We start from the raw sequence: 72,089 nt of genomic DNA, 5'->3' as shown, positions 1-72,089 counted from the left end.
GAAAGCTTCTGCTATATTTCTGTCTATAGACAATAAATTTAGAATAAGATCATGGGTCCTAGCCTTGAATCTGTGCACAGAATGAAACACAGGGAAGGGGAGAGAGTCTGTTTTTACTAATCATCATTATTCTGTAAAAATGTCAACTCTCCTCCCATTTTTATCCCATGTGGACTTTATCACAATCTTCTGCCTTTCATTAAATGAGACCCCTGCTTAGCTGTCCTTACGCCCTAAAAATGGGTCATCCAAGGTCAAGGCTAAATTGTAATGGGGGCAGAGAAACTAAAGGAAGGCTGCCCTGGATTTCCTCCCCTTGAACTAGAGGTTGAAAGGATATCTTGATCAAAGCAATAATTTTGGAAGACTCTGGAAATTGGGATGTAAGGTTTTCTTTATTATTTAATCATAAAATGAATCTAGAAATCCACAGTCTTGATATAATGTATGGCAAAGCTTCTTTCTGAGGTGCAGAACAAAAATTAGGAACTTACAGACCTACTTTGAAAATGTGAATGGAGCATTTTAAGAAGTGTATATTCTGAAGCACGATACAACAGAATAATTCAGAAGAAAACTTACATGTTTTGCTAACAAGTGAGTTCTTAATCATCATCTGAAGTACATTTTCTCCTTTTGAGAATAGTTTGGCTTGAAACTTTATAAAAGGTGTAAATGTAATAAATATCTTTGGATGAGATTTCTCTGTGATTTCCTGCAACACTAAATATTCATGCAAATTCACTCATATTTCAAGATGTAGATAAAGCAAAGGTTTTGAAACCAGAATTGATTTTAAATCCAAGCTTTGGAACTAAACTAAACTCTCTGACCTTCAGCTTCCTCATCTCTAAATGGGGACATTCCACCTTAAAATTGTGCTTTGACTATAAATTGGATGACATACATGAAAGTGCCTGGCACAGAAATGGTAGGATATCAGTTAACCTTCATTTTTTCTCCTATTATTCTTCTTTTCCTTCCTTTCCTTAGGAAAATAAGAAATAACATGATTACTGGATTATCAGTGTATGAATATGTGTGAATTTTGCCACATCTTTACAGTTTTTTTGAAAATCCAATTTGGACTATGTTTTTTTCTTTTCCTTTTCTTTCTTTCTTTTTTTTTTTTTACAATATAATCATGCTGAGGTAGATATAAGAAATGCATTTTATGTGATATTGAAGTTCAATTTCTGAAACAAACTAAAAATACATATATATCAGTAACTTCTTAGGGGTTATTGCTTTTTGAGGTAAAGTGCTGCAACAGAAATTATCTTGGTCTTCCAACAAGGTCTGCCTCTGAGTCACAATCTACCAAAAATATTTAGCTTCAGATTTCTTGTCTGGGAAATAAGCATAATACAGTTAGCACTGGACCAAAATGAGTTAATTATCAGAAGTGCTATGAAAAAGAGTATTAGTTACCTCTGAAATAAAAGTTAGCTACCTAAGTAAAAATTAATTTCTCCACATATATTAATCTAAAGTAGTGATAAGATTACATATTTTCAAAAATTATTAACATTTTGCCATTATTTTTAACCTAGTTGCTTCTCTTATAGTCTCCTGAGAAGAGGTGATTAAACAGGAATGTGAAAGAAAAAAAAAAAGGAATTGTCATTATTTTTACTTTGAGCTGAAGAACTAGTAACATATATTTAAAAATCAGTCATTACATTAAATCAGCTGGTCTAATTCTGACCCTTGAGATAGATACAGTTATCTCCATAAACAACAAAACAAAAATTCCAGAGAAAACCACCATCATGTCCTCCAAGAAAACATTAAATTAAATTTAAATTAAACTTTTCATTTATGTGTATCCATTTATTAGGTAATTTTGAGAAAGTTTCTGTACTATAACCTTAGTTGTTTTGTTTCATCTTTACCTAAGAATATCAACTGATGCAACATTGACCACTTTAATATCATCAGTAACCTACAGATAGATAGATGTCAAATACCTAAATATAGTTTGTAGTTATTTTTAAGTTCAGTCAGTTTCTCCTCCTGGGCATATGGACACAGAACCAAAAAATGCCCTTCTGTAGACTACTATGAGTCTCCTTTTCTTTCCAGAGTGAGCTGGTGAGGCCGGAAATACTGAGTAATGTCATGAGACTTTCATCTCCATTTTGAAGTGCACACCTGAGCTGGATCTGTTTATTTAGAATTTTCAGATTCTTTTAGGTTATTTAAGCACACAGAACTTAAACAGAAAAGGAACTAAGGCACATACTTTCCTGTAAGACACTGGAGAATCAAAATAATAGTTAGCAAGCACAGAGGAGAGGTCAAGTCTTTCGTTAAAATTTTTCTTTATATATTCTTCTTATTACGTTTCATTTTTAAATTAAAGGTTGAGATAAATTCAACTTATATCCCATTTTCTTGCAGAATGGGACAGGAAATGGCTATATCACCTACTAGATGTTGCACTACATTTCTTGGATAATCCCTAACAAGAGAAATGAGCACCATGCAACAGATTTCTTCAGCGCCTTCTCTGTACAAGAAGTGGACAACCCTTGTTTAAAAATGAGCTCATTCTGAAAAAATAGGTGAACTTTGAGCATCTCAGAATCCTGGGAGTCTGGGAGTGGGTTTGGCAGTGTGCTACAAACATTACAACATGGATGAACCATGAGGACATTATGCCAAGATGCTAAGTGAAATAAGTCAGTCATAATAAGACAAACCCTGTATGATTCTACTTACGTGAAATATCTAGAGTAGTCAAAATCACAGAGACAGAAAATAGAATGGTGGTTGTCAGAGGGTGGAGATAGAGGGAAATGGGGTGTTGTTTAATGGGTATAAAGTTTCATTTTTGCAAGATGAAAACTGTTCTGGCTGCTCTGAGGGCCTACTGATCACTTCCTTTTCACATATTAATTCAGGAAATATGATCAACCAAATCTTTGTATTTCACCTTTTATAGCCACTGCCATTTTTAAAATCTTACTTTTGGAATTTTCCCTAATAAATATAGTTCACCTCTTGCACACCATCTCTCCTTCTGATTCATAGTTTTATTCCTGACTACACATGAGAATCATGATGAGAGCTTTAATTTTATTTATTTATTTATTTATTTTAAAGATTTTATTTATTTATTCGACAGAGATAGATACAGCCAGCGAGAGAGGGAACACAAGCAGGGGGAGTGGGAGAGGAAGAAGCAGGCTCCTAGTGGAGGAGCCTGATGCAGGGCTTGATCCCAGAACGCTGGGATCACGCCCTGAGCCTAAGGCAGACGCTTAAGGACTGTGCCACCCAGGTGCCCCAACCAAGTAGATTTTTTTAACTCCCTTCCACAAATATGGTAAAATTGATTACCTACCATAACCATAATTAAGCCTATCCTAAGATATATATTTCAGATGTAGCAGATTTTTGTTTTTCTCTTTAAAAAAAAATGGCAAGCATTAAAATGTATATGCAATAGCCTTTTCCAAACCATAAAGTTATATTGTTTGGTCAAATAAATTTAGGAGAGCCTGCCTCTTTTAACCCTCTCCAGGAAATTACTATCTCTTAGTTTGCAAAAAGACCTACAAAAATCTGAAAACCAAATAAACACACATTTCTTTGTGTATTACTTAGCATTCTCCTAATACACTTCACTATTTTAACTTTTTATTAAGGTATATCTGAATACTAGTGTTCAGCAGAACACCATTTGGAAAATGTCATTACACAGTGTTATGGCTGAATTGTCTTCCCCAAATATATTGAGGTTCTAACTTCCAGTATCTCAAAATATAACAGTATTTGGATATAAGGTCTTTTGAGTGGTAATTAAGGTTAAATGATGTCATCAGAATGGCCCCTAATCCAATATGACTGGTGCCCTTATAAGAGAAAGGAGATTAGGACACAGACAAGACCATATGAAGGCAAAAGGAGAAGACAGCCAGCCATCTCAAAAGAAAGGAAAGAGCCTTCAAAATGAAATCAACCCTGAAAATACCTTCATCTTAGACTTTTACTCTCCAGAGCTTTGAAAAATAAATTTCTGTTGTTTAAGCCACCCAATCTATTATACTTTGTTATGGTAGCCTTAACAAACTAATATATATGATAAAGTCATATATTGCATGTTTTCAGAAATTTCCTATTTTAATGAAGGTTATGTGTTAAGAGAAGTTAATTAAGATACAGTTAATGATAATTATAATATTAATACCACTGTATATTTTCCAGTGTACTGCAGCCTATAAAACATAGAATTCCTTATTATTCCCAGTAAACCTACTGAAGTCACGATAGAAAGTATTTTTTATCCACTTCATATATGAAGGGAAATTCAGATAAGATGTTGAGTGATTTATACAAAATTACATGTCCAGAGAGCATTGACCAGAACCCAGGCCTTCTGACTCCATTGTCTAGGGTTAAAACATAGAATGAAGTCAATACTACAGAACTATCTCACCATAAAAAATCAATAATCCTTCCCAAATGGCAAATTAACAGCCTACTTGTTCACTTAAGAATCACCCCACTAAGAATAATTAACAGGCTTCCATCTGTGGGAATTTTTTTTCTGGAAGCCATGCATCTATAAAGAAAATTTTAGTTAATAATTTAGAGCTTAGATAAGAAATACTCTACCATCACATTGCTTGTTCAATGTACAGCAGAATTCTTTGTAGTATATTTGCAAATATTTCTTGAGAAACTAGATACTACAGTGCCCAGTAAATGTGTGAAGCTGTGAAATCAGGGACATGAGAAAATTCAATCTATGTAACACAGTGACCTAAAAGAGAATGGAGATGATATAAATTAAGTGTACACAGAATGAGAGAGATTGCAGAGTCTGGAAAAAAAAAGTTATTCTATAACATTAAGTACAAATTATGACTTTATTTTATCTGATATATTGGAAACTAATTTAAGTTTTTACTTAAATTCCAGCTAGTTAACATAGTGTAATATTAGTTTCAGGTGTAGAATTTAGTGACTCATCACTTACATACAACATCCAGTGTTCATCACAAGCGTACTCCTTAATGCCCATCACTCATTTAGTCCATGCTCCCACCAACCTCCCCTCTGATAAGCACCAATTTGTTAACATACGGGGAATTTGAACTTATTTAATTCAGTATATAATGCCTATAAATATTAAACAAATTAGGATATATTTTAGTTAAAACAAAATACTGTAGAGATTTATTCTAATAAAAAAAAATAATAATATAATTTCGTTGCGACATCAATTCACCATCACCATCTATACACTAGAAATAAGTAGGAATCCAGATATCCATATCTCCAGTAGTGGATCAATAAATGTGTCATGTAATTTATTAATACCTAAATCTTGAAATATTTAAATTTCTGATACAGTTTTGAGTCACGATAAGTTACACATGTCAACTAATCAATATATTATGTGTCAATAAATGACCAATGTTCCTTTCTAATTCCATTAGTTTTTAAGAGAATGAATTAATAAGATTGTCTCTGATGAGGGAAACAAAGGCAAGAGAAATGTAGCTTAAATTAAATCTTACAGCTTGCAGCCCTCTAATGGATACCTGAAATACGCAGAGTGTGACCTTCCTCAAGGAACTCATGGCCACCTTAGTGTCTTAATGTTTATGTCTTATTAAAGACTAAAAGTAACTTTATCTTAACAGCAGCTAGCCTCTCAAGGTCCTGAAAGCCTTGCTTCCAAATTCCTTAGAGACTTATGCTATCCCTAACCCCCACTAATTAAAAAATATATAATCAGTGACTCCTCACAATCCCAGTGCAGCCCTTTCTGCCCATAGGTCCTGTCCCCATGCTATAATAAAATCACCTTTTTGTGTGAAAAACATCTCAAGAATTCTTTCTTGGTCATTTGCTTATGAACCCAAAAACTTCCAAATTTCATCAGTCTCTATTTAATTTTTCCATATATATTAGGGTTAACATTTCTGTTTGAGAAAATGCAGAAGGAAAAAAAAAGAACTATAAAACTTGTAAGTGGCCCTAAATATACCACCTGTATTCAGAGTAAAACTTCTCCTTTAGATGAATTTAAAGCATTTGTTTACTTTTATTTTAATAAATCACCATTATTATCTACTCACTCATGTGCCTTTGAATCGTGACAGGAAGAGGTGTCAGCAACTACATAAATATGAACATTCTACACATAATCAAAATTACAACATAATGACTAACATCACGCCTAAAGGGAAAAGCAAGACTTTCAGAAAAAGATCCATGAAGGGATTCAGTTCAGTCATGTTTTAACTAGAAAGCAGAGGTTATTTCCTAAGAGATCAGACTTAATTATACTAAAGTATCTGTAATCAGCATTGGGCCATTTTTCCAGGCCTAGGATTGAATATTTCAAAATGCTGGAATCAAAGCATACTTGCCACTTTATCTATACAAAACCCACCAGCTTTTATTTTAATTCAGTGAATTATTTCATAGTATTGGCAATTTCCCATCAACTAATCCAAAGAATGGGCTTATAAAAATGGCATTCCCTTTATTCCTGATTGGGTCAACCTAAATTATAAATGTGAGAAAATACCACATAATTTAAAAAATGTCTTCCATATTTAAGACTTAAGTATTTTAACTGTAACACTTATCAACATGTTCACCACAACTCTGTTCACAAAAAGGTGGAACTTACACTAAATCTCAACAGAAGGGCAACGAATAAATATATTGTAGAGCATTTATGTACCATGTGATAATACTGCATCGTTATTTTGTGTATTAACTAATAAATTTTAATAAGTTAGTAATACACTTATAATAAAATGTGGCAGTAAACATAAATAAAATGTGGCAGGACACGCTAAACAAATACGGGATCAATAGTATTAAAAATGCACTGAAAGCATACCAAAAATATCTTTAATGGTGTCTCTTTATAAAGATTAGAGGTGATTTTGTTACCTTTTGAAATATTCCTATATTTTTAGAATTTTTTCAGGGATCATGAAATACTTACAAAATCAAAAAAATTTATCTTTTTATCGATGGCTCTTCTATCTGTGCTCTTGGGCCTGGTCCGTTCATTCATTCATTCATTAATTCATTCATTTTTTTAAGATTTATTTATTTTAGAGAGAGAGAGCATGAGTGGGAGGGGCAGAGGGAGAAGGAAAGAGAATCTCAAGCCTACTCCAAGCTGAGCGAAGAGCCTGGGCCCAGAGCCAAAGCCCAACATGGGACCCAATCTCATGACCGTGAGATCAGGACCTGAGCCAGAACCAAGAGTCAGACACTTAAGGACTGTGCTACCCAGGCACCCTGGGCCTGGTCCATTTAAACTCACTGACACACCACCAAAGTCAAGCACACCATATACTTTTACATGCCCTGGCAAAATTTTAATTCCTTAGAAAATTTCTTATGCTTCAGACTTTCAGACTTTTCATTATTTTAATTTCACATACAAAGAGAAAATGTAGGTTGCAATTAGCTTTGTCAGAGCCTGATCAGCATCGATGGCTTGACTCTGTTTTCTTACAGTGACTTTTTCATGTATCTGTACTGATTGCATGACTTCTTGTAACCAGCATGTAACAAGAGGAAGACCATGGCCATGCAGCAGGAGAATCAGCCAGTCATAGTTAGAGCTAGGTATACTGAAAGGCGATGCCATAGAAAGAGCTTGTGATGTACAGCTTAGATATGGGGGTTTAAACCTTAGCCTGACAATTATTCAGCCAGAATACCACTTAACCTCTTTGAGTCTGCTTTCTTTGTGTAGTGTGGGGAAAACACTGTCTATATCACATGTACTATTTCAGACCTACCAACGCATGCTCAAGCACTGGACATCTCCATTTCCCATGCAGAAGCAAGCAGTCCCCACAAGTGCAACACTATTATTGTGCAGCGGAGAAATATGGGGCTGACTTTCTTGCTTTTCTCCTGCAACTGTGAAGATGAGAACAGTCGCTTAATATTAATGAAATCTGACTTTCTGACTTTCTTCTGCTTAATTTTGCATTTAAAAATAAACACAATTATTCAAATCTTTTAACAAGTATTATCAGCCTTCCCTTCATGTTTTATGACTCTTTCCCAAATCTATGACTGTGTGTTATGATTCCAAAACCATTAATTTGATGAAGCTAAACAGCAATCAGTGCAGAAAAAAGAAACAAAGACAAAAATGCAAAAGCATTCCAAGTGAGATTTGACAAAAATCACTGTATCTACAAAATAATCCAACTTCTCTAATTGGTTAACAAGGAAATGCACGGGGAAAAAAATGATCTACTGAATATAATTCTTCAATAAATGAATTGCCCAGAATCTCATTATTTTAGAAGATTTGATTAGCAGAAATTTTAAAGTCAAATAAAATGTTCTGAGTGTGCATTTCAACTCACCACACACTGCATGTAAGACACTTTTTCAATGACATATTAGATAAACTGGTTAGGAGAGAGAGAGAGAAAGAGAGGACGGAAGGGAGGGGGATAGAGGACTGTCGGGACTAGAGTAGAAAGAGGTAGAAAAGATGGAACTTTTAATTATTTGCTTTGAACCATCCATCAAAAGATTATAAGTGACCACAGCAGGAGATTCACATGTTGGTAATATTTTCTCCTCTACTACTGACTTTGGTCCTCTACTGTTATAAAAAGGACATCAAAACATCCACTGGAAAATCACTGTCATTTCCTGCTGCATCTATAACAGCTCTATGTGTTGGGAAGAGGTGCAGCCTGCAATGCCTTTGCTATTCTCTATATTCCACTGTGGTCATCTCATTCAGTTTGGAACATAAATAATATCTTATGTCCATCACTCCCAAATTTATCTAGTCATAAATTTTCTCTGAGTGTGACTCAAATGTCCAGTTGCCTTTTAGACATCTTCATTTGGGTGAAATTTAACTTAGTCCCTACCCTACAAAGCAATCCTGGTCTCATATTTACCTTTAAAGCCTTTCTTCTCTCAGTTACAGATAATAATTTAACCAGCTACTATGGCCCAACTCTTATAGTCATCCCTAATTGTCTCTTTCCCTTACCTTCATCCTTCAGTCTATGACCTAGTTCTACTCATTTTGAAATTAAAAAGATACCCCAAATCTAGACACTTCTCCCCATCTCATTATAGGTGCCAAAAAAATTGGAGACAATACTATTAACTATTAGTTTTAGAAAAATAGGCAAATCACACTAAAATAGGCATTGGACTAGCATGTAGCAGAGAAACAAAAGTAGTTTTAGGGCCATGGAATTAATCAGCTGCTATTAAAAACAAAAGGCTTCCATGATAAAAAAAATTAATATTGTGTTGAATATTTTCAATATGTTCATTTGTTACTAAGTTTCTACAGAACTTTTAATATAGAAATATTCATCAAGAATTTCACAGAGGGCAATATAATGCAAAGGGTACTGAAAATGTATTTGAACATAAAATCTATTTATTTGAGGAGAATTCTACACTAATTTAAGAAATATAGCCTTAAATAAAACTTTCAGACATGTTTGTTTACACTTCCACATTTCAGACATATATCCAGCTTCAACTTTGTTGTTTTGGTGATTGTTGTTGGATCTTTTCACTTTCCCAAACTCTAAACATTGGAATGTCCCAAGACTTAGTTTTTTAAATTATTTTTTCTAATCTCTAAAAGTGATTATTTCACTCCCATTGGTTTAAACATTGTCATAAATTAAAAAGTCTCATGTCTATATCTAACAGCTACCCCTCACCTCCTACTGAAGACCTCCATTTGGATATTCAAGAAGCATCTCCAAATTCACTCTTTATTTGCCCCCATCCCAACCAGCTCTGTCTTTGCTTTCCATTTTAGTGAATGGTAACTCTAGTTTTCTAGTAATTTAGGACAAAGAAATATTTGATGTCATCCTTGACTTTCTTCTTCTTTTCTCATGGTGCATATTCTATTCACCAATTACCATTGTAGTAGAAGGCATATTCATTTATGCTGAGGCCACTAATTTACACCTTTTAACTACTGCAAGCCATCTCTCTCCTCTGCTCCACATCCACCATTGGCTCCTTATCTCGCTCAAAACAGAAGCCAAATTTTACTATGACATAGAAGTTCTTACACAATCTGTCCTAGGCTGCTTCTCTCACTTCATGTTCCTACCACTCCCTCTTCTTTCTTTACTCTTTAACTGAGATATTCTCTGCTGTTCATGAACTTATGCTAACCATGTTCCTACCTTAAGGCCTTTGGACTTGGTTTCCTCTGTTTAAAATGTTTTATTCAACAATCCCTTCATAGCTTACACCTTATTTAGTTCAGGCTTCTGTTGGAACACTGACTTATCAGAGAGGTCTTCTTTCAGCCTATCTGAAATAATATTTATATTTCCCCATCACTTCATCTCTTTATCATGCTTTACTTTTTTTTTTTTTTCCATGTTACTGTGATTGTTGATTTATATGTCAGCTTGGCTTGGATACTATGCCCAGTCGCTTGGTCAAACACTAGTCTAGATGTTGCTGTAAAGGCATTCTGTAGACCTGATTAACATCTATACTTAGCTGATTTTAAGTAAAGATTATCCTTGATAATATGGGTGAACTTCACCCAATTAACTGAAGGCCTTGAAAGCAAAAACTGAGGTTTCTTGGAGAAGAAAAAATTCTGCTTCAAGACTGCAATATAGAAATCTTTCCTGAACTTTCAGCCTGCAGCCTGCCCTACAGACCTTCAGTAGAAGCCTGCAGTATCAACTCCTGTCTGACTTTCCTGCCCTACAAATTTTGGTCATCAGTCCCCACAATCACATCAGCCAATTCCTTAAAATCTCTTTATTCTCTCTCTCTCTCTCTCTCTCTCTCTCTCTCTCACACACACACACACACACCTCTATTGGTTCTGTTTTTCTGGAGAACCTTAACTGATACAACTACCTATTACCACCTACTCTATTAATGCGTTCCTTTGTGTATTTTTTCTCCCTGCATCGTTAGGATATAAATTTGTGAGGTAATTTTTTCTTTGATGCACTATTACATATCACCTTTTAGAGATGTGCCTGCAACATAATAGGACCTCACAAAATGTGTGCTGAATGAATAAATATTATTTTGTGACCAACTTAAATCAGGATAATTAAAGCAAAATAACAACAAAACAGAAAAACAAATAGCACTGCCTTTCATAAGTCACCATTGTTCCTGTTACGTGATTTTCACAAGTATTTGTAGGAAATGGTCTGTAGATATCCATATGCAAAGTGTAAAATTAATCAACAATATCATCTTGTGTAACTTCTTATTTAACCTCACAGTCTTTCACTATACATTTAATAAGTGCCAGGAATTTTCACATGTATTCTACTTAATACACATAAAAAATCTTAAAAGGTAAGTAATTGTATTTAAAATAAAGAAAACTAAGGTTCAAAATGGTAATCAGTATAAAACATAATTTTGTCATAGGGCTCAGTGGAATATTACATTTAATAAGAAAATCAGGTTAAAAGATAAACTTTATTAATAGAGAAAATGTAAATAATCAGAAGGAACAGATATTCTCACTTTTTATGAAAACTTCCACTGCAATTGAGTGTATTCTGCCTTGCTCCATCTTGTTACAAAGGAACAATAATATTATGGGATGAGGAGGCTGTAAAGAGTTACATGAGATAATTTATATGAGAGATCCTATCATAATTTATTAACAGATGTTAATTTGAATTTGAAAAATTATAAAGTTTGAATTCTTCAAATTCACTGTTGATTTTAAAAGCCAACCAAAGATGCAAATATTAAATATACATGTTGACACAAGTCTATGTGAATGAAACACACTCTGACTTTGTGAACTGATACATAAATAAGGGCAAAGTCTGAAAAATATTAACTAGTAGGTACCTAAGAATATAATTAGTCACAATGGTGCTACTTCAAATGAATTTTATACTTATTCCATCTTAAAACTGTAAATTTTATAAGAATTTCTCATGTGACCGTCTGCCTTTACTACAGTGACTTACCATTATACAGCAATCATTTAAACCGAAGGCAATAGCTCCTGTTTATTTTTGTAGGAAATTATATTTATTCATCTATATTTGTTGTAGAAAATTTAGTTTTATTTACTTAACTCACTATGACTTCGCTGATTGTGTTATGATGAACTCAACAAGCATAAAACCTAGTGATTAACCACCTGTTTCCCTCCATGTAACAATTATCACATAAGTTAAAAAAAAAATGACTATGGCAAAGACATTTTTATTGCCCAATGCCAAATTTTGACTTTTTCTTTGATAGTACCTGCCATATTATGCAGAGGGTGCTCAATAAATGTGAATTCACTTATGACTTACCATGAGTTCACCATCTCAAAGAAGCAAATTAAAAAAAAAAAAAAGAGAATGAAACCAATTTTGTTAGTAAAAATCATACATATATGTGAGGGCTGATCTCAATTACCCTGATTTTCTTCACATCAGCATTCAATTTGCCATTGTTATAGTTTGGATGCTTTTTCAAATACCCAACTATTCTACTTCAAGAATTGATAGCCTATTTAAAAATCTGAACTTGCTTGAAATTTTACTAATAATGGTACTACTCTGAGCCAAGAATTTATCAAATACTTACATTTGCCTCATAATGTTTGGGGATATTTGGAAAACATTTTACAATCACCACTGTTCAAAGGAAAACATTGTCTTTGCTTGTAATGACCAAAGCACTTACTTTTTTTGGAAATGTTTTCACCCAAAGAAAAAGGTTTTCATTTAGAAATGTAAACATTTTGGCTGTCAGGGAGGTACCAAATAAAAGATTCCCTGATTGCTTTAAATGAGCCATTGAGAAAACCCTTGCCAATATAGACACAGTTAGTCAGTATTCTACAATGTGTCAAAGCGTTCCACCTTCTTTGGTGCTTTGCAAATCACACCAGGGATTTGAGTAAATTAAGTTAGTTTTTTCACTAGAAACCAGATGTTGTACCTCCACTGAGTTTTATTTGGGAAAACAATGCATTATTAAGTGACTACGAGCCATACTATCAGGAAGAAATACTGCATCTGGGTGTCAAAATTTATGTTAAGTTTCAACCTGCTGTAATAGAAAGTCTTCGAGGTAATACTCAGCCCCTGCTAATAGAAATCTGGAATGACATAAGATGATTACTAATTTTTTTTTTAAATTCCAAAGATGTGTGACAGGCCATAGAGTAAGGACAAAAACACCCTTAGTAGAGTTAGCAAATAGAATGAGTTGTCAAAAATGAAGCAGGATGTGTGTGTGTGTGCACATGCATGTGTATCAAAAAGCCCATATTAATAAGGCCAATTAGAATCAGAGACCTAACTCGGCCCATGCATCCAGATTCTAGAAGGTAACTAATCAAACTATGTAGAATAAAAAGGAAAGAAGGAGAGGAAAAAGGAGGGAAGTTAAACAAAAGGAAGAATGGAGGGAAACAAAAAGGAAAGGGGGGGTGGTGGGAGGGAAGGAAAGAAGCATGAAGAGAGGGAGAAAAGAAAGGAGGAAGAAATGAGAGGAAAGGGGGAAAGAGAAAGAAAGGAAAGAAACATTTAGAAACTGGAAGCATATTTATCAACTCAAATGTATGTCTAAGACCTCCCAGATTGTGGCTATAAGTAATTGCACTTTCCTCACCCATAAGATTTCTAACTACCAAAAGATATGTCCGTTTTAGAATATCCCAGATTTTCTGGGCATCCCCAAAGCAGTGTCTCACATGAGCAAACAACTTGTCCACTGCAGATCACGACACAAGATCTGCCCCATTCTTCTCCTCTTGCTTTTATCGCACTTGCCACTGATATGCCTGTCAAGCCAAATGCTAAAACCTTCCTGCCACTGCCCATTTGTTACTTTCAACTTTCTTTCCCTAAGGATGTTAAATCGTGTTGTACAAGGCATCTTCCATGTATCTCAAAGTATTCCAAGATATGTTGAAACACAAGGTACTGATGGTTTGTATGAAAGAATAGGAAAATGACCTCTTTCATAATTAAGTTTCAGATTTTATGAGTCTCTACAAGCACAGATGATTGTCAGCCTAGGTGACATACTTTTTTCTTGAATGGTCAAGTCAGCTTATGGCCCTTTCTTTTCTACTGTAGGAAATCAAACCTAACCCAAGGAGCTGGCCATAAAACACACTTCCTCACATCTTACTCAGTCTCTCACTATCAGCATCATTTCCCCATCCCAAACTCTTTCCTCTTACAAATTTTCAAAGAAAAAATGTCCTCACATGCCAGTTGATGTTTAGAGACACAGGGGAAAAGATGCTCACATGCCAGCAAGCTTGCATTAATAATATCTTGGATCAGGTAAGTCCATATATGCATTCTTATATGTAATTATACATGTATTTATATTTTTTCAACTCTATACTTTTTATATTATAATTATACATGAAGCCCTTTTCCTAATTGTCCATATCATAAAACTTACAATTTCATGAAAACACACTCACAGGATTTCATGGAAGGAGGAAGAAGGCATTTCAGACAAACTACACATTTTCAAGAACATTTTTATTTGACAGCTTTATTGAATTCACTGATTTAGTGGATGTATTAGTTAGCTATTGCTGTGTAACAAATAACCTCAACAGATAATTATTTAAAACAATAAACAGTAACTACAGAGAACAAACTGATGTTTACCACAGGGGAGGTGGGTGGGGGGGATAGGTTAAGTAGTGATGGGGATTAAGGAATGAACTTGTTGTGATGAGCACTGGGTGTTATATGGAAGTATTGAATCACTATATTTTACAGCTCTAACTAATATTACACTGTAAGTTAACTAATTGGAATTTAAATAAAAACTTTAAAAACGAAATAAAACAATAAATATTTATTATTGAACTATTTCCGTGGGTCAGAAATTCAGTTTAGCTGAGTGGTTGTGACTTTGGTTCTTTTATGAAATCACAGTCAAGATGTTGAGAAAGACCGCAGTTATCTAAAGGCACTACTGGGGCTAGAAGATATGTTTCTAAGATGTCCAGATGCCTCCAAAATGGTTGTTGAAAAGAGGCCTCCTTTTCTTGTTACATGTACCTCTCCACAGGACTGCCCCAGCATCCTCACAACATGGCAGCTGGCTTCTCCAGGAGAGAGCAAGAAAGAAATCACAATGCCTTTCAGGACCTCGTCTCACAAGTCACATGCCATCACTTCTGCCACATTCTCTTTAATTAGAAGATAGTTACTAAGTCTAGCCCACAAGTGGTTAGAGGGTAACATTTAAACTGTGCCTTTTGAGAAGAGGAGTATCAAAGACCTTTGGATATATTTTAAAACACTACAGGAGGAATATGTAAAGTATTTGACAAAGGCTCACTCAGAAAAAAAAAAAAAATATGGCAAAGATTGGATGAATCCAGGCTTCCATCATTGGAGATTCTGTCTAAGACACTATACTATACCTTAATGCAAAATAGATACTGGATGTGTATACAAGGTTTTGGTCTGTTTCAAGGTCTTTACTTGACTGAAATAGAGATAGACTCAATTCTCAATCCCTGTTCCTTTTTGTTGATGTTAGTATGTGCAGAATTTATTTTCTAGTAAATGATGAGAAACTTCATTTCATTCCTTCATCACAATGATAGTGTCTACACTGGCAGATGGAACTTTGGAGTGGCCTACATAGACCACTTATACAAGACATGGGAATTGCGTACATGATTTTCTGACCAGGAAGCCATAATGGTACAGACTGAATCATATTGCCATTGGCAGGACAGTTCAAAGTACCAAATGGTCTGAAAAACATCAGAAGGAAAAGGAATATATACCAACATAATTAATTATATTATGATAAAAATCTGTCTTACCCTTATATCTTAGAGATGAACTGTAACAGCAACAACAAAAATAAGCTATTTCATTTTTTTCTCCCCCAAGATTAGCAGCTTAATGTGTAGGTGCAGGATGGATATTAGACATCTGGCTTCACAAGAGTAAGTATCAACAGTGGCAACATAAGCAGAAAATTTTTATAATATTAGCAATTCAAATTCAAGTATCAGATCAGTGTGGTATTGGAATATGTTTGAAGGCCACAACTTTTTTCAGCAAAACTTCCTTTTTTAAGCAAAATAATATGGTGTTTGTCAGTGTGTGTATCAAAATTTGCCATTCAATGATATTAAAATGACTTGATGTTCAACCATAACTTTGGTATCATTTACAACATCAAAATTTATTTAAGCTGTGGATCAAATAGGATGTTCTAAAATTGTGGTCTCACTACTGTTATTCCAACTTTAACACACAGCAAATCCTGTGATGTCAGCATCTAGGAAAAACTCTGGCTTTTATCTATTCTAATTCTATCTCTCTAATATTTAAATTGTGACTTGTTTTCAGTTTGTCACTTAAATATTACCTATGATATACATAAAAAAAGACGCAGTATCAAATTCAATTATATCAAGGGAAATCCTATTCTTTCTTCTTCTGTCAAACAGATGAAGCATTTCACTGACACAGTCTTTAGTAATGGCCACTGCAAAATGATTTCTTTGTATCTCGGTTTAATATTTACATTTTCAGAAGCTACCTGAACTTACAAGGACATAGTTGTAACAGGAACTGTTTTTATTTTTTCCATATAGCCTCAGTATGAGTTAGCCTTCACTGTGTAACAAATTGCACTCAAACTTAGCGGTTAAAACAACAACCACTCATAATTGTTTAGGTTAGCTGGATAATTCTTCTGGACTGAACCAGCTCAGTTGATATCTGCTGAACTCAGTCATGTGGCTGTGATTATTTGGAAGGTCAGCTGAAAGATCCAGGATGGTATCACCCCTACACATTTGGCAGCTGACAGCCGGTCTCTTGGCACAACTGAGGGGACTATGCCACATGTTTCTCATCATCTAGTAAAATAGTGTGGGCTTTTTCAAATGGCCATCCTTGGGTTTTCCACAGCAGCAAGAGAAGTAAAGCTACTCCACTTGCCATCATGTTTAGAATGACCCATCATGCAAGCATCTGATATGGCTAACTCATATGCAAGGAGGAGAGATGGGCTCCACTTATTGATGGGAGGATCTGTCATGTCACAATGCAAGAGTATGAAAGAAAAGAATCTACAACATTTTTTTACAGTGTATAGCCATCCTATTGTCTCAAATTTTGTAAGAATACAGGGGTTCAGTTGGATTCACAGAATAGGTGTAAATAGTGTGTAATAATGAAATGACCATAGCTTTGGAGTAAAAAAAATGATGTGACCTTTCATGTATTCATTCATTCATTCATTCATTCATTCAAACATTATACATTTATTGAATATGTAGATTATTCCAGACAATTCATTCAATAATCATTGATTCATCAAATGTTTATTAGTATTTCTTATGTTCTAGGGCAATTCTGGGCACTAGAGATTTGACAGAAGACAAGACAATGACAGAGAAGACAAACTTCTGTTCTCATGGAATTTGTATTCCAAATAGACCAACACACACATACATATACATATAGTAGAAAATATTTTAAAAAGAAGTAGAAACAAAATAATTTATTTGACATAGATGGTCAGTGAAAATATCTTTGAGGAGGTGACATTTCATCTGAAAGCTGACCACGGGAAAGTATTTATCCTTCAAAATGGATATCCCAGTATAAGAAATAGAGAAAACATCCAATGTAAGATCCTATGGCAAGGACGAGCTTGATATTTCAAAGAATAAAATGAGACAAGTGCTTGGACAGAACTGTATGAGCAAGGTAAAGGGTATCAGGAATGAGATAGGTTGCTTGATCATGCCCAGGCCTTGAATTCTGGATTTAGGAATTTATGCTCATTTTCAGATATTAGAGGCATAGTCAGGAGGGTTGATATGGGCCATAGGTGAATACATCCAACTGGCACTATGGACTTTATGCCCCATGGGAATAGGCAGAGCTAGAGCAGGACTAGAGTAAGGTCTTCTATAGCACAAAATCTAAGAAAGTGAACCTTATTACCAGTCTAAGGGTGCAGTCCCTGCCTACAAGGATTTCCCTCAAGTCTGGCTGAGGGGACAGTATTTTAAATACATGATAGAAAATGCTTGTTGAGGATTATGCACATATTGCTTGACCCATAAAAAAGATATTACATGGGCTATAAAAGGTTATAAGCAAAAGTACTTCACAGGTTATTCTAGAAAGACCCAAGCAAGACCTAATACATGTTATATTCCTTCCTTTAAAAATATAAAAAATACCAACTTTATACAATGTCAAGCTGAATAGGAATCACAAAAGAAGGTTTTACAAAATTGAGTCATTACCTTAATTCCTCAAACCTGTTCTTTAACATTACACTTGGATGTCTAGCTCCATCATTCCGTAACTCTCTGTGTCTCTGGAATCCACACCTCACTATCAGAAACATAGATGTCAGCTTAATCTCTTTATGTTACACATCTGTCCAATATTTCAGATCACACTTGCCAACATTAGTGTGAAATATCTATTTATGATTACATTTGTAAGATATGGATTCAATCTCCCTTTGATTATCTATTACAGCAGTAGTGTGATTGAAAAACTACACACATGCCAAAAAAAATTATCTAATTTATTGTGTTCAAAGGCTAAAGGAAAGTTCTTCATACTCCACAAGGAAGATGAGTACAATTTTACAAAATAATAAAGGTCAAAATTTTAATTTCTCTTAGGTAATCATTCTTTTTATATTTAAAAATGCAAGCATATTATTTTAATTCAGTTTTGCTTGTTTTTAAAAATTAAAAACAACAATTTGAGTTTGTATCTACATCCCTATTACTTTAAGATGAATGATTGATCCAATACATTTTTGTACCTTAAATCTTGTTTTACACTTGCTGGTAGACATCAAATGCTCTCTGAACCAAAATCACTGGTGAAAAACATGAAGACTTGTTTTCTTTTCATAAAGATTTTCTCTCCCATTCTATTATGTTTCCTATAGCGATGCTTCTTTTCCCCCACAAAAACCCACAAACACACATGACACAGAAACTATTTATAAATACACAAACAAATCATTTCCCTTCACTGTTCTGTAGACTAAAATAATAACTCATCAAGAACAGCTTAGACAAGCAGTTATTTGCAGGGCTCAAAGCATCATGTCTACTAAATGATGATGATTTCATTACATCATGTAGAAATCCATTTTCAATTTTACAGCGTTGGTATATTAATTAATATTTATTTAGTTTTGGGAAAAAGGAGCACAACAATCAAATAAATGTCTCCAGCAAATATTAATACCTTTATATCTCCATGATTACCGAGATTTATTCATTCAACAAATATGTATTAATAATCTCTTACTATTTTCTAAGTGCTATATTATACACTTGGAATAAGAAGCTATACAAGACATAATGGGAGAAACAACAGAAGGCAGAAACGATGAATCATCTTACTGTTGCTCAGGAGGGGAGCATCAGTGAAGGTTTCACATAGGAGGTAAAACATAAAGACCATAGAGACTTAAAGAACAAATTGAAGGTTTACTGGTTTACAAAGAGAGAAATAAACAATAAATAAGGACAGAACTGAGCCTAAACATAAAAGTCTGAAATACCCTCATTCAACCTGGTCCAGCGAGTGTTTTGGTTCACTGAATCTTAGGTCTTAGTACAGTAATGATAGGAAATAAGGCTCAACACACTAGCAAGGGGCAATGGCTAAAGAATTTTTTAATGCCAGATTAGAGTTTAAAATTAACCTTGGCCATATGGAGAACCATTAAACAGTTCTAAGCAGGGGTACGGTTGGGAAAAACTTGGAAACAGCGTAGAAGATGAATTGATCAACAAAGAAATAATTTAGAAAGTTCCCCTGCCCGAGCACCAAATACAGTTTACATCATAGGGGGATAGGATGGACACCGCAGACACAGAAAGTAGAACAAATCATGTTCCTAAAGAAAAGTCCCTTAAGTTGGACTAGCGAGACCCCAACATTATTGGGTATCCACACGGGGAGTTTTTATCAGTTTTTTCCATGATGACATCCCAGAGAAATGTTAATTTGTTTTTTTAGTCTCCATTCACAGTCAGAAACACATTTTACTTTATGAACTATACATAAGTCTCTATAACTCTCTATTGTTCAACCTCCACACCCTCCACACACATCTAAGGTTCAAACAAAATATTTCATAAAACTGTCATCCTTAGACCATGACAGCCATTTGGACATTGTCAGTTCTTTCATTTCTATGTCACAGAAAATATGCATAAGACCTTCTAAATTAATTGCATAACCCTCTTGTAGATGGTGATCAGAAGTCTATACAATACTAGTTTAGAAAAGAAGAGCATCTGGATCACTTGAACTAATGGTTGCCTGTGTCGAGGTCCAGCCACATGTATGCTGGCCTAAAAAACCTGCTAGAAAAACAGATGTGGAGCAGTTAGCACTCGCCCAGTCAGCTATACCTGATACCCAAGAAAAGCCACTGTTTCTGAATTAATTCTATTCTATCTATAGTCATCATATCACTAGCTGCCAAAGTATCAGTAGTTACAATAACATATCTTCTGTTTCTAATAAATCTTCCTTGGGCATATCAGATCATTGTGTTCCAAAGTGGTTTAGCATAACTAGAGAGCTACTCTGTGTTACACGAATTGGCTCAAGTTCTAACTGCCTTTACTACATACTAATTTTTATTTATATCACTTGAAAAATATCTCCAAATACACAATTGTTTTATATATATATAATATATATATACACACACATATATATGCTATAGATATTTTCAACACCAAACTATATATTTCATTATTATCCCCACAAACACAAAGTAAAGTTTCATTTTTACCAAGTAGTCTTAGTCTATGGAATTTTTTTTCTTGTTTTCTTGAAATGTTGCAAATATCTCTCTAACACCAATTATTCCTTTTCCACTAGAAACCAGTTACATGGGATCATCTGGAAATATTTATTCTTTAACCATAAGTTTCTCTGTATCCACTGAGAGTCTATCTTTGTACTTGAAGCTTTAAAAAGCTTTTCCAACCTGTTCATATGGTAGAAACTTTCCATTACCTTTCATTAAAAAAAATAATAACCTGCTTACATAAAGTAAAATACCTTACTGTATATGAATAACCAAACCTTCTCATTGTTGCCTGCCCCATCATATAATATATATACATTTAGTCAGTTTGAGGACCGAATATGATTTAGATTATGTTTACTCCATAAACTATATTTCTTCTTTTAATTAATTTATGATATCTCTGTATTATAGATTAGTGTTTCAGACCATAGATCTGAAATGAGACAACTGAAAACTTTGTACCCCGACTTGGCTTTACTTGGTTAAGTGAATTAATATTAACTATTAATTTTATTAACTAATAATAAGCTAAATTCCATGTCTGTTAAAAACAGAAATAATGAGAGTATCATCTTATGGGATCATTATGAAAATTGAATAATGCATTGCATATAAAGCACTTAACATAGTGTTTTTCACATAGCAGGTGTTTATTAAATGTAAGCTATAATTCTTTTTACAGAAATGTCTGACCTGAGTGCCTTGGCATAATATGCATCTAAATGTGTCACCTTCCAGCTCTCAATTTGCTCTGACATTGAAAAGCTTGAGTGAACTGCTGGAGTTCACAAGGAGACTGAAGGTTGTAGATGGACTCTATCATTTTGTTAAATATTTAAAATAATTTTAAAGTATGTCATTACCTGTTATTATGATTTATTACTAATTTCACAAATATAGCTTTGCGAATGCATATTTTACAGTTATATAAAGTGTTTTCTCAGTTTGTTCATTCTTCATCACTCTCAGCAAGTAAAGACTTTGCAAACCGCAAACCCCAACCAAAATAAAGAAAGAAATATAAGCTTCCTCAGTGTATTATTTTCTATAGCTTTGCAAGCTGACAATCATTTGGATTTACACAGCAATATTTTCTGTAATGGAGAAATACAGACTAGAAAATTTAAAAATGATAATAATAATAATAATAACGTGTGATATCTGTTTAAATTCTTCAAGGTCTTTGATTCTATTCTTTCCATTTACTATAAAGCCACACATTCTGTCTCCAAATAAATGTAGCATCGTAACAGTTTGATTTGGAATATGATGTATTTCAAGAATACTTCTATTTTGGGGGCGACTGGATGGCTCAGTCGTTAAGCGTCTGTCTTCAGCTCAGGGCATGATCCCGGCGTTATGGGATCGAGCCCCACATCAGGCTCCTCCGCTGGAAGCCTGCTTCTTCCTCTCCCACTCCCCCTGCTTGTGTTCCCTCTCTCGCTGGCTGTCTCTCTCTCTGTCAAATAAATAAGTAAAATCTTTAAAAAAAAAAAAAAAGAATACTTCCATTTTAATTACTATCTTCTATTCCTAGAAAAATTGTTACAGAAGCTAATGGAATTTCTAACATCTTATACGTCTACCCTTTTGCCTCATGTTTTGTTTTTTGTTTTTGTTTCCTTTCCGGCAATAGTGGCTCAGTCGGTAAATCTTTTTTTTTTTTTTTTTAAAGATTTTATTTATTTATTTGACAGAGATAGAGACAGCCAGCAAGAGAGGGAACACAAGCAGGGGGACTGGGAGAGGAAGAAGCAGGCTCATAGTGGAGGAGCCTGATGTGGGGCTTGATCCCAGAACGCCGGGATCACGCCCTGAGCCAAAGGCAGACGCTTAAAGACTGCGCCACCCAGGTGCCCCTCATTCGGTAAATCTTAACCACAAACAGAACTTCAACTACAGCTTTAAATTCTCAGTTCTCGAAGTCAAAGGTTTTGCAGGTTGTTCCAGAAGCTTTGCATTGCAGTGCTCCCCAAGAGGAGCTCAGGAAGAACTCCATAGGAAGAAACAGGACATCTTCCTCATTCAACTTTAAAGATAAAGCCAGCACCAAATTATATTTAGGGGGTTGAATAAGGTTCTCAAACCCTTTTCAAACCCATTCACATTGCCTCTTAATTTAAAAGTGTATATTCTTCACCCTGTGTAATAGTAGTTCCTAGTATTTGCTCTTAAAGTCACACACTCCTACTTCAAATAAAAACCTTAAATTCTTCTAAAAATTTTGATTTTTAAAACTCTGTGAATTCGGTGGACCTAGGGTTCAAGAACTCACTCTTCCCCTGATCTATGGTCAGGTTTATCATTACTCTGAGGCTCAATTCCTTCACCTATGAAGAGAAATAATTATATTGGGATAATACAGGCTTATTGGGAGATGTAAAGGAAGAAGTAAATGCCTTATTTAAAAGTACATGTAGAATAACTATGAATAGTATTATGACAATTATTTTTTCATTAAAACCTCAATAACTTATATTTTCAACTGTCACCTTCACAGATTTTTTATGATTTTATTGTGGAGCATAATTGCTCCCTTCTTACCTACTGCCCTTTGCTTTGCATGTCTTTTCATTTTTTTTTATCTTCTGGAAATGCAGAAACCATAACTGTACACACCATTACGGGTGGGTTTGTGTAACCTACCCCTTGACAGCAGGAAAACACTCTGTTTCCAGTGCCCTTCCTGATAATGTCCCATATTTTGTTGCCATACTTACAAAGTCATGGGTAGAGCTGAAATGACTGGGGGAAAATTTGCTATATGTAGTAACAGAGTGATGGGTATTAAGGAGGGCACATGTTGTGATGTGCACTGGGTGTTATACATAACTAATGAATCACTGAACACTATATCAAAAACTAATGATATACTATACAGTGGCTAACTGAACATTGTAATAAAAAATAAACTTATATTTGGAAAGAAAGAACTATTCTTCTAAAAAAATAAAGAACTATTCTTCTAAGAAAAACAAATTAAAAAAAAAAATAAAAGACATGTCTTGATCCATTCAAGCCATTGTCCTGGGCCAAGTTATGCAATGACACATCGGGACAACACAGGGGATAATAAAGACTCAGCAGAGGCGAGGCAAATGTTGTAAGTGCGAACTATGAGCCAAGAATAGGAATCAATACCTCAGAGGCCTTTTTTATGCACATATAGTTTAAGTGTTTTATTCTTCACCACTTTACACTGCACTAGCTGACACTAAAACTCATCAGGTACTTTTCTGCTCACTCACCCAGATACTTAGGATACTCTTATAATCTATTCTTACAAGACTGATTCTGCATTTAAATTGGACAAGGTCAAGTATAAATTCAGAGATTTCATTAGTTTTTCAGCCTACACATAACGTAATTTAAAAGATATTTATTAATACTTATCCTCAGAACTTATAATTCTCTATACAAATACAGTATTATTGCTATCCTTTACCTAAATCGTCTCCATAAAAAAATCAACAAAAGCTGCCCCATTCATTCCACAAATATTCAATTTTTAAAATTTACCTTGAAGGAAAAGCATTACAGCATACTTTTACAAGTATAAGCAGATGGTATACCCCAATCCATCTTTATCTATGCACAGACACCCCTCCCCCACAACCCTGCAAAGTGGGTTGGGGTGGAGCCTTCTCTTGAGGAAACAATGTGACCTTCTGAGTAATGAGTTAATAAATCATAATTAAAATAGGGTTCGCAGAATTTGTTAGATTGCTATGACTGAGAGAAGGCAGTCCCTGGCATCAAATCTGCATGAGATTGAATCTTGGCTAAGGACTTATCAGATGACTATTTCAAAAGTCAGGAACATCCTTGATCATTCTCATCGCCACATTAACATTATCAGATATAACACATCTTAAAATATTTCTCCTCTTTTTTATTAACTTTCTTTTCTTTTCCTATAAGTTGATTTTTTTTTTAAGCCTGGTCTGCTTACTTTTACTACTCTCTTTATTTTTAACGATTCATCTATAATCATTCTCTCAATGATTTCTAAAGTTCGCCTTCCTGTTTGAGTGCAGAGAATTTTCCCCATTCTTTAATTTATATAGATTTTTCTCCATTCTTTAATTTGTTGGAAATGTTTAACTTATTCCCTCTTTCATGAACTCTAAGGTTTCTTAAGAAGCTTGCGCTCCACCCCTGTCTGCTTTGCTGCATCACTTGAAACCTGCTTCTTTGGCTTCCGCTGTGAGATGCTTGCCCCAGCAAGCAGCTGAGGTGGCTGGCCCCTTCCTGCCATGATGCCCCAGTGACAAAGCCACCCTGCCCAGCAAGTTAAGCTATTAAGAAGTGCTTTTACTAGATAGAGCTTGTCAGAGTCCCCCATCGGTTTCTCGAGTGATGGAGCAAAATGCAGTACATAGAGAAAAACCCAAACAATGTACTATGTGACCACTCTGCCTTAAGTCAATCATTAGTTTTCTTGAGTCTGTAACATTTCTTTGATAGAGCCCTTGATAGTGACAACTTTATAAAAATATTTACATTTTTAAGAATCCTGAAGGAAGATACAGGTGAACTCTGACCTCCACAGCAAAGGGCTATCTTCAAGGTCTTTTGAGACTAGATCTACCCAAATTGAATCAAATTTTAGGTGGGTTATGGTCTCCCTATGCATGCTTTTTGAAGCACTGGCTTAAATTTGTAGCACATCTCATCTTACTATTTCCACTTTTTAACACTGTCCCATGATCACTCCCCCACTACATGTATCAGTGAGGGTTTTGCCCTGCACAACTCAAGAGGGCACTGCTGTCATAGAAAAAAAAAAAAAAATCTGGATACCTTTGCCTTTGGACTTGGCATGACCAGTAAAGCCATTCTCTTCATTTTTTTCATAGGTTGCCCTGATTTACCTCTCCAGCTCCACCTCCTTCCACTTGTCCTCATCCTACACACTATATCCGTGCCACACTAAACTACTTTCTTCTAAATGTGTCATGCTTTAATGTTCCGTGACTTTTCAGTACAGCACAGCTGGAACTGTATGGAATGCTGCCATCATCTTATCTGCCATTTCCACTTAATTTTAAGGTTGACTTGTTGCCTCCGTGAAGATTTCTCTGTAGAGATTAATAGTCTTTCCTCTCCTGATCATCTTATGCCTTAGTCAAATTTGCATTTGTCTCAGTGTTTGTCTGTCTCCCCTCTGGACATTAAGGCCTTTGAGAGTGGGCTGTGCTTCATCTCTCCACAGTGTGTGGCATGGATCAGACACAAGGGAATTCTGAAAGGGCTGATAAGGCAAACTCAGGAAGCAGGCTCCATTGTTGGCTCCAGACTCCCCCACTTTCACACCGTATTAGTCAAATTACTTAACCTCTCTGTGACACACTTTCTTCAATAGTAAAATGGAGTTTGTCATAGTATCTACCATATAGGGTCACTGCAATTAGTAAAGGAGTTAATACATGTAACATGATTAGAATGGTGGTAATAATCAGCACATTCAAAATATCAATTATTAGTAATAATATTGCTATAATTATTACACTTATTTTATTTTTACTTCTTTCATAGTATTGCCAAAAGGTAGTTCTTAAAATTTGGGGTACAGAAGAACTATTAAAGATAAGCTTTTAAAATTCAGAGTGGTGGGCTTTAGGGTCCTGGGGTTTGCATTCTTACAAATAACTCATTTTAGACCCACTTCCAACACTGTGATGATTGGGAGTCATAAAATGCCTTGAGTGATCCTAAAATTCTAAATTATCATAATTCTTATGGTGATTAATACACACATGCATATACACACCATTCAGATGAGAAATCCTTTTAGCTGTTCAAATTAAAACAAACTTTTTTCCTAGATAATCCTCAGTGTCAGAAATTTATATTTACCTGAACATGCATTCTCTTTCTTTATCATATTTGGTTATTTTAAAATCTATTTTTGGTGTCCAGCATTTAGAATATTAATAGTAATATCTCACATGCTTATTTGAAGCACTTTACAATTTAAATGCACTATTATACTTGTGTTTGTAGTGGTGTTAAACATCTTTCATAGATAAATTTAGTCACTCAATTAAGCAACAACAAAATCAAATTAATTTTTGGAGTGTTGATGATAAAATACACAAGAGAAAGCAATAAAAAAATCACTATCTTGCAAGTTTTCTTTCATCATAGGTAAAAAAGTATCCTCCCCAATATGTGCTTTTTAGTTGAAGTTTTGGAAAGTTCTGCCTTCACCATTATTATATTCAAGGCAAGGCTTGCTTGCTCTAAAATGCTGAACTACCAAGTATGCTTAAAGGAGAGGGGATTTGTAAAGCCTACAATTCTGAACAACTTTGAACAGAATTTCGTAATGATTTCTATTTGGCATATAAAATCCAGTATAAAACTCAGACAAGAGGTGCCTGTGTGACTCAGTCAGTTAAGCGTCTGCCTTCAGCTCAGGACATGATCTCAGGGTCCTGGGACGCCACTTGTTCTCTCTCTCTCTCTCTCTCTCAAATAAATAATAATTCTAAAAACTCAGACAAAATATTCTCCCAACAAGATATAGACACTATGACTAAAAAGCTTTTTAATCAAATACCATACATCTGAGTCTGTTATATGCTTATAGGAATAGCCAATAGATAATTAAATAGAAAATATGAGGAAAAGAAAAACATAAGCTCAACATTATAACTTTTAATATACGTATTTCTGCAATAGGTTGCTTTTGAGCCAAGATAACAACCCCAGACCATTGTTTCTTCCTTCAGGCCCACTATGGTAGCCATATGTAGAAGTGATGAGATATTAGGGACTATAGGACAAGTTAAAAAAAAAAAATCCCTGTTAGGAAGAGATGGTCCAGACTTAATATTAAGCTACAATTTTCTCTACATTGAATTTAACTTGAAATTATCCATTTAATATCAAGAGACATTCAAATATCTAAGAGATATGAAATACAAGACATAATATAAAGATCATTTGTAAGTGGAACGAATTAACTTTCATAAGAGTTGGTTATATTCTGTTTGGCATCCTATTTTAGAGTCCACCTTATTTGGCTTTTGCTCCTAACAGCATCTTTTAAGGACCTATAAAAGTTTTTCTCCTTTTCAATATGTATGTTTTTAGCAACTACTACGTGCTAAGTACTGCTGTTAAGTGTTGAGAAAGAGAAAAAGCTGAAGGCCCTGCCTTCTCGGAGTTCTATTCCAGTGCTCAAAACACATATTAACATAATGATACTTAAAATATGTCAGATTGTGAAAAACGCTATGAAGGAAACTAATTCATGGTAATGAGGTGAGAGAATGGTAAGAGGCAATGTTTTAGAAAGGGGAGTCTGGACCACCCAAAGAAATGTCATTTTATCGGAGATAAAAACAAAGTGAAGGAATCCGTCTTGTAACTATTTGCGAGAAGAGCTGAAGCCATGGGACTATGTGGAAGGAGGCAAACAAACAAGCAAGGTGCAAAGGCCTGAAGAGACGTGTATTTTTAAGTTCAAACTTTGGACTTTTCCATTTGCTGCCTCTGGCCACCCTTACTACTTTGAAACTTAGAAACATTAATCATCTTCCAGTTTTACAATTTCTGTCTCAAAGGCCTAAATTTTATCTTACTTTTCCTTTTAATAATTTGCCAAAAATAATTATGAATCACTACATGACTTCTGGTAAAAATTAAAATTATGTAATAAAGTTCCCCTTTGTTCCAGGCCCATTTCATCTCCCATTTGATAAGTAAACACTTCACCTATTTTCCATACTTTGTTACCTATCATTATTTTTTCCTTAGATTTATATTCATACTTGTACATACAATAATATATTTGGAGAGTTTCTGTGTGTGTGTGTGTGTGTGTGTGTGTGCCTTATTTTTTAATATCTAAGATTCTATCTATGTCAGATCCCTGAAGCTATGTATACCCTAGAATTAGTGGTCATTTCTGTTCATAATCAAGTAAGAAAAATAAACCCTACTGCTCAACCCCTATTTTTTCTATCTTGTTTGTTTAAACACTGAATTTACCACACTTGGTTCAAATAGGTACTAAAATTGAATTCCTAATTATATATACCAATGAAAAACTTTATTTTGGGCATATATCACCATTGTGATCTCCCTCTGTTCATCTTGCCTTCTGACTCTAGATACTAAATATCTATTAAAATACTTCCCATCAGAAAATATTTGCATGTTGATGATGCTTCATGTGGCATGACCCCATGACTCCACTTGCCACGATTTTCTCTTTTCTAATAACTAGCAAATTCTGCCGTGTATTGGAGTCTCCATCTGCATTATTTCTACAATCAACCCCAAGCAGCCAGTTTTGTTTTATTCTGATGGTTGCAGGCTTGAGAACAACTAAGTAATTTTACATCTTTTGTTTGCTTGGCTCTTTAAACTGCCAAAGGCTTTGAAAACAATTTTAAAATATAGTTATGGTGGTTTTCTCAAAGCATATTTTAACATTTCTCATAAATAGTTTTTCAGATTGTTCCACCTGAGTAATACAGAGAACCAAAAAGAAAGAGATCATTTTTTAACTTCCATGATGTAAAAGTTTAAGGTTTTAGGAGGCCAAAGGGTTCCAAGGAATTATTTTTCTCCCAGTTTCATGTGCAACTTACAAAAGGCTCCTATAATATTATAAATATACTTATAAATTCTTCCTACTAATTGAAATACAAAACTTGTACCCACAAGCACCCACAATGACCACAGAATGATGATGTGGCCTATGGTCAGCAGTGATTCATTATGCCTAAAATGTTTGCAATTAAACTTAATGGAGGGGAAATAGGTCTCTCTTTATAAGCAATTGTCCCCTTTCTTTCCCCACTGATTCAACCATGTTATTAAACACAAATAAGAATATATTTTCCCTAAAATTCACAATTTGATTCAAGTGTCTGCTAACTCAGGTTAACCCAAATTAACACAAATGTCCGTTTTCAGCAATATTTAGAGAAATAAAATATAACTGTTATTGATTTAGATTTAAAACCAAAAGATGTTAATATGGAATAGGCTGGAAAAAAACAGAATGAAGGTACAACCCAGCAGAAAGAAAGCTATAATTATCTAAATACACTCTGGCAAAATCAAGTTCCAAATTATCATTATAGACATCATAAAATATAATTGTTTACAGTCTTTAAATAGAAGTGCTGTGATCAAACATTTCCCCTCCTGTAATAGTTTAAAGAATAGGAAATTGAAAGAAAAACAAAACCAATAAAGTAGACTATCCATAAACAATATCAAGAAATTACCAATAAGCTGGCCCTCAAAATTGTTTATCAAGACTTGAGGCTAACAAAGGTCCCATCAAACCAGAAAATAGACATAAACCACACCACTGCTGCCAGTATCTTCTTTTGCTCTCCTTTGTTTTCACTTACACATGACATTAAAAGACCACAGTATTAAATTGTATACTTCTTAGATATGTAACGTGAACAAACAAGTTTCCCTTCATACCCAGATCACGCAAAAATAAATATTCCCATTGTATTTACTCAAAAGTAAGAACATGGAGAAAGTGTCACTCCTTTGGTCCCATTGTTGGATTGTCAATGTTACCTTAAATTCTAAGAATTTAGAATAAATACTTTCAGAATTTAGAGGAGTCTACATTTATTTTATAGTTGAATCAACCATGTCCCAAAAAAGAATATTTAATCTGAAATTTACTGATTTCTCCGAACATGGGAAAAAACAAAAACAAACATAGTTTATAAGTTTTCAGTTCATCTTGCAAATATGCAAGAGTAATTTTCTGCAATTGAATTAAGGACTTTAATAATTTAAGTATCTAATGCGATATCTGGAATATTTTAGTCATGAAATTTTAGAGTTTTTGTGGAATTTTAAGTTACATTCTGTTACTTGACAGCATTATGGTACAGACATCTTAAATATTCAAGACAATAGTTTATAAGGCCAACCTTTCATATAAAAGCAATACAAAGATTCCTCCGGCTGGTAGGAGGAGACAGAATGGATTCTTAGACCTTCTAAGATTACGTGTTTGTTCGCTTTTTTTAGATGTCAACCATCTGTTATTTCAACATTAGCTTTCATTGTAGTTGATACACAATATTACATTACTTTCAGGTGTTAAGATTATATTCATCTTTCCTTTTTCTTTTGCTATTTTGTTATCCTTTTCTAAATATCTTTGTTTCATTTCATTTACTTGTTCAACAAGTATTTGCCCAAAACACGTATTTTGTACCTGCACTGTTTAGGAACCTGGATATAAGAAGGAAAATCAGACAAAAGTTTCTGTTACTACATTTTAATGTAAACAAAGGAAATTTATACTGTGGTATGTCAGAGCTGATAAGTGTCAGAAAACTAAATCAAGAGTTGGGACAGGAGGTGCAGAAGGGTGAGTTGGCTGTAATTATAATTAGTGGTCTAAGGACACTCTTTGCTTCATGGGACCAAAGGATTGGTTAGCCAGCTAAGGGTAACTGAACATTCTTCAGTGGTCATAGGCCCACATTTGAGCAGATCCATTTCATCTTTAGAAGTACACAGACATGGATATTTATCCCACACAGCTGTTAATTACATGTGGCTTTTCCCATAATTAATTAAATATGGCTCTGACCTTTGTCTTTTCTTTTCTTCATGTTACAATCTTAACAACAAGCCAAGCCATTTTTTTTTTAAATGGATTCTTAATCTCCCCTTGGTACTCTTGGTGGTATTCGATTACATTTTTCAATCTTCTTGTTTTGCTCCTTTTGGTGAGAGACATGTAGCACTAATGTGAATTCGCTATCCAAAAAATTATCCATTTTCTTATCCAATCTCCTGTAGTTGATGGGTTGTCTCATTTTCCAGTAGAACACATGATTTTACAAAGTACACCTTGTCTACTAAGGCCATCATAAAGCTTGAACAGAAACAGGTATCATCTCAAACAGCTGTTCTCAATTCTGACTTCATTTTCACATCACATGGTAACCTCAAAAATATTGATGCCTGGACCCCACATCAAGAGTCTCATTCAATTGTCTGTGTGGGAATAGGTATTGGTTACTTTAAAAATCTCCCTAGATGCTTCCATTTGCAACCAAGGAATATGAGAAACTGGAATGAGCCTTTTGCTCAACATGAACCAGTAAGCAGGATAACCTGGGAATGTTTTAGAAACACAGAAGAGTGGGCACCATCCAAGACCTATTCTGTTAAAATTTGCATTTTTAACAAATCCTCAGTGATTTTTATGCATATTAAAGTTTAAAAAGCACTGCTCTAGATATACTCTTCCATTCTGGAGATAAGGTAATTAGGAGTATAGAAAAATAATTTGCTTACAGTTGGTATAGCTAACTAGGAGAAAGCTGGGTTTCACTTTGCCATATATGTTCTTTATCACAAATTTTGTAAGTGACTGGAACCTTGACGCAAATGGAAAAAAAATCTCTACACGAACTAATTAAGAAGAACGTGTATCATTGTTAAATAAGAATTATGAAATATTTAAAAATAAATACCACTTTATATATCAAAAGACCCTGAGCAATTAATACTGATAAATTGATTCTACTCTAAAGAATATACAGAAATTTGCTTGTTTTAAAGATCTTGTACAAACCTTTGGAAATACTTATGCCAATCAAGTTTTCTCAAATAGACTCCTATATCCTATTTATTTTGCTTAGTTTTACTTGGTAACTTTTTTCATCAGATATTGAGCAAAGATAAACATTTTTGTAGCTATTAAGTATCATAAATTCCAAGGTAGTAGAGCTGGCTTTAATGGTATTTTACTCTTCTGGGAAACTATGTGGCTGATGTTAAAACATTTGTATGTAGTTAGGACATACAGTGTGTTACCAAAACCTTTATTCACCAAAGAAATGCCTGGAAGAATTCTTAGCCTAATCTGTCCCTATCCAGCTCCATTTATTACCAAAAGCAAAGATCTTTGAGCAGGTGGCTTTGTTAATAACAACTTGGCTCTAACACTTTTCTGTGTACATTTCAGTTCCTTAATGTTTAAGGGGGAATGATGGCTTCAACTCACCCACAACCACAACCAAGAAAAATGTGAAAATATATTTTCAGAGTACAGAACTATATATATTTAAGTTAGGTAAATACATTTAAAATGAGATAGTTTTGTCATTTATCATAATTCAAAGCTATAATAAAATATCCTCATATGAAGGCAAAGTGTTATAATCAGTATTCTTAAATTTTCAGTCATTATTAATTTCAGTAAGCAACTCTTTGGGTCCTAATTGAGTGCTGTGAATTTTCATTGTTTTTCCTCCAATGAACCTTGAAAAATAATTGTTCTCTAAGATAGTGTCATTTGTGTCTTACTTGAACTATTAATCACCTTCAGTGATTTCAGATGAACTTTCTTTTTAACAGTTACACCTCTGTCAAATTAATTTCACATCAAGCATGTTTCCTTGAAATGATATCTTTCAGCCTTTTCCTTGACTATAGGTTTACATGATTATTGTCATAACTTACTCTTCACTTGACCCTCATTGAGACTTTTTTTTTCTCATTTTCACAATCGGGTTAATGTTTTACTGTTTGAATCTAAGAATCCTCTTAAACTGTTTCTAAGTCACAGGTTGCAAATCAGAACTGGCTGTGTGAATTCAGAACAAGCATAAAATGTCCCAGAGGAAAAAACTGACTCTTCAGGAGATAATAAACACAGCTTCCTACTTTTACTAATACTTTTGAAATCCCAAACTTGAAATTGAGATCTAAATTTTATCCAACACTTTAAAAATAAAAATGCATATAAACAGTTTTGATATGCAAGCATGAAAATATTTCACTCCTTTTCCTCAAAGCAGCCCTTCGTTAACTACAGAAAAGAAGAAAGGGGGGCAGGATTGAGAAATGGAGAGAGAAAAATAGATTTGTGGAAAAAGGGAGAGAGGTAAAGGGTGGGGGTTGGGCAGGTAACATTTTAAAATGGGAAAAGTTCTATAGTTAGAAGTGTACATTAACCAAATATAAATTTCCTTTGATTACTGTGAGTGGGAGAAAGGGGGATGTTTTAAACATCTCTGCTTATATATAATGACCCACACAAACTATATTAAAAGAACATTACAGCTGTTTCAGGAAATTCACAGTTCAGGGTGAAATATACCATATGTCCTCGATACCTACACACAACAGGGTGCATTAAGACAGCTATTAGGCTGACTCCCTGTTGTGCCTAGGTACTGGAGGACATATGGTGCCTTTCACCCTTGACTAATGTTTCCTTCCTTTCATTGTTTCCTGCAGCAACTTGAGCGTCTTCTGAATGTTGTTCTTCAGTTGAAGGCAATTGAGTCTTCACCAACAACTATCCCCCACTACAATACAAACATATGCATAAGCATCTTTGTGCCCAGAGTGATTTTTCTCTGTATAATATACTGTACTGCACTTGGCAACACATACCCGTGACTAATCAATCTGGGAACAAGTTAAACATATAATGATGCTGATATTTCTATGTGTGGGCTGCAAAATAGAACAAGGTATAATCTCTAAATTAAAGATGGAAACATTACTGATACTGAGAGAAGAAACAAACAAGATGTGGTTAACCAAGAAGGATTAGCAGGAATGAAATACAAGTAATTCACCATTTTCTTCACCACTTGAAACAAAATGCATTTTCTCAAATTCATTCCTAATGTTCAAGAAGCTAATTTCCATGAGCCTGCTGAATCTAACAATATAAGAATCATGTCTCTTTTTTTCTCTCTTTCTCAGGCAAACAAATACTACACATATACACACTCATGAGTTTCAGCAGGAATGACAACAGGAAAAAACAAACTGTAATATGGAAACAAATCCAAATGCTCTAGTAGTCATTGCTACTTTCTTATACTACGGATATTTGTCCTTCTTCCCTGTTTACTGAAACTGTTAGTTTACATGTCTCTCTCAGGGAGTGTGGTCTTATCACAACCTCAAGATTCAATCCATTTTATTTAATTGTGAACATGAAATGTGATACAGGCCAATAAGGTCTTAGGGTTTCTGCAGACACTGCTCCTGGAAAAGTTTCCCTCACTATAAAAGTAAGTCCAAGAAACCGTTCTCTTGTTGCAACATGTTGCCACGCCTGTGCAATGCCCGGAACCCCTGAATATAGGACAGACATCGAAGCAGAAAGAAGAAAACAAACCAAAAAAAACCACCTCACTTTGACCCTTGCTGACATTGTTGAGGCCCCAATCAAACCAAATCTAGAACTTCCTACTATACCTTCATGTTTACATATTTAAATTAGTTGAAGCATCTTGTGATTTTTATTCCTTTGAAAGATATACTACAAGATACGAACATATCTTCTTTTTTTTTTTTTAATTTTATTTATTTATTCGACAGAGATAGAGGCAGCCAGCGAGAGAGGGAACACAAGCGGGGGGAGTAGGAGAGGAAGAAGCAGGCTCATAGTGGAGGAGCCTGATGTGGGGCTCGATCCCAGAACGCCGGGATCACGCCCTGAGCCGAAGGCAGACGCTTAACCGCTGTGCCACCCAGGCGCCCCTGAACATATCTTCTGACCATATTTGTTGAAGACCAAGTTTAATATAATGCTCACGTAAACGTAAGATTCCCCCAGATAGCCATAGTTTGAAATGTTTATATTTCATACATATTCAGAGTTAGAAATATTGTATAATTCTACTTGGTTCCTTGGTATGTGAGACTAGGCTAATCCATTTCTTTTTGTTCACTTCTTTTACTCACAACTGGGAGATTTATATAAAGAAATAAGACATAAGCCTTAATCTTTTTAAATAACATTTTAAGAAAGTACATTTATCAGATTTTTAACCACTTGGCTTTCAGAAATATTGTAAAACTACCATCAATCATATTCATTTTGGTTGGTCAGAAGGAGAAGAAAACTAAAACATTTCAGCTTTCTTCCCTCACTTACTTACCCAATGATCTAGTCCTAACGCATTTTCCTCTCACCAAATCCCTAATGAAATTGTACTAAATCGGGACACCTGGGTGGCTCAGTCAGTTAAGTGCTGCCTTTAGCTCAGGTCATGATCCCAGGGTCCTGGGATCGAGCCCCACATTGGGCTCCTTGCTCAGTGGGGAGCCTGCTTCTCACATCAAGCTGTGGCTCTACCTGCTGCTCCCCCTGCTTGTGCTCTCTCTCTTTCTCTCTCTGACAGATAAATAAAATCTTGAAAGAAAGAAAGAAAGAACGAACTAAATCGAGAAAGTATAGAAAAAAGGGAAAAGGATAAAAAAGGGAAAGGTGGCATGAAAAGAAATTGAAGAATAAGGAAAGGAGACCAATGGGAGAGGCGAGAAAAGGCACTACATGTCTTCAGGGAGACATAACTAACTGCAGGGCCGCTGCATGCTGTGGATAACCTGTGCATGGTCACCCAGGAAGAAGTCCCAGGGATGCTGGATGAGAGAGAAGGATATGTGCCCAGTGCATTTTAAGGGGGAGCCCCGGTGGGGATGAAACACAAGGCAGCTTATAGCAGAAGGCATGACACTTGGAGGAAAAGGAATGAGTTGAAGTCAAAGTGCTGCTATTTTTTCTCAATGTGCCTGTGGTCTTGGCCAATTGACCTAACCTAACCTTCAACTGCTTATGAAGAATCCTACTTAGGAAGAATCATACTCAAAGCAGAGCACTGTGGGAAGATAAAACAAGATCACCCACTCGAAACACATATTGAAATGCATAATTCACATGTTCAGCACACCCTCCAATCTTCTGTCTCAGCAGCCCTGAGACTCACCATTTCCTGGGAGCTGGTGAAGGTTTCCAGCTGGGCTATAAAGACTCTTGCCAGGATTGGCCCTGAGTATTTGCTGAGAGAAATTTAAAATGAAAATATCCTAAGTTTATTTAACTATCTTAACTTTCCAAAATATGTATTTTTTCCATGTCATATATGACTTATTCCTAAACCATCAGGAGTCCTCTAAACCAGATATCCACCACCGCCCCTTCAAAGCAGAGCCCAGTCATGAGAAACCAGGATCCTATTTAAAGCAATCTACATATTGACTGAGAATTAGAGCCCTATCAGCTACTTCTCAGGCCAGAAAAGATTCAATACTTATTTTCAACTGGGCAGAGGGAGGTATATTTGAGTCATGGGTATAGAAATATATCAACCTCACTTTTGCCAAATTATCCATTCAATAACCGTCAAGTTTCATTACTGTCATTCACATGAGGTGATTAGAGGCAGGTGAGCACTATATCTCCTCTTCCCAAAGCCTCATAATCAAATGGTACATGAGACTAGGCTAACACCTGAGTAAGAAAAAGAGAAAGGAAAAAAAAAGAATAAGAAAAACCCAAATCTCAGAGGTTAAAATAACAAAGGCTTATGTCCCTTGGAGGTTGTCTAAGGGCTCTGACCTTGTGCTTGTACTTCTCACTTGGAGACTTAGACTGACAACAACTGAAAGGAGCATTGCTAGAAGCCATGGCAGAGAGCAAAGGGGAAGAGTCCTAGAAGGTCTATAGCAGCAACTGAATGCTCAGTCAAGAAGTGACCCTCACAACTTACTAACCATGAACATCAGGATGAAAAGCCCCATCCAAGATGAAGAGCCAGAAGCATTCAGTGCAAAACAGTAGTGATTGCTTCCATATTTCACAATGAAATCAAGTCTTAGAAAATTTTGCCAAATATGCAAACATTTATTAGGAATCAGACACGAAATAAGTCATACGATAATATTTTTGTTTCACTTTTTTTTTTTTTTTTTTTTGGTAATTCAGTCAGTCCTACAGTCAGGTCAGAAAACATTCCTGCGTGAAGTAGGGAGAACACAGAACCAATGAATCTCTAGACCTAATCTAAAAATATTTACACGCTGAGCTAGCTGGATTATCTAAGTGGTGTGACCCAAATAATTATGGTGGCAGAGCCAATGACATATCTTAAACATTATTCATTTCATCCATTAAAAAGTTATTTCTAGAAAACCATATACTGATTACGAAAGTTTTTATTGTAGATTTCTGTAAGAATCTTTGAAAAGCAATAGCATCCTCTGGCAGAGGACTGCACACATCAAATGCAGATTGAGTTCTTTTGCTGCAAAACAAGTCACCTTAAAACTCAGTAGCGTACAACTACAAGCTAATATTTGTTATGCATCTACAGAGTTCAGCTCATCTCAGGTGAGTTCTTCATTTGTCTGTGGGTTGGCTCTGCTCCAAAGTTCTCATTCTCCAAGAATAATATGCTGCCAGGAATGTCCTTCTCTGGCTATGGCAGAAGCACAAAAACTCAATAAGAAACATGCAAGATGTCTTGAAACCTAGGCTAAGAATAGGATGCTGTTACTTACACCTCCTTCACTGGACCAAAGCAAGTCACATGGCTAAGGCCAGAGTCAAAAGGTGGGGAGGTTCTCCCTAGTCATGGTGGGAGGTTATTACAAAGTCACACTTCAAGCCATGGATATGAGCATGGGTGCAGAATCATTATAGTCATTACTGAAATCTAACACATGTCCCTACCAAACAGATCAATTTTAACTCACATGAGTATACATCATTTTGTTTTCATACTAGTTTTTAAGTTTCAAAATTCCTACTGCCTCCAATGGATTCTGATATGTGCAGAACACCACCAGCATGACTCCTAGCCAGGGTCTCTGACAATTACTGCTTTAGTAAAAACCGGTAGTTTCTGATAGTTCTAAAAAGTGTTTCAGCAGAACAAAGAAAAGGAATTAGACCATCCTTCAAGCAACTTGAAGCAGAGTAAGGACTCGAGATAAAGGACTTAATTCTACAGCTATTTTGAGTTAAGATCAAAGACAGTCAATCCTCAGAATGTGAAACAAAAAGTGATATGCCTTTTTGTCCCTTTCATGTATAAAATTATACAGATGACTCACATTTGTTTGACCATACACCTGTAGTTCTTGCTTTGCAGAGATGAGGTTAATAGAAAAAAAAAAAAAAGGTTCTCTGTGAGATGTTTAAAAATCAGTGAGCTGGAATGATGCTATGAAGTACATAAATTTCAGAAAGAATAAAAAGAATCTAAACAGAATTTTAACTTTGCCTGATATCTGGTCAAATTGTCATCATAAAAGCCTGCTGGTGGGGAGAGGGTTATGGGGAGTGACAAGGTGCTAAGTTCTCTTGAGCACCGAGTCTCAGAATAAACTAGAATAATGCATGTGGTTATCCTGAAAACTGTAAGACGTATCATCATTTTCTCTGAATTTTATTAAGCAATTTTAAAGTTTACTGGCAGCAGATAAAAGCTGATATCACAACCTGGTCCATGTTGGTTTCTGCCAGGCAAAGGAGATCTAACAGTGATTTTGTACAGGAAGCATATGCCCTCTTAATTACACAAAGCATTAAGTTACTTACAGAAAAATCGGGAACCATATGGCCCATTAGAATCAGAAGTCAGAAGGTAATGGAGAATAGGATTTCTGTGCTTTCTAACTAAACGGAAATGCCATGCAAGAGGAGTTCTTTCACAAACTAGGAACCAGTGCAGAATTTCATCTTTTCATTTGGCTCATTCAAAGGCTCTCTACATTATTCTAAGAATGGCTATGGGAGTGCAACACCCACTTTAATTGTTTTGACCTAATTTGTCACATCTCTGAAACAGCACTTACTAGATTGCATCCTGACATCACTGTTTACTTACTCACAGAAGCCTGGGCTCTTCTAGGTCAAGGGCTCCAGCTTATGCAGCTGGGTGTATCTATCCTTACTCTTGGCAAATTCCTACTTAAGGCTGAGCTGTCTCCAATATCTCTAAGATTGGAGGCAGCTTATCCCAAAGATAACATCATATTCCTATACAGAAAGTTGGCATTTTGTAAAAAGAAAGAAAATTATGAATATCATTTGCTTCCTATATATAGTGGATCCTGATGATGAAGGAAATTGAATGACCAAAAAGCATATGCTGCTTTAGAAGGTAAAAATGGACCAAGTAGCTTTATTTTGAACTTGGTATCTGTACCAAGGTTGATTTTTAAGACCTATTTTTCAGACAAGATTGAACGCGTTCAGGGTGGTATGGCCATAGGCCCTATTTTTCAAAAAAGACTTTAATAAGTCATTTTAATTTCTAAATCACAAGAAACCTATATTTACAGCACATTCTTAATCGTGTAATGTTGGAACAAGTTTTGACCCAGATTTTACAGTATCTGCACAGTTATGGTCTTTGTGAAGATGCAGACACAAGAAAGAAGGTAACCTTTGATTTTGACCCCAAGTTTGTGGTGGAAAGGTAAAAAAGGTAAACATGGTGGCCTTCTATTTTGCTTTGCAAAGCATTTCAGAATGGGGGACAAGGTATGGGGAGCAAAATCACCCTATTCTCCATCACATAAAAACATTTTACTTCATTCTTCAACAGCATTTCATTAAGTTCAAAGAGATATTAGAAACAACTTTTTGTAAAGAAAGAAAAAAAGAAAAGAAAAGAAAAGAAAAGAAAAGAAAAGAAAAGAAAAGCACTGTTTAGTGTTATCTTACTTACAGTGTTTCTTACAAAAATCAAATTTTTTCCAGTCCTGAAACATCAGAATGACATTTTTAAACAAAGGAAAGGACTGAAATGAGTACCACTAATCTTTTCAACAAATAAAAACAAAAATAATTTAAAATTGCCATTTTTCAAAGTTGTGAGATTAAGTAGTCTTTTTCAATGTCAAAACTATGCCATGGCTATCTCACATAAAGCAATCATAATGTAAATACATGTTGAATAAAAAATGGATGATGGTAAAAACATACTAAAATCAACAATTCTTTAAAATAAATCCGTAATTGTATTAACTACCATATCATGAAAATGCATGTTTATACATCTGCAAAAATAGCATATGTGTTTGAGTGTGCGTGTATGATGTGAGTACAGGCAGACAATTCTTCATACGCGTATAATTTTGGAAGCAGTTTATAATAATTTTGATGCCTGTTGTCTCTCCGGTCTCCACATGTTAAAATTCAGAGAAAGGAATATGTGTAAGAAACTAGTAGTACAAAGACACCATTTCGTTCAAATGTGGGAATTTACTGATTACATTTTATTGGCTTTTGCCAAATGTCATCATAACACCTAGCAGTTCCATTCACTAGGTTTGGGGTTATGAAAAGAGTCTCTCCCTGGAATGCATTCCCAGGTTCACTGCTACACTAGCCATGGCCAAGCAAGCCCAGAGGTCTCAGGGTGCAACTGTTTGTGTTACATTCAATATTTCCTGGAGAATAAAAATATTAAAAGGCAGTATAAATCCATGGTACTTTACGTGTGGTCCCCATACTACATAAGTTTCAAGGAGCATAAAATTAGGGAAGAAGGTGACGAATTACAAATATGTGCAAAAGGTTTCCCCAAATGCAAGGAAATAAGCACATTATTTACAACAAGCATTGTTAAAGTGGAAAATTTATTTCTCAGTTTTACTTATTTTATTCTCAAATTTACTTTGTCAATTCTGAGAAGAAATGGCCTTCAAAATTTAAATAATTAAAAGACAAAAATAAAACCAAAGCAGCACAGAACTGAAAGGTTATATTATCTATACCATAATAACATCTTGGAGATGTTATTAATAAAAATTTATGTCGTACAAAGGTCTCCATAATGTGTTTTGAGCCCTATGTTACATTTCTGTTATAATTATACACCATAGCCTACTTTTTACCTATACTGAACTACAAGCAGATATCAAAATTAGTGTCCTTATCCCCATCTTTACAATTGCTGTGCCTGGAATTTTCTTGGTAACTTCCTACTCATACTTCAATCTCAGATCAAATGACTCCATTTTCTGAACCCCATCCAGGCTTTTTCGGGCATTAGTTGCTGCCCCTCACCACACAATACCACATGCTCTCTCTGCTATACTTCCTATGACATGTAAAAGTCAAGATTTTCACTCTTATCACTAGGTTGTAAGCCTCTAAATATAGATAAACACTTCATTAATCTTTGCATTTCCAATACCTAACACATAATAGGCCCTATAGAATAGAGCCTCATTGAGTAATGTATATGTTTACGACCAAGCCAGCCAATTTATCAGAGATGGAAAGTATATATCAAAGATATCAATGTTGGCAAATATCATACTATTTTTAACAAATTAAATCAAAAAAGTGTAGAAAATTTCCAAACCCTCTATTTTAATACAAAACAGTATTTTTCATAGGTAAATACATATTCAAATTTGCATAAAAGCAATATAATCAGCCTATTCTATAATGTCTTTATAAGATCATTATAATATACTGATATCCATATTTATCTTTCTAATGTGAAGTGCCAGCTTTACTCATCCTATAAACCCCCCAAGCGTATAGTCAGTGCCAGAGAACTTTGTGTCGCAACAAACTAACTCAGTAATCTACAAAAATAAACACCAATAAATGCTTAATTGTACTGATTTTGATGATAAGCAAACTGACACGTATTCTCATAATGTAAACAATTATATGTTGTCCTGTTTGGATGCCTTTGTATTCTCTAGTCCACTTAATCACCATAGATTAACTGCGCCTTTTGTCTCAATTCTTTTCCTAGCCCACTGCCTGAGAATATTTTACTTATATTTGAAGAGTCAACCTACCCCTTCCCAAGCAAATTGTCTCTTTCCAAGCTTAACCCAAAATAAGTTAAATACTTCCAAACCTGTGTTCCCACTGGACTTAATAATATGTACAACACACTGGAATACAATGGTCATCTCAAAATACTACTGCTTTCCTTGAAAAAAAGCCATGTGGTCTTCATTTGTATATCCTCAGAGACTCACATAGTACTCTGCCCATTGCAGATTCTCAATAAATGTGGGTTTAATGAACTAATGAATCAATGATGTTAAAGACATCAGCATGGTAGGGCTGTTTCAGTAACATCCTAGACTGTCTAAGCAGAAAATTCTGAGCAAAATCAAATGTACAACGCTGCTTCCAAAATACTGTTTAATTACTGCACACCACCTGAGTCTTAAGTAGGAGCTGAAGTTCCATGAATACTGTAGAAACTCAACAAGTAATAAAAAATGATAAAAACGCTATTTTACTAAATTGACTACATATTCTACACCTTGATCTTTTTGAGAAAAACACATTTACATCAAAGTAAGTATCGTTGACATAATTAAAATTCAAAGATCAAAAATATGTTCATGGTTATTATAGCATACATTATTAGGATATAGAGAGGATATACACACTCTTGCTTGCATGATATCCTATAGAAATTGGGAAGAAAGTTCACATTTGCATATCAATGTGAGTCACCAAAAGGAACAGTTATGGAATGAAATCTTTACCTATCATAAGAGGAAAAAGAAAAATTCTTCGAAGCCATATTGTTTAGTAGAAGTCAAGAAATGGTTGAATAAAAATGGCATGCAGGCTCTTCTCAAATACACTTATTGCAAAAAAAAAAAAAAAAAAAACTTCAAATGTGGCCCAATTGCCACCTAATCTTTAATCAACTTGGAACACAGCTCATAACAGAAGTTAAAAGAAAATCTTTTGCACTGGCTTATATTGCAGGTCTCAAACTCGTGGCCAGCAAACTATAGGACTTAAGAACATATATATTTTTGTTGTGATACAAGGAACAGTCTTTTACAGAGTCCTGAAACAAGGAAAATGACAATAGACAATAAAAACAGCCAAATACCTATTGTCTTGCAAAGTGCTGCTTCATCTGTTTCTCCAGGACATGAATTTGAGTTTGGGACCACTGGCTTAAACAGAACTTCTGTTTCCTCCACATTGCTCTGTGTGACAACCCCCACCCCCTTGCTACAAACAACATGGTCAATTCCATGGAAGAAAACTAGACGGCTTCTACTTTGTTCACAGTGATATATTTGATGTTTGGCACCATATCTACCCTACAGTAAACACCCAAAAATGGCCACCGAATGAATCAGCAAATAAAAAACTGAATGAATGAATAAATATCATGTTATATGATAAAAATCCCTGGGGAAAATGAAATAGTTAGTGGAACACTAGTTAGAAACCTATTTTATATATGGGGCTTTTGGAAAATGTTACAAAACAACCATTTCTTCCCATAATGTACTATATTTACATGTGTGTGTTATACCTATACCCCATTCTCCTTCTGACAGGTAAGGAAATGTGGAATGAAAGCTGAAGGAGAACAAGGTGAGAGAACAGATTAAAACAAAGAACAAGATCACTGATCACAATTTAACAGTGAACACACAAAACAGAAACCAACTTAAAAATGGTTAATATTCATTTTTGATGAGGGAGCAGAAAGCAAGCTGAAGACAAAGCAGAAGCTGACACCCTGCAACCCCGGGATGTATGCAACATTCTTCAGGCACTCCTGGCTGCCCTAAAGGACAAAGAAACAGTCCTTACTACATACAGCCCATGACAAGTCCTTGAAACAGGCATCGTGACATTCCTCTAGGAATTCAGCTGCCTGGATGTTAATACTTTGCTAAGGGCAAAAGGCAGTCCTAGCCTGACCCCCTCCCCTCCACCAAGATCCTGTAAGTCTACTTTAATGTATAAAAATTCCTTTGGAAACTTCCTTGCCCCCTCAAGGTCCTGGAAACCTTGCTTCCAAAATTCCTTAGAGACTTACGCTATTCCTAACCCCCTCCCAACTTCAGGGTATATAATGGGCCATTCCTCACAACCCCGGTGCAGCAGCTCTTTCTGCCCATGGGTTCTGTCCCCGTGCTTTAATAAACCACCATTTTGCACCAAAGATGCCTCAAGAATTCTTTCTTGGTTATCGGCCCCGGACTCAACCCCACTGAACCTCACCTATATTCCCCAACCACATCAATTTTTATTGATAAAACTCTAGTGAAGATATGGTCACATATGTCAGCAGAATACACCTGAATTCTGAAGGGAGAAGGTGCTGGAAGCTATTTGTAAGTGCTCTGTCATTCAGGTAGCTCATGCTCATTAATGTGTGGCCATATTCAAGTGAACTCCATTATTTTGCTAAGAAACAGGAAGGAAACACTTCTCATTTCTTTTTTTTCAATATAAGCTTTGGCAACTTAAGTAAAACTCTAAAAGCACTTCAGTATATATTTTCCCTGGTGGTCTTGAAGTTATATATTAAGCAAACATATTCTTTACATTTTTCTCCACATTTCCTTGTTTATGTAAACCAGGTAAAATAGAATTTGACTATATTCTATCTCAATTCTAAACAGAATGTGTTCAAATGAACGAATAAATTTTTCAGGGTTCAGATTCTGAGAAAGAAAATTGGTTTGTTGACTTAATTGTAGAAGAATTACTTACCAACATTTATTCAATCCATCTTTAATAGTTTAGTTAAAAGCATAGTTTTGAAACATATATATTTTATTCTGCTTACATCTCACGATTGGAACGAGAAACAGACTCTACAGCAAACACAGATATTTCCAAACTAGGAATTGTTTGCTCTTTTCTGTGTTTACAAATGCTTTGTTGGCAAATGTTGAACTTTTTATCATAACATTCCTGAATAATGCAGTGGCAAGATCCTATTTGAACTGTTTATCTCTGTTAAACTTTGCATTTTTCTCCTCATCCATTACAACCAGAAAGCCAACTTCTTAGTACTTCCTTGCCATAGAATTTTCTTTAGGAAAACAGCAGAAACTACTTATACTTTGGGTTTGTTTTTTGTTTTACATTTTTTCCCCCTAAATTAACTGAAAAGAGTAAGCCATTGTCTCAGGAAAGGTTAACGGAAAGAAATGCTTTTAGAAATAGGACAAAAAAGAAGATTTCCTCCTGGTATAGGCAGAGTACAGGATGCCTGGTGGTCTGAACTGGGTAGATATGTTCCCAAGTTCTACAACCGCTGGTCACAGGGAGCTTTCCAAAGCCTCAGAGAAGAGCGGCTTCACTGTGCTAATCCCAGGCCTTGAGCTCCCAGCTTTGTTCAAGTATCACCAAGAATGGCACAGAAATTTCAAAACTAATGAACATGGGGAGAAAATGGGTTGAAACACTCTCAGTGCAAACATTATATCATCAAGTTAAAGGTAAAGTAAAAGATGGTTAAGTCTTAATTAATATATCATAGTTTAAATTTCTTAAGAAAACTTAAAACTACAGATTTTGGCTATCTAACTGCAGTGAAGTATTATTTTTATGTAATTATGCAGATTGGGCCCATATAATACTCTATTGGAATAGAGTTTGTATATATATGTTTCTTTAGACAAGAAGCATCCTGACCAGATTAGGGACTATGTATATACAGAATAACCAATACAGATAATTTACTTTACTACCTATATTGATCAAAATAAATGAAGTCACCTGACCTTGAATCCATATGGCCCACAGACAAAAGACATCATAAAACTCAGCTAATTAGTGAACATGAAAACTAAGTAGGTCAAATATGACCCAAATATGATTTGCATGAATGTCTATTTTTCCTATGTTTTGATTTTGGAAAATTCTAAATCTTAAATTAATGATACTAGCTGACCTACCCCTTACACCTCTGAACACTTTGAGTTTTTTAAAGGTATGTAATGTTTCCTCTACATATATTTTAAGACAGATCAAGTTTTTATGTAAGTCTCATAGTAAGCACCTAATCAACACACACTGAAAGAATAAATAATACACTGGTAATAAATTATCATTTTAAAATATTCAAACTTCTGAAATACTTAGAGAAAAATATGAAAACTTCCCTTTATTCTCCTTAGATGAAAGCACTGTTGAGTTAGTGTTCTTTATAGTCATTCCCATGCTTTTGCATAAACGTGTATACGTTCATGTACACAAATGTTTACCTAAATGAGCTCAAACTACAGATTTTTCCATACCTTGTTGTTATGGGTTGCATTGTATCCCCAGAAAGTAATGCTAAAGTCCTAACCTCCAGTGGCTGTGAATGTGAGTTTATGCAGAAATAGGGTCTCTGTAAATGTAATCAAGTTAAAAATGAGGTCAATAAGGTGAGCATTAATTCAGTGTGAGTGGTGAAGAAACAAAGATACAGAGACACACAGAGAAAATGCCACATGATGACAGAGGCAAGCCAGAAAATGCCAGGGATTGCTGGTGCTACCAAAAGCTAGGAAGAGGCAAGGAAGGATCCTCCCCTCGAGGCTTTGGAGGAAGTATGGCCCTGATAATATATTGATTTTGGACTTCTAGCCTTTAAAACTGTGAGAAAATAAATTTCTGTTGTTTTAAGCCACCCAGTTGGGATAATCTGTTATGGCAAACCTAGGAAACTTGTTTTTCATAAATAATAATATGTGGACATCACTTCTAGTTATCATAACAGTGTATATAATTCTCCCCTATGTTTTGTACAATTATACTTACTGCAACACATTTTTAACACAGTTTTTTGTGTGTGTGTGGTTTCTTTGGTTTTTTTTTACTCTAAGCTAGTGAATGGCCAGCACTTTTTAAGGTTTCTTTGTGAACATGTTTCACAATTTAGAGAAAGCATGTTTTGCCTACAGTGAATGTACTTGAACATCAAACTTTGCAAACATGCATCAAAACTCCAAATTTCCATAAATGTAAACATAGCCCAAACATGCGCTCCCAGACGTTCATTTCAATAATGTTGTGAACTTACTTACACTACTTGGATTTATTTTCCCCTTGAAATTTAAAACATTAGATCGGCCTATTGCTAACAGGTTATTTGTGGATAGAAATAATTCTTTCTCTCTCTTCACTTATCTTTCTGTTAAAATGTATTGCATAGGCTAAAATGTTAGCCACAGAATTTCCACAAACTGAACACGGCTATATGATGAGAACACCGATGAAGAACGGGTACATTATCAGTACTGGAACCACTCTCTTCTTTCTCTTTAGTCATTACCAACACCTGCCCCAAATTGGGGGTTTTTATCTTTATAAACCAAAACTGTTTGGTAATTAACTCTCATTTATTTTTTTTTTAAATGCATTTATTTATTTGAGAGAGAGGGAGAGATCAGGCACGAAAGTGTGGGGGTGAGGGGCAGAGGAGGAGAGAGAAAGAATCCTTACGCAGACTTCCTGCTGAGCACAGAGCCCAACCCGGACCTTGATCCCAGGACCCTGAGATCATGATCTGAGCCTAAATCATAAGTCAGCATTTAATAGACTGAGCCACACAGACGCCCAATTTAGTCTCATTTCAACCTCAATATTTCTAAGTGTTCTAACCAATAATCCACCAACCCTACAGGACCCTGCTAAATTCTCCTGCTCATTTCCTGCCATTTGCCACCTCCCACTCTGCGCTCCTGCCACAGAAAACCACTACCACCTCAGAAACCCACTTTGTTTCCTCCTGCCCCGAATCATTGCTTTTGTCATTCTTTGTTTCTTAAACACCCTTCCCTACCCTATTGTCTTTCTCCCCTGGATGGCTTGTAAAACATCACTTCCTCCATACCCCTTCTTATTCCGTTTCCAGTGCCATATCAGGGTCCCCTTCTAAGTCCTTCATGAGCATGTTTTTCTTTATCAGCATTGTAGCACTCACCACGTTCGCAGAAAGTTGCCTGGATTCTTCTGTTGACTGCTCCCTCCCACAAAAAGACCACCAGGACGACCTGTTGACCAGGCAAAGCCAAAGTTAGTGTATTGCAATAAGGGAGAGCACACCTTCAGTGCCTTAACTTGTGTCTCAGAAGGAAGAGGTCAGGAAGAGGTATTTATGAGGTTTTGGAATCTGGATACAAGTAGTTTAAGGTCTACCTTTCAAGTCTGGGGACCGACTAGGATGGAGCAAGGTTTGTGATAAAATAGTTTACGATTGGTGGACATGGAGAAGTGAGGATCTTGTCACAGCCTTAAAAAGTCGTCTCATAAGTGACCTTTTTGCCCAGATGAGTAACTAACCTATGATCCTGAGATGCAGGCTCATTTGCTCCGGAGAGTACTTTTTTGGTCGAATAAACTAGGTTTCAGGCAGTTGAAGCAAAGATAAAGCTCTGTGCCGCGCGCACTTAGTGTTAGCAGACCAGTCCTGCCGGCTTGGGTTGTCACGTGTCTCCCTCTGCGGCTGCCTTTTTTTTTTTTTTTAAGATTTTATTTATTTATTCGGCAGAGATAGAGACAGGCAGCGAGAGGGAAGGAACACAAGCAAGGGGAGTGGGAGAGGAAGAAGCAGGCTCATAGCGGAGGAGCCTGATGTGGGGCTCGATTCCATAACGCCTGGATCACGCCCGGAGCCGAAAGCAGACACCTAACCGCTGTGCCACCCAAGCGCCTCTGCGGACGCCTTTTGTACCTGCAACACACCTCCGCAGCCGCTGCCAGCCCCAGGCGCCTGTGAGTCGTCCTCTCCCACGCGCGATTCCACAAGCTTTCCGTCCTCTCGCGAGGTTTCACGCTTCTTCGAGGCGCGCAATCAGTGCTGGGTTTCTTTCTGTCTCTCCCTCTGTCGGTGGAGGGTGCAACCTGCGGTAGAATGATCCCCTCTAGTTTGAATGTGCTAGCGGCTCTGCTGGTGTTGACCTCGGTTTTTTTTAACCAAGTGACCAGCAGGTGTGTGTACATTAGCGCTTAATACTGGGTACTCTTGTCATTTGGAAGACTTCGTTATGTTAATGCTTAAAATTACAACAATCCCAAATCCAGGAGCTATTAATGATCTGGTTGTATGGTTGGTGGGATATCCAAGTGACACACTTAAGTGGCCGGGCCGACGCTCCAGCTGGCTTCCAGACTTCGTGCTCCTCTCCTCTCCTCTCCTCCTCTCCTCTCCTCTCCTCTCCTCTCCTCTCCTCTCCCCTCCCCTCTTTTCTCTTCTCTAGCCTTTTCTTTTCTAAGATGAAATAGCCAAAATTTTGGCCTCTTTATATGTCTCAGGACATATTTTTGGTTAAACACACACACAACAAATAGTTCCAATGAAGAGTTACACAAACTGATTTTTTCTTCCTTATGGCTAAATCCTTAGCCAACTTCCATGGTACCTGTCCTCTAGCACAGGCTTATGAGTTGGTCCCACACAAAATACTTGTGTAAGCAAAACAAGAAAGAAGGTATTTGTTTCTCATCACCTGAGCATATCTAATCAAGCCACTTATCTTTTTAAAAAAAATTCATCTATGTCCAAAAGCACTAACATGTTTGTTGAGTGCCATTTTCATTCAAATCATATCCAAAAAGTCTAGAAATAACTCAAAACGAGAAAGTGGCTGGAGTACTAAGGCTGATTATGGCTCTTGCTACAAGATAGTTGCCAGTCTGATTGGAATGTCTAAAATGAATGACATGAATTACAGTGTTCTGCTTGATTTGAAGAGGACTTCCCAGAATGAGTTAGAGACTAAGAAATCCACCTGCCTGCTTGGTGGCTGCTCTCCAAGGGGCAAGGCCAAGAATCTTCTAGATGTTTTGTCAAGTCGACATGGTGCAGAGAATATGCAGAAAGATGAAGGTGACCACAAACTATGTGGAAGCAGATGATCTCAGTTCCCTCTTCTCTAAATTTTCAGTGTCATGATCCTCAAGGACAAGCACTGAATGTTGTCAACTGTGACACATTAAAACTCACTACTTACATGAGCAAACTAATAATACAAATATTAACTCTCGTGTGCCTGGGTGGCTCAGTGGGCTAAGCATTTGCCTTTGGCTCAGGTCATGATCCCAAGGTCCAGGGCTCAAGCCCCACGTTGGGCTCCCTGCTCAGCAGAGAGTCTGTTTGTCCCTCTCCCTTAGCCCCTCCCCTACTCAAGTTCTCTCTTGCTCACTCTCTCTCAAATAAATGAAATCTAAAAAAAAAAAAAAAAAAAAATTAAAAAATTAAAATTTAACCCTCTAAGGGAGTGGGGTTCAAAGTGAGTAGAAGCTGCTGTGAGAATGTTTACAGAGAACATTGTCACTATCTCATTCCTCCCTCAGAAGTGCTCAGCTGGGGGAAATGGAATTTATGCTGAATATTGAGTGAGCTAAAGCCAAGGCTGAGAATAAGTCAGTGGTGTGGAGAGAGTGGATTAAAGGGAGGTGCCTGAGAAGTCAGAGATCAAGAGCAAGCATGGGAGGCTGATAAAGCCATCCGGAGCTAGGAAAGGTGAGGCAGCTGGGGGTCACCACCTCCCAGAAGACACCGAACGAGGAAACTATTTAAAGGTATGAAAGCAGCCATCACTTGTGGAGATGGGTGGATCTGGAAATCCAGGACAAGCTGACTTCAATGGAAAGCTTCTTTTACTTTTTCTGCTATAGGAATTGTTCAGACTATAACACATTCTTGGGGCTTTGCCCTGGGAAGCCACATGGCTACAGTGCCACATCTGACAACCGTTAAGGACGCTCAGCTATCCTCATAAGGAAAAATTCCTGTCTGTTCTAAATCCCTCAAGATTAAAACTTTTAATCAACTGGCTACATTTCAAACAAGGAAGACTTTCGAGACTCATACAACAAACTGGGTTGTATAGTCTGCAGAGAGAATTAATAATTTTAGGATTTGATTCATGCCAGGACAGAGAAAAAGTTCCAAAGGCCAAGGGAATGACACACTTTATAACATAGTTATTTCCCACAACAAATAATGAGCAACAAAACCCAAGCAGGGATACTACAGAAATGGGAATGTATGAAGAAGAATAGCATCTGCAGTTTTATTAAAAATGCATATTAACTCAGATTAAAATTACATGGGCTACCAATCCTCTTGTTTCAGAGTATGTTGAATGCCAGCTGGGTTCAAAGAAAAAAATCACCTTTTTCCCTCCCTGCTAAGCTCTAATGTTGCATGGTTTGCCAGGTGCACAAGGGACTTGATCTGTCCCTGGGGAATGCGGAACAGGCCAAGAACAGGAGTTAGACACATGACCTGAGTCCTGAGATGGCTCAAAATCAATTGAACTTGCATCCAAAACTGGAAGGGAATGCTTTTCAAGGTGTGGTTGTCAGGGCTCACAGTTAGGCACCTTTCTCACTATACAGTTGGTTGTTGCAGAAAAAACAAACAAATACAGAGAAGCCAATATGCCACACTGAAGTCAATCAGCCTCCTGCAACAGAAGAGATGAGGCCAGATATTTGATACAATTATGTAACTGTCTCAGGTAAAGAGATTTGTTAAAGCCCTTATGTCAATTATGTAGAAATAATTCTATGCCAAAGAGCTTTGTCAAAGTTAACAAGGCATTAATCTATTAATTCAAATTGAACGTTAAGAAGACTGAGTTTGACTCTAAGACCTGATATTTTGATTTGTGCAATGAGGCAGGAGTTCTGTTTTAATTTCTTCAATGATGTTAAATTTGACTATATTGAACTAAAGGGACTAAATGCTTCTGATCCAAGTAAATCATGATAATATAACTCAGATTTTAAAGTTAAATAAAAATTATGTATTTATTACATAATAATAAATTTGAACTTCTACAGTAGCAGGTGTCATTTTCAATCCCTTATTTATGAAACTGACCCAAATACATGAAATATTGGACAATTTCTCAGTAAAATTGGTTCAGGCACTGTTTGCCCTGAATAGAATGTTTAAAACTGTGTCTTAGAATTTCTCAGATGTATGAAATATCTCTGGTCCCTCAATTTTGAATTTTTAGGAATATAATATGCTAATAACCAAAATGATTCCTCTAGTAAGACCCCATAATGTCAACACATTTTGTATTTTGTGAACCCTCTTTTATGTTAAGAATTTTCTACAACTTCAGCTAAGCAGAGTAGCCTTACAGGGAGAAATACACTTTTTGAATTCTCTTTTTTTTTTTTTTAGAGGGTTTTGGGTAGGTAACAATTTCTGCTTCATTGCATTTGTAATTAAGCATTACTTTCAAGAACAATTTGTTTTTTAAGCTATCTCTATCATCCTGATTCTCCTAAGATAATGAATAATTTTTTTGTTTCTTCTCTCTTTCCCTGCCTCTCCTTTCTCTCTCATTTTTCCTTGCAGTAATAGTAATGGTAGTAGTGGTAAGCCATGAGGTAGAAAAATAGAAGTGTACCTTTGAAAGTTACCAGATTTAAAGAATCTATGATCCAGTATAAATATGACTTCAGACTCTCCTTAAATCAGGAGAAACCATGACCTAAGCTAAATATTTTCCCCCCATTAAAGCTATAGTTCTTATCAGCCAGTTGACCCATTACAGAAAGGAGAAAATTTAAGAAGTGTTTAGAAAATGACAGGTAAATAGGTAACTGTTGTGGTAGGTTATTGAGAGAACATGACTACTGATTGACGTATGAGCTGGACCCAACCCCTTATCCTCTCCCCTGTCCTTGGATTGTATGCTCTGCCCACCATTCCCACAGTGCGAGCTACTTTCAAGGATGCAGCTTTGAGAGAGCAATGTGTTGTTGAGACTACCTGGACAGTAAAATGGTGACTGAACCCAGGTAAGGCCTCAGTATAAACTTTTAACATTCTGGCTGGTAGGTATGGAGATCTACTCATCTTTCAGCTGCCCATGACAAACTTCATATGCAACTTCCTTTGCTTATTAAACAAAGTGGCCTGGCTCTTTCTTTCATCTCTCATTGACCTTGAGTATGGGGGCAAGTTTCAGATTTCACTTGGGAAACTCCCAGCATTTGGAATCAACAACAATTAACTCCAACTTTACCTAACTGCGCCTTAAGACAAAAAATTTCCCCATAGTTGTGATTCTAGGTAGCATTTTATGACATTTAATGGCTACAATTAACATCAAGATAACCAAAATGACCGCTGAGCCTTTTCTTTTTGTTCTGTTTTGTTTTCCTTTTCAACTTCCTCAGAAGACAGACTATTTTTAGTACAGGTGTTAGATCCGGGCTCCTCACGTGTTTTTCGTGTGTACCCCTCTTATTAGTACTACTTGGGTAATACCCAAGTATTAACTTGGGTATCGTCAATAACTTATGACTTGGGCAAAATGTAGTACTACATAGAATGCCCCTAGGCAGCCCACCTTTCATGTCTGCATTCGCATATGCCTTGTGTTCTCGTGTCCAAAGTCTTCAGCTAGAGCTAAATAATAATCTTATACACCACACTCCACTTAATTAAAATTTTATCTAATTAGCCCATTCCCTAAACTAAAGAACATGAACTAGCTCTTAACCCAAGACATAGGCTATCATAAAATAATAAGCTTTTGACATAAGCAAAATGTATAATTCACACCCACACCCACCAGTTGGTGCTAACCTGTGAGCCAATCCTCATCTAATGAAAACATGAGATATTTGACAAAGTATACTGCTTTGTCAGCCCCATTCTCATTTTTGCTATGCTACAAAAATCTTAATATATCAATCCTATCCCCCTCAATATGAAAACGAAACATCTACTCCCAGCTAAGTGCAAAAATTTCCGAGACCAATCCTTCAGAGTGTGTTTCATTTTAAGCGAGTACAAACCTCTACATTTGATTAAAATAAAAGTTGAACACGCTGATATAAATTATTGCAGAACACAAGAAGGGTTCATAAAAGCTAGAGAGAATCATTAGATTATAGAAATGATTTTATAAGAGAAATGATTCTCTCCCCTGCTTTAAATGTCTTTTATGTACATATATGTGAGCATGATTATGACTTTAAAGTTTATTGCAGGAAACATCTATTCTTCCCAGTTCTGATTTTTTTAAATTCATGATATTTTCACATTTCCTTTTGCCTTTGTTCTGGCATTTAGCTCTCTGGAGCCATTATTCAAAGTGATACTTAATAGCCCCAATAAGAAAGCAACATCTTTCAGTAATGCACATGACTGCTTAATGATGCAAGATCATCTTAATTCCCTCTCCCTGTGTTTTATTTTCCTTTAGGGGGCAACAATTCTAAAGGCTTAACTCTGTCTCAGCTGGTGAAAGTTGAATTGCCCTGCTGAGTGCTGTGGCATATTTTCTCTCCTCAGTTGGTCCAAGGAATAAAAACACTAATGCTCTTTTGAGAGTGAACCATTTGAAGAGTGTTAGTAGTTTGTGTCCAAAACTTTGTTGCTGGGGGAATTGAGTTAAACACGAGGGGACAGAGAGGCTGCTGTTTCCAAAACCTCTTAAAAGACATAAAATCACACCAAGTGATATGTCATTTTACAGATTTCTCCCTTTAACACCATTTTCCCAAAGGCTGACCTGCTAGTTAAATCAGGAAAAAGGAAATATGGCCGATCGCTTGGAATAGAAGAGGAAGAAGCCCAGAGAGCTGGAGAGTGCTGAATTCCAGGTTTATTACAAAAGAATGAATAATGGGTATGCTGCAGGCATGATTAGCCTTGGGTTACCTTTTTATGAATATCCAGACTGCTCTGGCTCGAAACCCCATGTGTTATACCGTTGGCTCCCCTCCCCTCCACCATAGTTTTTGTTTTCCAGATAATTCCCAAGTTCCCCAGCAGTGCTTGATTCAGTCCTGCAGCTAAAGCAGAGATTCTGACATGCTCATCGAGGCAAGGCTCTGTCAACTCAGTCCTGCCTGTTTCCCCCAGGGAAGCTGGGTCGTTCCAAATGCCTTAAGCCCTCCCAGAATTATACAGTGGACAAGGAAAAGGGAATAGTCCCTAATGCTCCAGCCTTCAGGTTGTTCTGGGTCTCTGATCAGTCCACAGTCTCCCTCCCACCCAGTGAAGTAGCATATTGGCTGTTGAACTGATTGTCCTCGTGCTGGTGCTGGTGACCTGCTGGGCAAGTGACACTTCAGCCAGGTTGATCTGGTTGTAAGGGAGCTCATCCTTCAACGTTGCCTTTCTGCCTTAAGTGTGAAACAGACTCAGCCACTGAGATGAGGTTTAACTGAACAAAAGGTTTTGGGGAAGTGTTTCCGCATAAGATCTTTCCAATTCCCCAAGGCTGAGGGGCATCTTTATAGCCCTGACCCCTACTCTAGCCTTTGCCGTCATTTTCCCAGAGCAAGCCCATGCACAAGAGCAATTACATAGAGAGTGCAGTTGAAACTCCTCTACTAAAAAGGAAACCAGTGAAGTACTATAGCTTTGCCTCCGTCATTGAGTTGGTGTCACTAACCGAGCTCTGATTTGCTCCATCTGAAATAGAGCATAAGGGTTAATGACGACTCATGAGGAGGAACACATCCCTGTCACTCCGTGTGCATGTGAATAAAATGCCTCTTGAACAATATTCTGGGGCCTCACTTTACTCCCTCAGCTCTCGGTCAGTGACTGACCCAATTGGTGACTTACACAGAAGGAACAGGGAATGTGTGGCTCAGCTCATCTTGGATATTTCAGGGGTCTGTTACGTTATTTGCAGGGCCTACTTAAAATGGACAGGTGGAGCCCCTTGTCCAAGGAAAGGAAAAATGTAGCATTAACGCCAGTAAAATATAACTTGTTTCTTCCTTCTGTGGTCTTTCTCTCAACCTGTCATGATGTCTTTTATCTACTATTTAATACCACACTCCCTGAGGTACTGTGGTAGTCACGAGGCCATAGAGTCTCAGGGTTTGGCCCTGTCCTGTGATTCTGCGATACACACAGCAGCACACTACTTACAGTTCTCCCCTCCCCACAGCTGCAGGACTGACCCACTGGGTGGGGAGGGAATGGAGATGATTTCCCCTTCCCAAAGCCTGCCACCTGCCTTTCCAACCTATATCAAGGGGTGACCACCGAGTGGTTGCAACCTCCACATTGGGACATATTCTGTGCCAAATCAGCCACTGGTTAAATACTTCTGGCCCTGAACCAGGATGGCCACTGCCATGCCCCATCCCAATATGTGGCAGGATGTTTGTGTCTGACCCAGACCTTCCCTTCCTATGTCTAGGTCCATGTCCCCACAGCGTACATTTGGGGAGGCAGAGGGAGGCAGCAGTGAGCAGCGGTGAGGAGGGGAAGGCCAGACGATCTGGGATGCCAGGGACCCAAGAAGCAAAAGACTTTCCTCAAAAAGGTGAGAAGAAAGCCAGAGGTGGGTTATGGTTGAGCTGAGTGCATAATCTAAAATTAAATTATTATTATTTCAAGGCACTGGCCACAGATCACTAAACTCCAGGCCAGGACCCTTCTGAGCGTAGCGGCCCTATGTAAACACATGGGTCACATCCCTTGCAATGGGCCTTATTCTGTTCTCCATTCTCTTGCCAAACTCAGCAAGACTGACTCAGGCTCTTTGGGAGGGTTAGAGTAGGGCTATGCAGATTTGCTTGGACAGTTTGAGCAATGTTAGTCATGCAGAATAGTGTTTGCAAGTGCATGTTCCCACACACCTAGCAGCTGTATAAGGAACAAAGGTGACATTTTGATTTGATCTTCAACTGCCTGAATTCTCTCTTGCTCTTACGCTTATTCACTCTTTCACAATGAATTATGAACTCCCTTGTGCCCTCATGAGAGCAGGGCATCCATAAGGAGCAGTTGTTCCCCTCTGCTACTCTATGGAGTGTGTGCAGGGAGACCCCCTCTGGTCCAATGTCGCCTGTGACTGGCAAGGCCAGTTTGCCTATTCTAGGGTTCTGTGAGCTTTCACACAACACTGTATCCTTTATCTTAGCCTTTCTGGTAATTGCATCATTATTTGTTGTGGTCATTGTTATTCCTTTTCCTTATTTCACGATTCATTGAAAGTTGGCCAAGGAAAAGTGGAGCTAGTTATTGGACCCTCATAGATAATCCTAAATTATATGACACTTTCCTTGATCCCTCCTTGACTTGACCTTCCTATGACTTTGACACTGTTGGGTTTCAGAGCTCCCTGAGGGTAGATGGCATATTTTCCAGGATCTAGATTTTAAAATTATACTGTATCTTTGTTCTTCTTTTCCTTTTCTGAATGTTCCTTCTCATCTTTAGCCAGCACTTTCCCTCCATTTGTTCCATAACGATTCTATCTCCCAGGATCCTGCCTTCAGTGTTTTATTGTTCTATTTCCTCTCTTTAAGACCCTTTACTCCTCCCATGTTTCTAAATACCACCCATATGCTGATGATTCTCAAATTTCCATCCCCAGCTTTGACATCTCCTACAAATTCTAGAACAAGTTATCCTAGTCCTTACTAAATATTTGTGTCTGGATAGGGAACAGTCTTCTAGAAATCTATGGCTCAAAGTGAACTAGTCCTGTTCTCCTCTCTAACTTTTCCATTTATATCCCCTTACATGGTGAAGAACCAATTCGTCCACATCATGTTCCCACATCAGAAGTCCTAATGTCTGAGATTCCCATATGATCTTCTTTTCCTCTCCTAGCACACTCAGCAAATAACCAGCTCCTGTCTGTTGTGTGATCTGTGTATTTTGTTTTCTGGGTTTTGTTTTTCACGATGGTACCTTTATCTGTATTTCCTTATTTCAGATCATCTTCAGTATATAAGTAGACACTATCCAACTACTGAAGAGGTCGTGTAGAGAAGCAGAAGTTGTCATCAGAAGATATGAATTGATCAGCCAATCATTTAAAAATTGTATTGCTCCTCGATGTTGTTACCAGCTTAAAACTGGTGGGGTTTTTTTTTTTTCTATGTATTATCTTGGTTGAAGAGTTCACCTTCCCGTGCTTGTAATAGTTGCAAACATCTGCAAGTAAGTTGTACCAAATAAATTGGTTACAAAATTATCTTGCTTACCTGCAAAAGATAAGAGCGTCAATAGAGTAGATAAAAATGTTGTTGGAGAAGATCTCAAATATAAAGGCAATCACAAAGAGTTAGGCACATTGTGTACTGCACAATTGTTGGGGAGGCATTCTCTGTGTAAACATCATAGTTGTACATTTATTATGAAAATTTTGTCTTTAGAAAGGGGTTATTTTCTTTTTTCCTTTTTTTCTGGTTCAATAAAATTTCCTGTATGGCAAAGCAGATGCAAATCATATACAACTCCCTTTCAAATGAGAATTGGGCCAGCGTAAGCCAGTTAACCATTTTAGAAGCTATAATTAAGGAGGATAGAAATGCTGTGAATGATAAGAAATTAAGACTCACTGGGAAAAAATAATAAGATTCTCAAATATCCTTACCAATATGACTCTCTTGAGGTTACCAACATTAAAGTCAAATGTAAATTTCAGAACTCAAAATATATTATCACATAACTTAATAGGAAAAAGTTTACAGAAAGTATTAAGATATACAACTTTTTGTTAATTACAAGAATTACTGCATAGCTTGAAAATAGACTCTGAATGCAGTTTAATATAATACAAAATAAATTTATTTTCCTAATGTTACTTTTATTTTTTAAGAAAAAAACACTTTGAAAGCTTTTGTTCCATTTTTTTAAGAAACATTTATTTTGCCCTTTTAGCAGGTTAATGTGAGTTAACAATTTTCTCTGGCTAGCTATCATCAACTGAGAGAAACTTATCATACTTAGTGAACTTTTTAATGCTTTCTCTAAGAGAAATCTAACAGGTCACTCCATTGCTTAAGTTCTTTCGCTAGCTCATAAATGCTTTCTGGGTAAATTCCAAGTCCCAACAAAATTCTCTGTGACGTTACCTTGCTTTTTTTTTTTTTTTTCTCCTTTGCAAGTCTTATCTTCAGCCTCATGTCTTGTAACTTCACCCCAACCTACAATGCCTCATACTGTATCCTCAGCAGTGATGAGCTACTCATGGTTTCTTGAACAAACTATATTGAATTGGCATTTAGCCATGTCATTTCTTTTACTTATAATACTTCCTCTCACCCAAGGTCCTTTACTTTTATCATCCTTCAAAATCATGCGGTAAGGCTTCACTTGCTCTGAGAAGCCTATGACATTTTGACAGCCATAACCCTTCCCCCCTGTAACCGATCAAGACCGAATGGCACCCTTGTGTTCAGAGCAGTATCTGTGCACAGGGTGTACTCCTTTTGCTGCATTTACTACCTTGTACTACAAATATTTATTTAAATGTTCTCATCCCTGCAAATCTGTGAGCATCCAGAGTAAAGGGACTATGGATCTACACATGTGGGTGCCTATAATTATTCCAATGGGCCCATAAGAAAAATAAGAATATGCAACAAAAAGTCTAGTCTGTCCTCTAAAAGGTTCAGACCTGGCACAGGTCAAAGGAGGCGCCCTGCTGTAAAACCCTGACTGTCATTTCCCCAGTAGATCTTTAAATCCTAGATGTAGGGCTTCTTGTAAGGAGAGGACTAAGAGACTCCAGGGAAACAGATTCCTTAAGGATGGGGTGAGGGAAGCCCTGCTTCTTGAAGTGGGGTGAAAGTTTCATTTCTAGGCTACCCACAGACCACATCCTTCACAGACCACAAAACCTCATTGTTGCTTTTTTTAAATCCATGCTCTCTTAAAAAATAATTGTCAGCATATTTCCTCATTCAACTTTGTATTGTCTAAACAATGTAAGATCTTGTAAATTTGATATTTTCAACAATGGGATATAAGAAAATCACAATATACATTATGCATATTTTAACACCTTCATAGATAACTTCATGAAGATAATTTTTTTTGCTTTTAGTTGAATGAATTCAAGGATAGACAATGTCTGCCTATTTTCTCCATCTGTGAAAGTCTGTCTCCCGTCTTTTAGTACTTCAAGACAGTCACATCTAAGGATTTGAAAAATGTATAGTCAGTTATTCTCAAAAAGCAAAAGAAGTAAAACTGTGTACTACACCCATCACCTTGGGCAGGTACCCCCGGGGGTGGGGTGGGGGGGCAAAGAATAAAAACTTCATCTTTAGGCCTGGAGGGAGAAAATAAGAATGGGTTAAGGTAAAAATGGGCATTAGACAATTCAATAGAATAATAACTCAGATCCAGAAATCAAAGAATAATTCAAGTTACTAAAAGGTTGAGTTACAATATAGGATAATCATACAGAATGAAACTGGTTAGGTTTAGAAAAATAGCAGGAGTAATTTACTTACGTACTAGGGATGGGATAGGGATGGGGAGTAGAGGAAGCTGGTAAAAATCTTCCACCCCATGTTGTAATTTGTTCTAGCTCTTGATCCCCAGGATGAAACTTTCAGGTATGTAAAATGAGAGCTGAGAAAAAAAGGTGGAAGAGGAATATAAAGGAGAAATCAATATTTAGAATTAAGTTGAATATAGCATCTGACATTTTCTTTTCCTCTTTTTAAATATTTTATTTATTTATTTGAGAAAGAAAGAGTGAGCAAGAGAGAGCACAAGCTGCAGGGAGAGGCAGAGGGAGAAGGAGAAGCAGACTGCCCACCGAGCATGATTTCGGGCTTAATCCAAGGGTCCTGGGATCCTGATCTGAGCCAAAGGCAGCTGCTTAACTAACTGAATGACCCAGGAGCTGTTCCTCCCTCCATCTTTAACCTGTGGTCTCCTCTAGCTATCAGATGACATCTCTGTCAGTGTAGTTAGGCTTCCACATCATAGGGGGGAAATAAAGCCACAACCCCTTGAGTCTCATTTCCCCATCTACAGCTTCTGCTCTCAGGGGAGAACATACTCTGTCATGTTCTGGTTTGAAATGTCCTGGAAAAGACCAAATTTGAGTAAGTTAACTCTTGGACTGATTTGGAAGCAATGCGGAGTGTCATTGTTGTGTGCTGAATTGCGTCCCCCACAAATACATATATTAATATTCTAACCCCCAGTGCCTCCGAATGTGGCTGTGTTTGGACATAGGGCCTTTAAAGAGGTAATTAGGTTAATTAAGAGGTAATTAAGAGGTAATTAAGTTAATTCGGGGCAGGGGGGACAAAATCCAAAATATGGCTGAATGTTCTTGTAAGAGGAAATTTGGACACAGATGTACAGAGGGAAGACCACGTGAAGACACAAGGAGAAGATGCTGTCTGCAAGCCAAAGAGAGAGACCTCAGAAGAAACCAATCCTGCTGACACCTTGATCTTGGACTTGTACCTTCTGGAACTATGAGACAATAAATTTTTGTAGTTTAAGTCACCCAGTCTATGGTACTTTGTTTTAGCAGCTGTAGTAAATAAATACAGAAACAGGGGCGCCTGGGTAGCGCAGTCGTTAAGCGTCTGCCTTCGACTCAGGGCGTGATCCCGGCGTTCCAAGATCGAGTCCCACATCGGGCTCCCCCGCTGGGAGCCTGTTTCTTCCTCTCCCACTCCCCTGCTGTGTTCCCTCTCTCGCTGGCTGTCTCTCTGTCACATAAATAAATAAAATCTTTAAAATAAATAAATAAATAAATAAATAAATAAATAAATAAATAAATACAGAAACAGAGCTACAATCCCTACCCAGCTTCACGTCTTCATCCACAGCTTCTATTTTCAGTACAGAACATACTCTGCCACGTCTTGGTTTTAAGTGTCCTGGAAAAAGCCTTGAATTGGCCAAAGTTGAGTCAGTTAATGATTCTTGAATTAATTTGGAGAGGGAGGCAGAGTATATTTTGGGCTAGTGGCCTCTTCCTGGACAAGTCACCTGTGGCTAGAGAGCTGGAGCCAAGCCAAAAGTCATCCATTGGATGGATAGGATTGTGTATGTGTAAAATTCTGAAGAAAAGTGGTGCTATTTCAAGAATAAAAACTGAGGGTGTTAAAAAAAATCCACTACAAGAATTTTATCAAAATTCCAAGAACTACCACCATTGGAGGTTCTGATTCTTTACACAAATGCACCTATGCGCTTAGGAAGATTTATAGGTGATTCCAATAATAAACTAGTTCAGGAATCACTGGTTTATAGTCAAGATGGAGGATGTTCTCCATGACCTTTTGACCAGCAAAGCTGCCTTTGCCATTGTTTCCCTTCATTTGGTATAAACAGCCAAGAATATACTAATTTCAGGGTAACAATGGTAGGTTATTTCCCAAATCTATAAGGTAAAAAATGATTAAGCTTCATGTTGAAGCATGTAGGATAAATCCAGAAAAGTGTTTTACATACTTGGTGTGAGGTTTGTAGAAGTATCTTGATGTTTCATTTCAATTTGGCTCTGACTTCCATCTTGACAGGAATCTAAGTTGAATGGACATTCGATAAAATGTCATAAGAAAAAGAAAATAAGTAAACAAAGGCAATAAGAAAACATTTTTTGGCATCATAGAATGCAAAATATAGCCATAACTGGGATAAAGCACCAACTAATGGAATAAACTCCTGAAATTATTGCTAAAATTTAAGTCCAAATTGCTCGGTTAGATGACCCGGCCATTTAGCAACTCAATAATAAATGAATTAAATTTTGGTGATAGCTTCGTGTAGAGCAACGTAATAATTTGTTTTTAGTAAAAAAAAAAAATTAAATTTTAATTAAACTATTTTTACGTATTTTTGTAGAGATACTTTTTTTCTTTTTCCTCTCATGCAGAGTTTAGTCATTCACTTTATTCTCACCTTTTACTTATGAATATTTTATATGTTTATAATGGGAAAACATTAGGGACTTAAACATTGAGAGCAAAATGAAAAGATCTTCATTAACATTAAGATATAAAACAAGTTAAATAATCAGCCAGCTCTACATAGTGCTAAATTGTGCATAATATCTGCATCTGGGTAGTAAACATTGAAGTAGATTTGGAGACCCAAATTACCAGAATCATAGCTTAGTGGATTACGGGTGTCTGTGGCCCTGTGGCCACACATGTGGCAGAAATGGAGGCAGCAGATTTTATGCTACAGGCACTGCATCCAGATTTGTCCCTCTAGAACTCTCTGGAATAGGTAGACAGGTTGAGGACGCTGGCTGCAGCATATCTGCTCTGTTGAAACTGCACAACCGGCATGCAGAGGCACCCATTAAAAAATGAGGTAGCTGAGATCAACACTAAACACAACCATAAACACGAGGTGTGAGTGAATGACACAAAGTGAGTGACACAAATAAGAGATGCAGAAATTCTGCATTAGTGGAGGGGGCACTGCTATAAAGTTGCAATGCTGTAAAGTAGCTTTTCCATAGCTAGTGAACTGTCGGTCGTGAAGAAGAAATCCGGGAGGCTGGAGAACTGCATGCCCAACAATGTGAAGAAACTCACTACCAACCATAAAATGAGGATGACTCCAAGGTCAGCTACATTATGTTGAAGGTTTAGTAAAATCTTGATGCTAAATTACCAAGGTAAGATGGGCTATTCATTCATTCATTCTAAGTGCCCATAACAAGAGGGAGATGGAAGGTTTTCAAACTTGCTGTCTACCATCGACACCCACAAGTGCAGATGGGAACCAATAACTCTACCAGAAGCAAATTTCCCTGCTAGGCAAGGAACCAAGGCCAATTTTATTCACCAGTCTTACCTGGTTCTTAGCACAATGCCAACATACCTTACAGACTCAGCAAATAATGGATTCAATTAATAATTTGCAAGTGAATCAATGAATGATGAATGAATGAATACATGGATAAATTTGGAAGCGTCACAGGGGATTATGAAGCCTTAGGCAGCAATCTTGAAATTATAAGAGCAAGGATATATTTCAGCTCCACTTTGGAAGAATACTCACTATAAGAGTAGTGAACAGCTGGCTGAACAGATGTTTTTGAAGAATCAGATTTGGATTTCTAGTCCAAGCATAAGCTGAGGATCGGAATAATGGGCTCTTGGCAAGGCATAAAATAAATCTCAAGAGCATATAATTGAGCATATTTATCCAAAAACTAACTGCCCTGCTCACCAGGCTTTGCACTGAGTCTAAGGGGGAGGCCCGTCCTGATAAAAAAGTAAAAACAGTCACGATAGATCATTGTCGTGCTCAGACTTCATATCTATCGTTCAACCATAAGCAAGTAACACAAAAGTCTATAACTTGTATAGATTTTAGATACGTTGAGGTATGAATTTGAAATGACAGCCCTCTGAGCTGCTGAGCAGTTGTGAGTCACCTAGCTTAAGAGTGAGTCTATCTCCCTCAACATCTCAATAGGACTTCCTTTCCCCACATCCATGAAGTGGAAAATATCGCGTTCTCCTCAGCTGTAGGCCACGGACCTACAGCCTGGGATGTGGTCAAAATGGCAGGAGTATCCTTTCATATCCTATGAAGTCTTAAAGGAAATCGATCACTATTTTTCTTCAAATATTTATTGTCTAATGTATAATAATTATTATTGTGGAAACTATGAATGATAGAAGACAATAAGACATAATATCTTCCTGCACGGAAATTAGGCTATAATAGTATTTATATTTATATCATTATATGTACACGTATATAGGCAAAAATATGTGTAATATACATTTAAAATTAAAGCTCTGTTAAAGACAGATAAAGAATTGGAGTTCATGAATGGGAATATTATTTTCTTCTAGGGAGCAATCAGGAAGACTGAATAATGAAAATAGCATTTAGTGAACTATGAAGAATGGATAAAATTTGATCTTGATGAAATGATAATAATGGAAGCAACCATTTATGAGCTCTCACTACATGCCAATCATTGTTCTTCTAGACTGTGAGGAAGACACATAGTTAGGCTAAGCTAAGCTGTGGTAATAAAGAGATGGAAAGCATTCAGTTTCTTAAAGTCCAAAATTTGTCTGTCTCTTGAATGCATCACATGACTGTCAACATCACATTAGCTATTGCTTTTCAAGCATAAGCTTCAATGTGCACTTCTTTGTACATGTACCCATTTCTACTCTGTCGGGCTAGCTTTTCTGCCTGGACAAAACTTTACTCATTATCTGCGTGCCTTGATGAGATGAGATGAGCCTCTTGACTAGGGTGGCGCTATAGGAATGGCGAGAAGAAATAGATACTTTTTTTTTTCTCTTTCTTTTTTAATCTAAACTTGAGTTTAAACACCATGAATGCGATGGAGAGAGTAAGTAAAATATGACCTCAATTTCTGAGACTGGAGGTACATTGGTAGAACTACCAAAAAATGCGTGGGAAACAAAGACCTTTTTAGTATATACCACTCATTTAGTAAATGGAAAACAGATTGAATATGGATGAACAAATAAGAGTGGATAATTAAGAGAGATTAGAGACAAAGATCAAATAATTTTAAGAGGGTGAAAATTTTGAGTGCGAGATTGTTAGAGACATTCAAAGTCAGTATTCCTGTATCAAGTAAAAATTTAAAAAGCCACACACATTTCCCTAAACATTAACATTTCCCACTTAGAACTTGCTATTTCAGTATTTCTAGAACTTTCCCAATTTACTTCACTAAAACTAAGATCGACACCCTAAGTAATCTGGTTTTTATTTTTACAATTTTGAATGAATTCATTTATAGTAAAGCCTATTTTGTCAAATAGCTGAGAATTTTGTCCCTAATTAATTAGTTGAAGTGGAAACTTCAGAAGTCTACATTTGAGAGCGTCTTAATGGATACATAGTGTTCTAAAATGAAACATAACTGAAGCAACACACTATAAAATTAGAACCCAATAGAGACATTTCTGAACTACAAAATAGCTCAAGAAAGAATAAAGGGAAAAGTATACTCAACATGCCTCCCATTCTGTATTTCTAATGTCAAAAGTCATTTCACACATCTTGTTGCCCTTTCAAGATGCAATCAAAAAACTAACATCATTCTCTGAGGGACTGGGAGGATCTAAAGTGTCTCTTAATTCTACAATTTACAGTTTTGATTGCTTTACTGTTGTCCTCTTTTATAACAGTTACAGCATGGGTGGATGAGTTCCAAAGGATCATGACACAGGACTAGCTGTTCCGCAATTTGTCAGAAAATTTGAAAGAGTCGCTTTTAGCAACTTCTAAACAGATTCTGAAAATCTGCAATATATCCAGTATTGAATTTAGGGTTCTGGACGAGCAAATTTAGGGAAAGCTGTCATACCTTAAGTTCAGTAGGCCAATGATTAAGGGGGAAAAAAAGTGGAAAAGAACTTTAAACCAAAACAAAAAGCATATTATGTAAAATAGTCAGGGCGGGGGGGGGGAGTCCAAGTCAAATGCTATTTCCCTTGCCCCCATCCCCAAAGGGAGAAATACATTTATTTCCGTGGTTTTAAAACCACTGGTTGAAAACTGAATAATAGATTTTCATTGCAGATAGGCAGGTAAAATCAGTCAAACTAAATTTTACTCCTCCAATACTTTCATCATTGAATAGGCAAATAATGCATAAAGGTAGGGAGGGGGAAGTTAAAACTGCAGTATGGGCATATATCAGACAAAGCCATGCAGTCATGAAATTGAGAACTAAGAAAGAAATACAGAACTTAAGATGAGAGTCTGAAAAAGGAAGAGATCTAGAGAGTCAAGGAAAAAAAAAAGAGGGACGTGAAATTACTTACGGCTACGATCGTGAATCAGGAGGGCACGGTACGTTGATAATATATAGTCACGTGCGCCATACAGTGAAATAGTAACTGATATTGACAGCTTTGAACTGTTGTGTGGAAAGATGCTGTCTGTCAAATAGAATGATTCAAGGCAGAATCACAGTTAAGCAGGATGGGAAGGAGAAGGAGGAAAAAAGCTGGAAAGAAGATCCCTAAGTAAATGTACAAAGTGGCATATATACTGCCTGCAAAATAAGGATGGATGAAGATTAATGGTGTGCAGATATTCTGCCCGTGCTTTTCAGGAGACGGTTTTGCTTTATTTATCTTGGCTGCCACAAAGAAGTAAGGCCTGGGCACACTCAGATGTATCCCACATGGCAGTAGGAAAGCATCTGCTTTCCGAAATAACTCTGTACTCACATTGGAGAAGCATATTATCTACATACATATGATGGACTGAAATTGCAAGGTAATTATGTTTCTTGATGTTAATTTGTACCTTTTATATGACACTGATTGTGGTTTTGTGCTTTCCTTGATTCTTTTGGACAAATCTCTTCACAGAATTAAAAACAATCGCTAATATTTACTCGTTGCAGATACATGATATGTGGTACTGTGTCTATAAAAGCTGTCACAGGGGATCATTAACAGATTCTAAAATGATTACTCTGCTGAAGTGAGCAATCAGTTAAAAATGGATAATATGAAACTGTTATCCTAAATCTATAAAATGATTATTACCCAGAGCCTGCAGAAGGCAGATGATTAGAAAAGCAGACAAGGCCCCAAACCAAGTAGTTAGAATCACAACTTGCAAAAAGCTGATTCCAATATCTTCTTAGTCTAAACCCTATATGCCACAAATAAAAATAATGAGTTTGAAGATATTCATCATACAGACATATCAAACACCAAATTGTAATCCGTTCATTAATTATTTTAAGCCCCATTTTAAATACAGTCCTGAAAATAAATACTCGATTAGAAAAATAAGTCATATGTATATCTCTTTATGGTTTACAAAACATCCGTAGTATATGCATCTCATTTAATACTCAAAAATCTGTCAAATGGGAATTATTACCTTTCATGTCCTTGGTGTAAGAAAACTGAAGCTGAAATTGATCAAGAGTTACCTAAAATGTTTCAGCTGAGAAGTGGAGGTGCTGGAATTCAACCCAAAGTTGTCTAACTCCGTTCACTGATTAAGTTGGGTGACATTTGAGTACCTCTCCTAGGCAAGGAAGCATCCTGGGCCTTGGTGATAACATCATGATGGAATTTAGAAGGCCCATTCCCTCATGGACATTCTATCTCAACAAGCAATTATCTAAACATTTATTTAAATAAAATTTGGTAAGTGCTAAAAAAGACAAGAAACAAACAAACAAACAAAAAAAAACAGTGTTATATCAATGGACCCACCTTAATTTGTTAAGGTTAAGAAAAGCTTCCTTGAGAAAGTAAGCCACGGTGGAAATCTTATGACAAATTACTTAAAAGAAGGGTGAGTGCCAGTTGGGGCAGAGGAGAGAGTATATGGGAAGACTCTGAACCCGGTATTATTGTGGCCTATATGAAGAATGAAGAGACAGCTCCTGTCAAAGGAACAGAGAGAAGGAAAGGGTTGGTGCCAGGTGAGGCAGATGATGTGGGCAGAACCAGATAGTACTGTTCTCTTATTTTAAGAGCAGTAGACAGCATTGAAAGGCATTACTCAAGGAAATGATACAGTAGTAAGACAGGTTTGGGTGCAATGCAAAGCAGAGAGCTAATTGGGGTGTGATGAATCTCCTTACAAGAAGGCAACTTACTTGGGAGCTTATTTGGTCTGAAGGGTTGATAAACAACACTGTTTATCCTACACCTGCCTGCTGGGAGAGGAAAAAGTAGGAGCTAGAGACACAGTGTATGGAACTCTGGAGGTTCTTGCATCATATAAAACTTTTTACTCAAGCAACACAGCATGAGTTATGCTTTAGTTAAGTCCAGACTCTCCCTTATTCCAAGCAGCTGAAAATGATTGATGGTTCAATCACATGCCAGTCCTAAAACTCTTTTAATCTTGAAATTATTAAAGAAAATTGGGGTGGTGGGAAAGATCTGTAGGTCTAATATGCAAAGAGTTGCCTAAAACCAAGGCAAGTCACTTGGGGAAGCATGATACACCTCCTCTAGTTATATTTTATAATGCTTTCTTATAAGGGAACACTAAAGCTTTTGCTCACACTATTTTTTCCACCTGGAATGCTCTTTCTATAAATTTTATAAATTCCTTATGGCCAAATCTTATTCATTCTTGAAGGCTACCACATCTGCAAAGCATTTCCTGGTGATCTGGTGCATACTCCACCTTCGGAATTCTGTAATTTGCATGTAATCATTTCTGAGTTGTTTAGAATATATAAAATATATAGAATGCATATAATATATACTACATAGAAATAAGTGTATATGAAAATGTATGTATGTATGAGAGTGTCTATACATGCACATGTATATGTGTGTTTGTGTATGTGCATGTCTGTGTGCGTTACTTCACATAGAATCTTCATTTGCACCAGATACTTGTGTATTTTTAACAGATACTCCATGGAAAAGATATAAAATGGTTATTTAAAAGAAGTGAATGGAATTTCATATACTACGGAAATATAAACAAGAATCTTTAATGATTTGATAGTCTTATAAATAAATATATATATATATATACACACACACACACACTTATATATATATATATATATACACACACACACACATATATATATATATATACACACACACACACACTTATATACATATCTCCTCTGAGAATTCTAGTGAGGCAGAGGAGGGAGGACAACTCGACCCTTGAACACCTAGAAATCGTTCTTGACCCCAGTCCAACAATTTAGCCTCTGGAAATCCATAATCTCTCCTGCAAATGTATGCTTAGTCTCAGGAGGTCAAATCCCCATCAAGTTCTCTCTTCTCCGACGTACCTCTCTTTGGTCTGCTTTGGTGAATGACGTGCTATTTCAGATTATGAACTCAGCTTTTGGTCACTTTCCAACCACATTTAAATCTATTGTACGTTTATGAGTTTTCTACATTTTTTTGACAACCTGGAGAGAACCATGGAGAGAGTTCATGTCACACAGCAGTTTTGATGTTTGATGGTATTGATGTCTCCCTTAGCTCTGTGTTCCTTCCATCTCTGCCTCATTGTCCGTTCTCTTCCTCCCAGGTTGTCTGGGGAAAATCCACATCATTCTTATCCTATTACTCAAAGCAACTTGTCTTTTTCACTGTAGTGATTAGGAAACCCAGGGGTTAATATCCAATGGCTCAGCAAAACAAGGGACTTTTCATTGAAAAGGATTCCAGCTGACTCCCATTTTTCAGTGTAGTCATGGACATAGAAGCAAATGCTTCCCACTTGCCACACTATCCCCCACGATACAATCACATTTACACTCCTATTGAAATGTAAGGGGTCAACATGTGCTTCTTCACCAGCACAAGAACAATGCTTCTGGCACTGCAGCTGTCAGTCTCTCAATGTTTATTGATTGACTTTGACTGACAAAAATAAGTGAAAAAAAACTAATAAACAAGTTGCAAATTCCTCAGGGCAAGGGAATGGCTGTGTCTCTACTATGCTAACACACTGCTGGGCTCACATGAGCTACTTTTCAAGCATTACATGTGGTTGAATACAGAACTAAAATTTGGAAGACATTGTTATTTGTATTCCTGAACACACTTTTGCATACTTTGCAGATGTTTGTAAATCAAATTAGCCGTTAATGCCCCTGCACACTGTGGGATTTCACTGAGCAACTTAGTTATCATGTTGGTTATCATTTATTCAGTTCTTGATGTTAAGAAGGCTTTAAACAGAATAACACCCTGCTGTCCTAAACATTTTCAAATATGTGCCTCTTGCTTTGAATTATTTGCAAGTGGTAATAATCCAATCTTAGATAATTGTCACATAATAAAAAAAGATAATTGTGCTGTTACTGGTTATATTAATGTTGTCTGAGTTAGAGGAGGGAGATGCATTCCTTTATAGAGAAAGAAAATAATGCATAAGGCCCATGTGGACGGAAGACTGAGATAAATTGACCCCAGGTTTAAGTCCTTAGAAGAATGGCATTTAAAAGTCTAAGTCTGGTTTTCCATAAGATTGCTATATTTAACTAGAATCTTCATTCCTTTTGCTAACTGCCTTTCTTTTTGTCAGTAAAACAATAATTTATGTGAATCTTCACATTGTGTTTCTATAAGTTAAGGCAAACTTTAGACAGAGTGGATTTTAAAATATGCAACATTATCTACCCTCAGGTTGTCAAAAGAGTTACATGAAGCACCTTGCTGGCGTGTTGGCAGGTCAGGGGTGGAGGGTGGAGGATATAGAAGGACAATGTTGATTGACAGAGTGTTGGAATCTCACTCCCATAAAGGGAATGTATCATTTCTGTATAGAAACACTGGGAGTTAGGGGAACCTGGGTGGCTCAGTCGTTAAGCGTCTGCCTTCAGCTCAGGGTGTGATCCCGGCGTTCTGGGATCGAGCCCCACGTCAGGCTCTTCCACTGGGAGTCTGCTTCTTCCTCTCCCACCCCCCCCTGCTTGTGTTACCTCTCTCACTGGCTGTCTCTATCTCTGTGAAATAAATAAATAAAATCTTAAAAAAAAAAAAAAAAAGAAAGAAACACTGGGAGTTAGAGTTAAGCGTATGTCGATCATTGCCCAGAAAAACAAAAGCAGTCAAGACAGTTAGGCTTTGCCCCTCTGCTTTAAGAAAAATTAAAGGTCAGGGGGAAGGGGGAAGGAACAAGGGGTCAACATGTGTAAAGGGAAGGGGGAAGGAACAAGGGGTCAACAGAAGTAAAACTAAGGCCTATAAATGGTCCTCGTCCTTATCTCATGGCCGCAGCGAATTGTCCTGACATTAGTGAACCCAGGCTCTATTCCAGGCACTGTGCTCCAATTTGTGTTCATTTTCTCCTTCACACCGCAGCACAACCCCTTGAGATGGGCATTATTAGTGTTCTTTCCCTTTGTAAGACGAAACTGCTACCTGAGAAGTTATTACCCCAAATCACATGGCTAGAAAATAGCCTGGTAAGAATTCAAATCCAGACTGAATGGATATTTGAAACATCAGTAAGATTAGAATGGTGTACAGA

The sequence above is a fragment of the Ursus maritimus genome, unplaced genomic scaffold, assembly GCF_017311325.1.
Source record: "Ursus maritimus isolate PB19 unplaced genomic scaffold, ASM1731132v1 scaffold_25, whole genome shotgun sequence".
Lineage (NCBI taxonomy): Eukaryota > Metazoa > Chordata > Mammalia > Carnivora > Ursidae > Ursus > Ursus maritimus.
Note: the sequence above shows the minus strand (reverse complement) of the source record.